General features: G+C 42.8%; 1 protein-coding gene across 1 annotated transcript; it reads right to left on the reverse strand.

Moving 5' to 3' along the window:
• Positions 1 to 11,064: 11,064 nt before the first annotated feature.
• On the reverse strand, positions 11,065 to 41,791 carry LOC126146284 (brachyurin-like). The gene is made up of 7 exons (XM_049915610.1): positions 41,674 to 41,791; positions 38,326 to 38,392; positions 33,481 to 33,649; positions 23,496 to 23,662; positions 20,965 to 21,063; positions 13,275 to 13,411; positions 11,065 to 11,357 (listed from the first exon to the last, which is right to left on the reverse strand). Exons 1-7 carry the CDS (start codon positions 41,734 to 41,736, stop codon positions 11,187 to 11,189), a joined length of 873 nt encoding a protein of 290 aa, XP_049771567.1. The 5' UTR covers positions 41,737 to 41,791; the 3' UTR covers positions 11,065 to 11,186.
• Between the last annotated feature and the right edge of the window lie 30,298 nt (positions 41,792 to 72,089).

The raw sequence follows: 72,089 nt of genomic DNA on the forward strand, positions 1-72,089 counted from the left end.
TGGTATGTACGAGTTCCACAGCGTTCTGTAAAATGTATATTTCCGTTTTAGTACGTATTTTATCATTATATTTTATGCGCGTTATTACGCCAACTCTTCAGCCATACGCCGCCATGTGGTAACGATAATTTCCAGCTCTTCCAGCTGCCTATATTATGAGTTGTCCGCACAATCGTCGTTGAAGACATCGACCTGGATCGTTACCACGACTACAGTCGGCGTCCCCATGTGTACTTCTTTGGTTTCTGAGCTCCCATATTGGTTTCTTCGTTACCATGGCTGTTCTCCTACTAACAATGTTGTCTAAATTTTGAGTAGTGGTAATAACGTACGTTCACTCCCAGAATCAACAGTAAAGAGACCGAGGGCGTGTGTTAGTGAAACTCACTTTACTTGAAATTTCTATCTCTACGAAGCTGATGGCGCTGGCAAGGGGTGTTTAATGTCATTCGTTGTTTTACGATTATTTATTTATTTTGGGACAATAATTCAATTTGTTTTTTGTGACTGTAGCTAATTTTGGACATGAATATTACAAATAAGTTTAAACAACACTTAAAGATTGTCAGTATCTCTAATTTTGTACTTTTAAATATCGAGACTAAGGTTTTTTAATGTATTTTCAGAAGGTAGATATATCATCTCCAATTTTGACAATGCAATATATAGCATACACTTGTGAAATAATAAGGGATTTAAATACGATTCTTGCCAATGCTGGTTAAGTCTAATTTTAAATACAAATTTTGAACTGGTGTTATGAACTATTTACATATTCATGATCACTTCATCATGTGTCAGGTCGCACATATTACATTCGCCTACGCTCTCTGGCAGTGGTAATGGCAACCATCAAAAACGTTTTATATGTATTACTTCGAGATCTGGCAATTGGATGCTTCTCCACCGTCCACATTCTTTGGGCTCATCGTCTATGACTGGGTAAATTAAAATAAATGGTCCAAATGGCTCTGAGCACTATGGGACTTAATATCTGAGGTCATCAGTTCCCTAGAACTTAGAACTACTTAAACCTAACCAAACTAAGGACATCACACACATCCATACCTGAGGCAGGATTCGAACCTGCGGACGTAGCGGTCCCGCAGTTCCAGATTGAAGCGCCTAGAACCGCTCGGCCACACCGGCCGGCATTAAAATAAAGAGCTGAGCAAGTACAATCATACCTAGCACTATATAGAAGTTTGTTAGAGTAAAGCTGGCGAAGGCCGCAACGTGATCCAAGATACGGATCGTGAGATATTTAGGTTTCAGTTCAGCTGGTCGATCTTTGACGAGTGGCCGACGCAAGCAGGCTCCGGCAGTGTCGCAAAGCGGGCCAGTGTTGGCTGACCATCGCAAGTCGCGTGGGCGCGGTCGCAGCCAGGGCTTCTGCATGGGACGAAGGCTGGCGGATGGATAGACATGTGTCCCAAACGAAAATACTGCGTAGTCTTCAGCAGTGGACTCCCCTTCTTCCTCAACGGTTGGACGAGTTCAGAGTAACATAAAAAGTCAGGGACAAAGTAGCACCTGATGATCTACACATCTACTCTGCAAACCACCGTGACGTGCACGGCAGAGGGTACATCCCACTGCACTAGCTATTTGGGTTTATTTCCGTTCCATTCACGTATGGATCGCGGGTAGAATGCTTGGTTGAATGCCTCTGTAATTACTCTAATCTTATTCTCACAGTCCGCATGTGAGCGGATCGTAGAGGGTTGCAGTACATTCCTAGAGTCATTGTCTAAACCCGGTTCTTGGAACTTTGCCATTAGTTTACGTGTATCATCAAGAATCTGCGAGTACAGTTTTTTCATTATCTCTGTAACGCTCTCGCATGGATCACACAAACCTATGACCATTCCTGCTGCCATTCTCTGTATACGTTCAACATTACATGTTAGTCCTATTTGGTACGTGTCTGATACAGTTGAGCAGTTTTCTAGGACGAGCTGCATAAGTGCTTTGTAGGCAATCTCTTTTGAAGACTGATTTCATTTCGGCAGTATTCTTCCTATAAAACAAGGTCTACCACCTTTTGTACCCACAACTGAAACAATCTGGTCATTCAATTTCAAACCCCTACAAAGTGTTGCACCAAGAAGTTTGCTAACCGAATCCAGCTGTGACTCATTAATACTGTAGTCATAGGATACTGTGTTTTTTCGTTTGGCGAAGTGCACAACTCTATTATATGAACATTTAAAGCAAGTTACCAAACTTTTCACCATTTGGAAATCTTCTCAAAATCTGACTGAATATTTATGCAGTTTCTTTCAGGCAATAGTTCATCATAGATAATTGCATCATCTTCCAAGACTGAGGTTATTGTTAATACATTCTGCAAGGTCATTAACATAGGCTACAACATGAACAGTAAGCGTCCCACACACTTCCGTTGGGCACACAAGAAGTTACCACACCATCTGACGATAAATCTCCATCCAAGATAACACGCTGCATCCTCCATATAAAAAATCCTCAATCCAGACACAAATTTCTCTTGATAACCCAATGGTCTTATTTTTGACAATAAGCGTAAAGGTGGTACTGAGTCTCTGACACGTTCCGGAAATCAAGAAAGACTGCATCTGACTTACTGCTTTGATCCAAAGCTTTCAGTATGTCATGTGAGAGAAATGCGAGTTGGGTTTCATACGGTCGCTGTTTTCGGAATCCATGCTTGTTGACATGGAGGAGGTCGTTCTGATCGACATACCTCATTATGTTTGAGCTCAGAATCTATTCTAAGATTCTACGAGTTCACATCAAGAATATCGGACGATGGTTTTGTGCATCACTTCTACTAACCATCTTGTAGGCGACTGCTACCTGTGCTTTTTCCCAACAGCTGGGCACAGGTTTTTGTTCGAGCGATCTGCGATAGATTATGGCTAGAAGAGGGTCTAACTCAGCCGCAAGTTCAATTCGGAATCTGATAGCGATGCAGTCGGACCCTGTAGCTTTGTTCAATTTTAACAAATTCAGTTGGTTATCAACACCACTGACATTAATACTTGTTTCACTCATATTTTTATTGGTACGAAGATTAAATTGAGGCAGTTCTTTGTAAAAGGAACATTTGAAAATGTTGTGGATCGTAATAGTTAGGATAGAGGTAAAATTCTTGCGGATATCATTCTGCAAGCATCTAACTTGGGGTATCGATGGGATGTATTCTAGTATCAACCCAGTTGGGCAGCAGAGAGGAGGACGCGCCATTGTTCCAGGAGAACGTGGCTCGAGCCTGGATCTCATATACGCATAGAGCCGGTTCCGCAGTTATGGCAAAATAAGCTTTGTTTTTGCACACATTACATAAATAACGTTGTCGAAAGTCAAGTCGCGTAGGGAGTGAATTTGTTTGCTGATTACAAGTGTTTTTGATTGGTGACATACGGACAGACCTAGAAAAGTCAGACTATGTGCAAAGCTTATGCCAGTCGAGACTGTGAGTTGCTACAATCTAAATTCGTTGTCCTTACTGTTCCGATGAGTGCCATCTTAGTGTGGTGAAATTCTTATCGCTGATGACCATTTGGTTGTGGCAGGAAGATATTTCATTCACTTTATGGTGGTTGTGAAAGTGCCAGCATTACCAAAACTATGCTGGCGCTGTGTATGAGATGGCAAGACTCGCGTTGTTCCAAACAGAGTAGAGTTGCTATGTGTTCTGGTTTCGGTAATTTCTCTTGTGTATCGGTAATGTCTGCCTACAGGCAAAAGCTACTTTTTCGACAGTACGGTGAATTCTGATAGAAGCAGCTGGAACTGAGTTCCACCGCTTTAGCGAATGTACCCATACGAAATTGGAGGACACTGGACCCCGACAAAATATCAAGACTTTGCCAAATTTGCCCGTCGTTTATTTACGAGGGTAACTACATCCCCAGAGTGATATTTTGGTTGTACATTCGTATTCAGAATTCACAGGCTGGTGTGCAACGTGCAGTTAGCCTGTGGCTAATGCAGGTACGTTTGACCCCTGTAGATTGTGCTTTTGGACTTATATTTGCAGAACGACATCGGTAAGTCTGCTAAGTAGTTCATCCAGGCAGCTGTGTTAGACTATAGCGTCCCGATACAGGCAGTCGTCGTGAAACATGTGGCTAGTTAGAGTTTGCATCGTCACTGTTTCCTCTCACCACATGTTGATGTTTCGTTTCACGAAAAAGGAAACAATCACGTAAAATACTAGAGAGAAGATCGAATAGGTTACAACATGTAGTTTGTCAGCTGATAGATAATTTTCAAACGCCAACTTTTCAGGTATGCCCTAGTTTTCCTTTTTTCGAACAGAACATATACATTTTGCAATATCATACGTCAGTAATCAGTGAAATAAACTCAAGGTGATAATAGAAAAGCAAAGTAGATGTAACTAAAATACGACAAGTGAAGTTTGTTTTTGGTCTATGAAAGCGATAACATTATTAACGTTGAGCCCATTCAAAGTCTGAAGCTGATTGGTCTCCTGTATTGTCTTTGTCGTCAACTTTGTGCAAGTAATTAATACTATTGAAATAATAATCGACTTGTTAAATATGTAACGTGTTACTGATTTAAAGTTACCCTCAACGTCAGTAGAATTATTTTCTGAAAAAATGTAAATGTGGCCGTTTTCATAAACGGTATTGATTCGTAATTTTAACGAAGTCATTGTTGAGTGCCGATTTGCTCCATTTTCACTTCCTTAGTACAGGGTGGGGCAAATAAAAGTGGCCCGAAGAACAGAATTCCAGGGTACAAAGGAAATACAGTACTAACCTGACTATAGCAGATGTTGAAAGTGATCACCATTCATCTCTTAGCGTTTTAAGGCCCGAGTCAGCAAATTTCTGAAGGCGGATCGAAGATGGACTGGTGGAATTGCTGCAGTATCATCCGAAATATTCTGCAGCAGTTCTGGAAGATTATGACGGTTCTTGCGATAACCCTAGACTTGAGGGCACCCCACACATAGTAAATTCACACTGACAGATCAGGTGACCTGGGTGGCCAGCTAGGGCCGCGATCAGACTGAACTCTGCTAACGACTCTGTCAGGCGTGAAGATTGTGTAAATGTGCTCCAAGGTTCCGCTGGCTGTATGAGCAGTTGCTCCATCCTGTTGGAAGTAACCGCAGGTTTTAAGGCATGAACAACAGACACATGGTAGGAATTCATGTGCAGGTTCAAGTGGGATATTCGTCCGCATGAACGACATGATATGCAGGCCTCTTGCGACAGATGTCGGGTTGATTTGGCAGGACTCTGAAGCACTTTCTGGTGAACTGCTGCCACATTTTCTGGTGTGCGAGCATATTTCGGAATGTTTTACTGCACAAAACACATTCTGTCTGTCACCATTTTCGGACTAAGCGTCACATGGTACTCTTTGATGACACTTTAACAGCATTAAACTTCTCGGCAACAACTGACCACGCCGTTCCCACGACTTTCTTGTCACTTAACTTTCCACAACGATCACCCGCTGTTCCACTGAGTACCATCGCCCCCTTTGCACAGCTCCACTCGCACTAACACAGCCCACACTATGCTATCAACTGATGTGGATCACGTGGCCTGCGTATACGTCTTGCTGCGTCACGGGTGTGGTTATATGCGTACTTTCACGGCCGCTCGTATCCTCTCGTCCTTACCACTTTTATTTGCGCCATTCCGTATTTCCGAAATAGAATCTGCCACATTTTATTAAAGAAGTCCGATTGCCTTTCAAATTAAACTCATTTCCACATATTATCATTATGCGCTCGCGTTTGTGCACAATTTCTGAACGAATCGACACCAAATAGATTATGACCCTTGCTAAGTATATTAATATTTACCATAAATTCAAATTAATAAATGCTTTATTAAAATAAATAAAAGCGTGTACAAGCCATTGCAAATCGCCTGCAAGCAAAAGAAAAGTGGAACATTTTTTTCTCTATTGCTGGTTAACCAATTCTAAGTGAATTTCAATTAGAAAAGCGCAGGAACTACATATTTTGTAGCAAACGAGGCAGATAATATAATGCCTACTTTCGTGTGAGACATTATCTCGTCCAAAATAAATGAAAACCACGTGGAATATACAGTATGCAAAAACAAATTTTCTTTTAACTATGTTGTACAACAATATTTTTTCACAATAGAGAAATACCGTTGAGGTCAATCTGTGTCAAAACAAGTGAGTTGTTTGAACTTAATGTTGAATGCTCTCCTTCATTTTTTACGCAGTGCTGCACGCTATCTGTCAATCTTATTGTTGTTTCTCATGTTACTAATTGATGTCAAAAACTACTAAAGCGTGAATACAGAAAATATTCGCATGGAACCGAACGTTACCTGCCTGTCAGCAGAGTAACGTGTTCAAATTTATGACAAACTATTCTCTCTCAATTAATAACATTGAAGGTTGTAGCATTAGTACGGGTAGTGGTTAAGAAACATAGCGTTAAAACAAGTTTTGGTTTTATTTTTTAATAAAATTTTGATTTGTTTACTCCACTCCCTCCTCCTTGGTTTAGATCATGGGCACGCTTTTACTACCTGCTACACATACTGTATATATGTATCATGTGTCGTGGCACGATCTTTTGACCTAAAGTAGCCGATTTCATTCCCATTGTAGAGGGATGATCATCCCTTCTTAACCGTACCAGAGGACCTGCAAGCATTTGTAATCGGACGGAAAGTATGTTGGACGACAAAACTATCCATCAGATGATTGTCATCGAAGGGTTGCACCTACTAAAATTTATAAATATCTTGAAGACATTGTAGTCTGCAAAGTACGGCGCTATTCATAAAGAAGGCACCGATTTCAAACATTTATATCTTCCAAGTTACAAAAGGTAGCACCATAATTCCAACGTTCCTGGACAGACAGTAGTTTAAATTTTGAACAGTCCGGGTAGACATTCCAATCAAGATCGCATTGGCGCTGTTGCTTTCTTCTTCTTGGAAAAAACTGACAGAACTGACCTCTCCTGAAATGCTTCAAAATTGGTTATTTCCCCATCTTGAAGATGATTCAAGTGACATCATCTTCATGCAAGATAGTGCCGCGCCTCATTTCTCTACACACGTCCGACGTTACTTGAATGACATCATGCCCCGACATTGGATTGGAAGAAGACGAAGAAGAAGAGCAGAAGATGAATTTCACCGTCGGTGGACTCCCAGGTCTCCAGACCTCTCACTCGTGACTTTTATCTGTGGGGTTACGTAAAAGACTGAATTTTTATCCCCCATATGCCTAACAGTCTTCAAAGTCTGTGACATCGCATTGTTGAAGCTGTGAATTCGGTAACGAGAGACCAGCAGCTTCGTATGTGGCAGGAAATGAGCCACCGTTTTTGACATTTGTCGTGTAACAGATCGTACTCACACTGAATGCATAAAAATTTGATCTTTTTTTTTATCCAGGAACGTTGATGTGTTTCTATCTGTTGCAGTCTGGAAGCAACGAATGTTTGAAATCTGTTCCTATTTTAACAACCCTTTTTTGTTTTTTGGTTTTACATCTCTCCAAATGGGTTTTTCGACTGCTGTGAAGCACCGAAACATAACTTCCGACCAGTTTACCGCTTGAATCTAGCGATATTTTTATGACTTTAAACAAGTTAGATGTGTTGTAGCAAAGCATTAATGTCATTTTTCAAGACTGTTTGGCAAAAGGTTAAAATTCATAAGGCATTGTTAGCTGGCGAGCAGCAGAAATGAGGTTCCGACACCTAACTGCAAATATATTCTTTCTTAGCAGGTGTTGGAACTTATCATTCGTGAACTGTCTTAAGTCTTAACTGCACCTGTCGAGTGTTGGTGGCTGTGGTGATCGCTTGTAGAGTTCAGTGTCGTGTTTTATGGCGATGAGAGATGGGAGATGGAAAATCTGGCCATCTCATAGCCATACTTCCCTCGAATAGCATCAAGGTGGTTACCAAGCTTAACGTCCTGACACCATCTACGATGTGGCAAGTGCTCACAATCAAACACTTTTCAGAGCTTTGAGATTTACTCTAACACATTGATACACAGTCAGGTGTACATAAATCTTATGCCACCACCTCAGCTCCCATTGCCGGACAAATAGCGATAACCAAAATTTCAGCATCCCAAAAGTTTCGGATCGGTAACGTCAAAGTCGAGCACTATTACATTAGATTGTGTTAGTCATCTCAGAGACATACGAGCATATGACTATGTTTGTTAAATAGTAAAAACAGAACTTCAGTGTTGTCTCTCTCTTGTTACAGGGTAGATCTTGCCTGCGATTAGCGATTTCGTCTCTGTTACGTGCATACTCATTGTACAAATGATAAAGATTTGATGAAATAATTTGTGGTAATTTGTCAATGGAGTGTGTAAAATGCAAAGATCAGACCACAGACTGTATTGTATGTTAACCGGGGCCATAGAAACGACAGAGAGGCTTCCGTCCCCGGCGCAGCCGCAGTAGTCCACAACCCCACGATGACTACCACAGTCCAGTTCACCCCTCCACCGCCCCACACCGAACCACTCTCTTTCAGGGTTATTGTGCGGTTCGGTCCCCGGTGGATCACCCCCCCCCCCTCCTCACCTCCCCCCCCCCCAGGGAACGTCTCCCACCAGACGCGTGTAGCCCCTATGTTTGCGTGGTAGAGTAATGGTGGTGTACGCGTACGTGGAGAACTCGTTTGCGCAGCAATCGTCAACGTAGTGTAGCGGAGGCAGAATAAGGGGAACCAGCCCGCATTCTCAGAGGCAGATAGAAAGCGGTCTAAAAACCATCTACAGACTGGCAGGCTCACCGGACCATGACGAAAGTCCGCAGGGTGGATTCGTGCCGTGGACCAGGTGCTCCTTCCCAATCCGTTAAGCCGTGCGTTAGACCACACGTTACTCACTCAACTAATCCATTTCCGTGAGGTTAGGCTGTTCTTTCAGTGTCAATAAACCACAATCCGATACAATCGGTGTCAAACGCCAAATTATTACTCGTGAAGACAGAAGCCACTCATCTCGTACCACGCCAGACACATTTGAGGGTCGTATCGCTGGACAACTAACGAGCGACATAGCGTTATGGTACAAACACAGAACAGAGACACTTGACCAGCATTCAGGGCAAGAGTGCTTCAAGTACGCTTCCGGACGTCCAATCCGTTAAGCCGTGCGTTAGACCACACGTTACTCACTCAACTAATCCATTTCCGTGAGGCTAGGCTGTTCTTTCAGTGTCAATAAACCACAATCCGATACAATCGGTGTCAAACGCCAAATTATTACTCGTGAAGACAGAAGCCACTCAACTCGTACCACGCCAGACATATTTGAGGGTCGTATCGCTGGACAACTAACGAGCGACATAGCGTTGTGGTACAAACACAGAACAGAGACACTTGACCAGCATTCAGGGCAAGAGTGCTTCAAGTACGCTTCCGGACGTCCAATCCGTTAAGCCGTGCGTTAGACCACACGTTACTCAACTAATCCATTTCCGTGAGGCTAGGCTGTTCTTTCAGTGTCAATAAACCACAATCCGATACAATCGGTGTCAAACGCCAAATTATTACTCGTGAAGACAGAAGCCACTCAAATCGTACCACGCCAGACATATTTGAGGGTCGTATCGCTGGACAACTAACGAGCGACATAGCGTTGTGGTACAAACACAGAACAGAGACACTTGACCAGCATTCAGGGCAAGAGTGCTTCAAGTACGCTTCCGGACGTCCAGATTTAGGTTGCTTGTCATATGCATAAACTGAGTAAGTCGAACACAGCATGACTGATTTCCTTCCACACCTTCTTCTGCCCGAAGTTTTCATCTATAATGATCTCGTCATTGATGGGGCGATAAACTGCAATATTCCTTTCTTCCTCTCACACTCTTTGCGACATCAACGTACGGTTCTTTCACTCATCGTGTGAATCAGTCCCTCACTGTGACCTCGAGGAAAAAACTGTAAATTACGAGGGCTGTTTTTTATAGCCTCTGCTCAGTCGTGAAATGGAAACCACAGTAAAAATCGAAAAGGTTTCATTTGCAACATTTAGCTATACCTTCCAACGGCTTCTCTTCGCCTTAGACGTTTTTGGTAGAGTGGTACCAGCTTTCCAATGTCGTCGTCATAGAAGGCAGCTACCGGCGATTTCCGCCAACTCCCTACGCTGCTCTGCAGCTCCTTTTTTAATGCCAAAGTGCTGTCCTCGAAGCCAGCAGTTCGTGTGAGCGAAGAGGTGAAAATCAGAGGAAGCCAAGTCCGGGCTGTATAGTGGGTGATCAAATACTTCCAGTCGAAAACGTTAAACGAAAATTTGTATGAAGTAGTTGATTTGAGCGTCGAAATAATTCAGTAGTAGTATTTGAAACTGTGACTGGATGGGGACTGAACCTGGATGCTCTGCTTCTCTAGAACAGTTGCCTTAATCACCTCGAAATGTTTCCCATCGGACTAAAATTCTCAACTGCTGCTCACCACTGATGATGTGGCAACTTTCATTTTCCCCTTTGCTCTCAGCCTCATTGTATTCCTGCTAGGGAAAGTTTGGTGGTGCGCACCTGCACTGAAATAGTCGTGTTCCCATTGAGGCATATCCATACATTTACATGTGTGGTGTCCGGTCTTTCGGACATATCCGAAAGAACGGACAGCACACATGTAGCTGTAATCGTAAACGCTGCAACAACGTCTTTGCTGGTTCAGCAGTATGCGCCGATTATGTTAAATGGGCTGCATGAAATCAGGCGAAACCCCTAAGCACGACTTCGCGGTTGGTGAGTGACACTATTTTCACGGTATCTTTACGTGCTCACTGTGCACTCAGAAGCGTGGCGTGAAATGACAGATGGGCAACAAGAGACACCGTGCAACACTTCTGCTCAAAACCTCGCCGGATTTTCACTATGGTTTTAGTTTCGCGATCGATCAGGGGTTGAGCAAAATTGACCTCGTACTGATTCCATACCTTTTGTGTGCCACACAAACGCTTAGTTTGCAAATGATGTAAATAGTCCTCTTTTGGCTGTCACCTGTATTACCAAGTAGAGATAAAAGAAGGCAATGATCGAGTCCTTTACTTGTTTAAAGTAATTTCTTTATTTTGGGCACTGAATTATTTGCAGCTACAGCTCTCTGCTCATGGTGAAATTGAAGATGTGCAACTGAGTGCCTCCCGCAGACACAGCAGGTGATGGCAGTGGCGCCCTTACGAGATGCTGACGCCGGCAGTGCTGGAGATCCAGTCGAGGAAGGAGGTGACCCTGGCGTAGCCGGACGGGGCGCCGCTCTCGCAGCCAGCGTTCGACACGAAGCTGACGACGCCGATCAGGGTGAAGCTGCCCGTCGAGCCGATCACCATGGGGCCGCCGCTGTCACCCTGCAACGTGACCACACCGTATAATCTCTGACTGGTGGTAGGCCAGAACACGTGTACCCCAAGGCAACAGAGCCTGGCGCCCCCAAGATGAAGCACTGCAGCTAAACAAGTGGATTCTAAAGAACTGTCTCCACAAGTCAGGGACATCAGTGACCAATCTGGCTCATGTGGAGGGTCCACAATTTTGGTTTGCTCTAAAGCTTCTATGTGATTGCAGATACTTTCCTTTCGGTAACTTCATCTTTTTACACATCTATTATTTAAGACAGTAGCCGTGTTGTCGGTCTACGGCCTCTGAATAATTCAATTAAGTGTATAAAACATATACCAGCCATAACAGAGAGTCAGGAACACCAAAAAAATATCAAACACAGGGGAAGAGCGACACTTTAAAAGGAACATTGCATGGCTTATACAAATATACAACAAATAAATGTCGACGGGATACGAAACATAACTGAAGATTCAAGAGCTGTAAGTACTGTACTGCATAAATAACACAGTACAGAAAAATTTCAGCACTAAACACATCCAAAAATTTTATAAAGCTGGTATCTATCTGTTCACTTCCAGTATGTACTATTCTCATAGCTCGTATATCGATATATCCATACAACCCGTGAGCAGTGGCATCGGCCAGTTGCGAGAGTAAATAAAACTTCGTCTCTGCCCTATACATTGGGTCCTGTTTTTAGCGCGTCCGGTAGTAGCAGTCGGTACGTAGATTCGTTGTAAATGACTGTACGGGTAGGTCGCGAGAATTTGACCGGGGGAAGTTTCACCTGTCGGTGGTAAGAAACTTGGTCACGTGAAAGGATTTAGATGAATCCTTAATCAGATAGCTCTGTTAAGAGCGATGTCATGCAGTATTTTGTGGAATTTTGTTATAGTAAAAGATTGTTATTAACAATTAGAAACCTTCTGTAAGACGGTTGTGGTGCTGTGGGTTCCTAGTAATATTGTCTAATCAGGTAATGGGATGGGGAAGGAACTGAGCAGGCAGTAATATGAGGAAGGATGTGGAACGAGTAAGGGGAAGGGTGAAAAGACGAGGTGCAGGATATAGGAGACGAGCAGGATTGCAGTTATGCAGGAAATTTGGTTATAGGTAATGGGACGCACAGTGTTGGCTTCATAGCGTGAAAGGAAAAGCCTGCTGAAATTACCTTAGAAAAGGACATGGAAATTGTTTAACATGGCAACAGAGGCATGAGAACAGGTCAGAATTCTCAAGAATGGGAGATACAACAACAGGGAATCGATTTTTCAGAAAACATAAGACTGGAAAAGAAATTCGAGATGTTTTAGAAGGTGCGAGAGTTCAGTCAGCTAATACTGGATACGGGTGAGAGAGGATAAATGTGTATGGAGTGCTATGTGGATGTACAGGAATTTGGTGAAAGTTTTAACATTTGGCAGGGTTGGAGATCCATTTAGCATTTTCACGGATGAGGACAGGATGAGTGCTGGCATTGTAGATAAGTGTGATAGTCTTGGGATTTCGTACCAAAGTCGGCTAGTTAGCAGTTTCAGTCATTTCCCTCTATTGTGCTATTTCATTTGGATCTTCGTTATTTGAGGGTTCCATATTAGCAGCTGACTGATTGCTGGTCAAAGGCATTTCAGAGCTAAAATTAGGTATATTGGAAGGTTGTGAAATGTAAGGTCCAGCTTTCTCAGACGGAAAATTCAGTTGCTCTTTCCTATATCTATCTTTTTTGTGTGTCATAAGGTCGCTGGGATGAGAGGAGAAAACCTCAGTCCTATATGTCTCTCTCCAGTGCTGCAGTAGAAAGGAACGTTCAGAGTATGTTCGGTGTGACGTTGTTTAGCACCTTTAGGGCTTATCTTCTTTAGCGCTTCATTGCCTTTGTTTGGAAAGTTGGAAGGCGAAAGGTGATGCACGGCGATACTTACGCTGCAGGTACTCTGCCGGTTGGGTCCTGTGGCGCACAGGGTGGAGGAGATGATGGAGCTTCCATAGTACTGGGCGCAGGCCGAGTTGGAGATGACGTTCAGCGTCGTGTACTGCAGTATGTCCGGGTTGTTGCCGTCTGAAAACATAACACACGGGGAGACCTGTAGTAACGTCTGGAACTGAGACGCAGTTTCTTTGAACCCAAGAATACGGCCATCCAGCGACTAGAATTTTATTTATAATATGACACAGTGCTATTACAAGGGATTTCAAATTGATCCCGTATTTCTAGGTTTCCAGGAGGTTTTTGACGCTGTACCTCAGTAGTCAAATTGCGTGCGTATGGAATATCGTCTCATTATGTGACTGGATTCGTGGTTTCCTGACAGACACGTCACTGTTCATCGAGTAAAACAGAAGTGATTCCTGGCGTTGCCTAAGGTAGTGTTATAGGCTCTTTGCTGTTCCTTATCTATTTAAATGATTTAGGAGACAAACTGAGCAGCCGTCTTAGGTTGTTTACAGATGATGCTGTCGTTTATCACCTAGTAAAGTCATCAGAAGATCAAAAAAATTGCAAAATGATTTATAAACGATATCTGTATGGTGCGAAAATTGGCAATTGACTCTAAATAATGAAAAATGTGAGGTCATCCTCATGAGCGCTAAAAGGAATCCGTAATATTTCTGTTACACGATAAAGCAGTCAAATCTAAAGGCCGTGAATTCAACTGAATACCCAGGAATTTCAATTACGAACAACTTAAATTGAAACTAACACATATAAAATGTTGTGGGGAAGGAGGACCATAGACTGCAATTTATTGGCAGAACACTTAGAAGATGCAACAGATCTACTAAAGAGACTGCCTACACTACGCTTGTCCGTCCTCTATTGGAGTACCGCTGCTCGGTGTGGGATCCTTACCAGATACGATTAACCAAGTACATCGAGAAAGTTCAAAGAAGAGCAGCATGTTTTGTATTATAGATAACTAGGGGAAAGAGGGCCAGTGCCATGATACAGGATTTGGGGTGGACATCGTTAAAACAAAGGAATTCCTCGCTGTGGCAAGAACTTACGCGAGTGACAGTTTATTTACTCGGTGGCAGTGAGATTTCTCTTAGGCTTTATTTATTTTTTCGCGTACTGTCATACTTACAATCCCCCCCTCCCCCCGAGTTATCCTGAATAGTCATATTTTAATTGGACAAGTCAGGGCTTACTGACAATTAGTAGAATCGTATTAATTACTGGGATTTCTGCTAAAGCCCCGTTTTGTGTGGCTTCTCCGCGAGTCGGTGACTACATTTCGAAAGACTAAGTAAGGTTTCCTTAGGACAATCGGAATCGGTTGATCGGCCACCTGCATCCGAAAAACATACAAGAGAACTGCCGCAGAATGACGGGGATGAAAATAACCTACTACGTAACGTCGAATGTTCCCTGATAATCTTCATGGGTGATGCAGTTGTGCACCGAGAGGTTGCAACGCTAGAAAACTTTTGCGAAATGCAGGAAGATCTGCAGAGGATCCACGTTTGGTGCAGGGATTGGCAGTTGGCCAGCAACACAAACAAATGGAAAGTATTGCGCATGTATAGGCAAAAAAAATCGTCATTGCATGGTTACACGATTGCAGAACACCCATAAAATATCTAGTAGTATGCATATGGAGTGATTTAAACTGGAACAGCCACATCAAAATAATCGCAAATAAGGCAGATCCAAGACTGAGATTCATTGGAAGAATCATCAGGAAATATAGTTCACCCGAGAAAGAAGTAGTTTTCAAAATCCTCTTTCGACCAGTACATGATTATTGATAGTCAACCTGGCAACCGTACCAGATAGAATTGATAGGGTAAATAGAGAAGTTCAACCAATTGCAGTGGCAGACGCTGCAAGAGAGCCGTTCTACGAGGGCAGTTCAATAAGTAATGCAACACATTTTTTTTCTCGGCCAATTTTGGTTGAAAAAACCTGAAATTTCTTGTGGAATATTTTCAAACATTCCCGCTTCGTCTCGTATAGTTTCATTGACTTCCGACAGGTGGCAGCGCTGTACGGAGCTGTTAAAATGGCGTCTGTAACGGATGTGCGTTGCAAACAACGGGCAGTGATCGAGTTTCTTTTGGCGGAAAACCAGGGCATCTCAGATATTCATAGGCGCTTGCAGAATGTCTACGGTGATCTGGCAGTGGACAAAAGCACGGTGAGTCGTTGGGCAAAGCGTGTGTCATCATCGCCGCAAGGTCAAGCAAGACTGTCTGATCTCCCGCGTGCGGGCCGGCCGTGCACAGCTGTGACTCCTGCAATGGCGGAGCGTGCGAACACACTCGTTAGAGATGATCGACGGATCACTATCAAACAACTCAGTGCTCAACTTGACATCTCTGTTGGTAGTGCTGTCACAATTGTTCACCAGTTGGGATATTCAAAGGTTTGTTCCCGCTGGGTCCCTCGTTGTCTAACCGAACACCATAAAGAGCAAAGGAGAACCATCTGTGCGGAATTGCTTGCTCGTCATGTGGCTGAGGGTGACAATTTCTTGTCAAAGATTGTTAAAGGCGATGAAACATGGGTTCATCACTTCGAACCTGAAACAAAACGGCAATCAATGGAGTGGCGCCACACCCACTCCCCTACCAAGAAAAAGTTTAAAGCCATACCCTCAGCCGGTAAAGTCATGGTTACAGTCTTCTGGGACGCTGAAGGGGTTATTCTGTTCGATGTCCTTCCCAATGGCCAAACGATCAACTCTGAAGTGTATTGTGCTACTCTTCAGAAATTGAAGAAACGACTTCAGCGTGTTTGTAGGCACAAAAATCAGAACGAACTTCTCCTTCTTCATGACAACGCAAGACCTCACAAGTCTTCGCACCCGAGAGGAGCTCACAAAACTTCAGTGGACTGTTCTTCCTCATGCACCCTACAGCCCCGATCTCGCACCGTCGGATTTCCATATGTTTGGCCCAATGAAGGACGCAATCCGTGGGACGCACTACGCGGATGATGAAGAAGTTATTGATGCAGTACGACGTTGGCTCCGACATCGACCAGTGGAATGGTACCGTGCAGGCATACAGGCCCTCATTTCAAGGTGGCGTAAGGCCGTAGCATTGAATGGAGATTACGTTGAAAAATAGTGTTGTGTAGCTAAAAGATTGGGGAATAACCTGGTGTATTTCAATGCTGAATAAAACAACCCCTGTTTCAGAAAAAAAATGTGTTGCATTACTTATTGAACTGCCCTCGTACACCACGGTGTGGTTTACTGGTAACGTTCCGACAATGTACGTTTCTAGAAGGGTAAACCAATATATTACTTCCTCCTACGCAAATCTCACGAAAATACCATGCTGGATAAATAAGAGAGGTTTGAGCTTGGGCGAAGGTTAGACAGCAATCTTCCTTCCCGTGAACCATACGCGATTGGTATAAAAGGTATCCTCTGCCAAACACCGTTAATGGCTAGAGGAATATATGTATAAATGTAAAACTACTGAGGCCAAAATGATTCATTACGTACTCACAACACTGTATGATTAAAAAGTTCAATATTAAACAAATATTCGAGAGTTGGTCTTTAATCGCCCGCATCTCGTGGTCGTGCGGTAGCGTTCTCGCTTCCCACGCCCGGGTTCCCGGGTTCGATTCCCGGCGGGGTCAGGGATTTTCTCTGCCTCGTGATGGCTGGGTGTTGTGTGCTGTCCTTAGGTTAGTTAGGTTTAAGTAGTTCTAAGTTCTAGGGGACTTATGACTACAGCAGTTGAGTCCCATAGTGCTCAGGGCCATTTGAGCCAGTTGTTCTTTAATCGAGAATTTAACGGGTAGACTACAGATGCTCGTAGAGTTTGTGAGTTGATAGGTAGCGTGAAGGATTTAGAACTAACATCTGCAGAAGCTCACCACAGGTAAGCACACCGGACGAAAAATTAGGCGCCCTAGGAGATGTCACGCTAATACCACGTAACACCATCTATAGCCCTGGCAAAGGGAGTTGGTGAGAAAGACAGTCAACGAGTTTCTTCAGCCCAAACAAACGGGCAGCAACAAATCCTGTAACGTTTGCAACCGATTTTGATCGATAAGGTGTGACACTCGCCTGTAGGCATTGTTGGTGAGAACCTGTTTAGGATGACTGTTACTATGCTGTGCAACGTTGTTGCCAGTGGTATACTATTTCTTGTGTAGCACACTGACCATATTCGGTCTGAAACACGCAAAGTAGGAAATAGATTACAGCAGAGCCAATCGCAGGCCAGCCTGGTTGTTCCGCCTTACGAAACACAACATAGCCATCAAACGTTGCTAGGCGACCTGGCCAGGAGAGGTGTGCAAGGCGTAGAAAAGCCCAAGCAAGCACAGCCAATGAGTATATACGCTACTGGACATTAAACTAGCTACACCACGAAGATGACGTGCTATAGACGCGAAATTTAACCGACAGGAAGAAGGTGCTGTGATATGCAAATAATCAGCTTTACAGATCATTCACACAAGGTTGGCGCCGGTGGCGACACATACAACGTGCTGACATGAGGAAAGTTTACAACCGATTTCTCATACACAAACAGCAGTTGAGCGGCGTTGCCTGGTGAAACGTTGTTGTGATGCCTCGTGTAAGGAGGAGAAATGCGTACCATCACGTTTCCGACTTTGATAAAGGTCGGATTGTAGCCTATCGCGATTGCGGTTTATCGTATCGCGACATTGCTGCTCGCGTTCTTCGAGATCCAATGACTGTTAGCAGAATATAGAATCGAGGGGTTCAGAAGGGTAATGCGGAACGCCGTGCTGGATCCCAACGGCCTCGTATCACTAGCAGTCGAGATAACAGGCATCTTATCCGAATGGTTATAGCGGATCGTGCAGCCACGTCTCGATCCCTGAGTCAATATATGGGGACGTTTGCATGACAACAACCATCGGCACGAACAGTTCGACGACGTGTGCAGCAGCATGGACTATAAGCTCGGAGACCATGGCTGCGGTTACCCTTGACGCTGCATCACAGACAGGAGGGCCTGCGATGGTGTACTCAACGACGAACCTGGGTGCACGAACGGCAAAACGTCATTTTTTTCGGATAAATGTAGATTCTGTTTACAGCATCATGATGGTCGTATCCGTGTTTGGTGACATCGTGGTGAATGCACATTGGAAGCGTGTATTCGTCATCGCCATACTGGCGTATCACCCGGCGTGATGGTATGGGGTGCCATTGGTTACACGTCTGTCACCTCTTGTTAGCATTGACGGCACTTTGAACAGTGCACGTTACATTTCAGATGTGTTTCGACCCGTGGCTCTACCCTTCATTCGATCCCTGCGAAACCCTACATTTCAGCAGGATAATGCGCGATCGCGTGTTGCAGGTCCTGTACGTGCCTTTCTGGATACAGAAAATGTTCGATTGCTGCCCAGATCTCTCACCAATTGAAAACGTTTGGTCAATGGTGGCCGAGCAACTGGCTCGTCACAATACGCCAGTCACTACTCTTGATGAACTGTGGTATCGTGTTGAAGCTGCATGGGCAGCTGTACCTGCACCCGCCATCCAAGCTCTGTTTGACTTAATGCCCAGGCGTATCAAGGCCGTTATTACAGCCAGAGGTGGTTGTTCTGGGTAGTGATTTCTCAGGATGTATGCACACAAATGGCCAGTAGTGTAAATGACACTTTTGTACTAAAAGCATCTTGTGTTAGTATTACAACATTTCCACCATGGGATAGTGACATTAGGGCCTCCATCCAGAAGTCTATAGGGTTCCACAGTTCGACCACGCGTCAGGGCAGCCTGCCTTGAAACTTGTGATGCAGAGCCACCATGAGGCCAGCCGAGCCATGCACTTTCCACAGAACTCGAGTGGGTCTGGGTCGCTCCGTCACCCATTGCCGCCGGCAGGGCAGCACTGGAGAGCCGCTCCTCGGCCTCCGCCATCTTAGCCGCCGAGTCCAGGGACGTCACTGGGAGAAGCGGTGGCGTTGCCCTACCTCTCGGCCTCGCTGACACCCGTCAGCATTGAGCATTGGTTGACGTCACGCACGCACCCACGGGGTGGACGGGGGGGGGGGGGGGGCAACTGGCTGCCTCGACCACACTGCCACTGCTTGTAATGAATCACAGCAGAGAGGCATAATAAAGGAATCTGAAAAGCACAGAACAATCTCTCTGACGCTAACCATCTTCATTTTTAGACACGTCGGACAGCCCGCACTGATATACCGACACAACGTCCAACTTCATTCATGAAGTGGTAATGGGCAATTCAAGACATGGTAGCTCCTTTCTACAACTCTGTCACATCCACTTCGACCCTGCTTGCTGCACTGATTCCATACATCCAACGGCACTTCAACACCACTTCATTGGCATGTCGTAAGTCAGCAGTGGAGGGTCATATGATTGCCTGGTACCAGTTCTACACCATGTAGTCTGCTCCAAAAGATGCGCGGGGTAGCCGTGCGGTATAGTGCGTCTTATCACGGTCCGCGCGGCTTCACACGTTGGAGGTTCGAGTCCTTCCTCGGGCATGGGTACGTGAGTTGTCCTTAGCGTAAGTTAGTGTAAGTTAGATTAAGTGGTGCATAGGCTTAGGGACCGATGACGTCAGAAGTTTGGTCCCATAAGACCTTACCACAAATTTCCAAATTGCTCCACAGCTAACAATGTGTTCTCGAAATGGGGCGACTAATACTTTGTCGGGTGAGTTTATGATCTGGATAAACAGAGATTCAACTGCACATATGTATGTCCTCTGAAAAGCAACACACACTATCAAGGATCTGTAATATCTGTAGCACTTACTTACATTGAGATAGGCATCGATACTGGCACAGTTCTCCTTCAGGAGACCCTAAATTTTGGGATCAGTTTGACTCCAGAAAGTCTTATTTAATTTAAATAGTTAAATTTCTGAATACACAACATCATGAACCACTAATTTGGAGACAAAAGACAGTATAGCGTCTTCTGAGATAAGATTGACTATTGCATGTTCTACAGCCACCCATCCACTGAAAACTGACTTCTTCCTCTGTATATTTTTGTTTAACCTTTTGATGTCTCCACTCTGTTTTCTGTGAGCGTATTGTAAACTCGAGTGCTTCTTCTAGTTAAGATCAAAACTGACAACATATCATATGATTTGTCTAAGAATAAAAAGTTTTGTAAATTGTAAAGGTACTAAACGTATGGAACAAGCAAAATGTTATACTGTGTATTTAACTGTTTTGTGTTCTTGATTCTCTTGTACAAAATACTAATATCTGCAATTACTTGAAAGTTTCCCAATATTAACAGAAATTGGCTGTCCCTTTCGATAGAAATTTTTGGATTGCCAAGCGACAAACATCATGTGGTAACGTCTAACCAAAATCTTCGACTAGTGTTGCTAGTGAAGTTGAAAATTCACCTCAAGTCCGTTTCTAAAACCAGAAATGAACAAAACACCACACCAAAACAATATCTACTACATGTAGACACCCCGCCATTTGGGCATAAACGCTGGAAGGCTACGCTCGTACATTGAAGACTAGGAGGAATGAGCATGCCCCGAAATTTTGTTACTCCAGTCTTATACCATACAAGGCACTCCGTAGGACAAGCAGTCGTAATAAGGTGTTTTTGTGGTAGTCTGTCCACCACAGCTAGGGAAATAATACAGAAAGGGTGTACTTACTGTCTGCAGTGAGGCCCCAACCGCTCACCGTCACAGACTGGCCCTCGAAGCTGTTGCCTGCCTGTGAGCGAGATGGCAGGTTCACAAGCGCAATGTTGCCTGCAAGAGGGTACGAGAAATATGTGAGAAATAGAACAGACATTCAAGAAAAACACTTTCAGTGGATTGTGTCGTCTCTGGAAGGGATGAGTCAGCACTCTACAAAAATTTTCTTCAAACCACAATTTTAGAAAGAAACGTACATAAATTAGTAGCAACATACAAATACATTTTTTGTGAAAGAGAAATAAATTTAAACCTGACTGTGAAGCTGATTACAATCATTTCGGAAACACCAACTATCAAATTATCGTCTCTGGAAACGTAACGTTACTTAATAGTCTAAATAATTGAGTGTAAGTTTTTGTGACAGCGGCAGATAAGCTAAGTGATGGTAAAATTCGGAAAATTTTCTTTGGGCTTCTCTAGCGGCGTGCTTCGGTACTGTGCCTCGTGGATTTCAGTGTGTTCCAGAACAACAGACTTGTGCCTGCTAACATTCAAATTAATTTTTATTTGTTGAGGTAATAATTAAAACTTTGTCACTACTTTTCATAATAACCAAACCTAGAAGTTAATTTTCCTCCGAAGATACATCGAAAATATACGTGAAAGGAAAAAATAATTTCACTGGCAATCATTCATCTCGATCCGTCAAACTGTTCGACAAAATGGGACTTTGCTGTACTGATTTCTACCAAATAGAGCAAAGTTCTTATTACTATAGTGTTGGAACTGTTGGAACAAGATGCAAAGGATGTCGATAACAACGAGAAAAGTGACGGTGTGGTCTAACCGAGTACAGTAACTCCACTGTCCCACAATCGATACGTTGACGTTCGATAAACATTCTGATGTCCATACCGACCCTAAAATAGATTTAAAAAATCTCTTAGACACTTCATTACCATTTAAGAGGATATTTTCAAACGCTGGCAAAATCATCATCGAAAAAAATATAGATTCTGTGACATATCGTGAAATATCGAGAGCAAAATATTAATTTTTACCACGTATTTGATTTTCTACACATCAAAATTTTCATCAAGAAGGGTTTGATTTTCAAATTGTTATACAACAACATAAATCAAATAAGTGTGTCTTGTCACTGTCTTTAAATCTGTTGTGGGTTGGCAGGAGAGCCAACACGGTGTTATTAGAGGAAGCCGAAAGGCACGCGTTTTAGCTCACGCAGGCTGGCGTGAGGTCTGGAACAGGACAAGGAAATTAGAATTTAGAAAAACGGACGTAGCTGGTGGAATACTTAACTTTAATCCATTAATGATGAGCGTCGCTCTTGACTGTACATGATTCAGTATCAATAGTAACTGGTAATGGCGCCTTGCTAGGTCGTAGCAAATGACGTAGCTGAAGGCTATGCTAACTATCATCTCGGCAAATGAGAGCGTATTTTGTCAGTAAACCATCGCTAGCAAAGTCGGTTGTACAACTGGGGCGAGTGCTAGGAAGCCTCTCTAGACCTGCCGTGTGGCGGCGCTCGGTCTGCAATCACTGATAGTGGCGACACGCGGGTCCGATATATACTAACGGACCGCGGCCGATTTAAAGGAAAGTGTGGTGTCTGGTGGTGACACCACAAAATCTTCTTGTGTGAAAAACTTTGGTGAGCAACATGTTATTATTTAAACCTGTTAAAGTTCTGTGGGTTTTTTACACAGCCGTTTTTTGGGAGGATTTTAATTTTTATAAGCAAAAATTGTAACATTTTTATTGTTTTTAAAATAAATAAAAAATTAAGGATTAATAAATTACAGTAAATGTAGTTGATTAAGATTCTGAGCGAAAACAGTCCTAAGTTGCAAATAGTGTTGAGAAATCATCAACATTAACATATACTGGTCTTTTACACGTACAAGGAAACTGTGATTATCTCGTTTGAGGCAGTGAATTCAGAAAGACATTTTGCCACACGATGTATTTTTTCCTTTTCAACGATGATGTTGTCAACCTTTGAAAATAACACCTTGCATGGTAATGAATTGTCAACGACATTATTTATTTTAGAGCTGTTGGTGATAAACTGGATCGAATAAGATTTGTTTCGTAACTGTGGATAAAAATAATCTAGCAAATAAATGTACCTGCACACTGTCCTTAAACCTGTCAAATTGCTTCGGAAGAACAATATTATGGCTTAATTTTGAATAGTATGGAAATATTGACTGGAAGAAAAAATAAGTAGTGGCATTTGCTGTAGCTGATAGAGCGAGATGCAGTCATATTATTTTTTATACTGAATGTGTGTGCCTCGTGTTCGTCGATCTTAGTTGCAGTTTGAAAATCACTTAAGTTTTTGCTGTAAGGTATAAGGACTGATTTTGTATGTAACGGTTCTTACGCTTTGAGTTATTTACTTTCTTGCTACGAATAAATTCCCTTTCCCCCTACTCCCCCTACTCACATTCACTCGGTCTGTTTCTCCTTTTCCTCCTGGACATTGCTTTTTGTACGCGCGTTTGTGTGAGACTTACCGCTGAGCTGGACGCTGGTGCCCAGGAAGACGACGGCGACGTCGTTGGCGAGCGTCTGGGAGTTGTAGCCGCTGTGCGCCGTCGCCGACCTGGTGACGAGGATCACCTTGCCGGACTCGCTGCCCTGGTAGCGCAGGCCTCCCAGGCCCACCTCCCACGTGCTGAACCTGTCGTGGCAGGACGATCACTCGTAACACAAGGATCAGCGATTGAAAGCAGGTGGGACAACCACTTTCTGGAGGCGATAAACTGTAATTTAGTCCTAGGGTTTTAATCATCACCTTTAAAAAATAAAGTTATGCAATTAATTACATCTGCTCCTTATCATTCGGCTGCACCATTTTCTTTGGGCGCACCTAGCGGCGTGCTGCGGTACTGTGCCGCATGATTCCATTGTGTTTCAGAATTACAGACTTGTACCCGTTAACAATCATATTAGTTTTTATATATACTACGATGGTATCTGTTCTTTCGGACCTGTCCGAAAGAACAGATACCATCTTAGTGTAGATATATTTAAGGCTCACCGGCCACTTGACCATCTTCTTCTTCTTCTGTGCGAATGCACCAACAGTGCCCGAACTCTTACGGGAATCGGCAACGCGCCGCGAGTAATGAGTATATTGGGTGGGGGCACTAAGAATGTAGTGCGGGACAATACGTTGAGAATGTGGGTTTCGCGGGAGGCGTGCCAGAGATGAATCCCTGCAGTCGAACTATCCTCTGTGTCCTCGGTGGCTTAGCTGGACAGCCGGCACGGTAGCTCAGCGTGTTCGGTCAGAGAGCCGGTTGGCCTCTGTAATAAAAAAAACTGAGTGGAAGGATCAACCACCGAACTTGAACAGGATGTCTTGCGACGTCCGCAACGACCAAACACGACGATCAATAACGAACAAAATGCAAAAAAAAGAAAGATGGATAGAGCGTCTGCCATGTACGCAGGAGATGCTGGGTTCGAGTCCCGGTCGGGGCACACATTTTCATCTGTCCCCGTTGACGTTTGTCAACGCCTGTAAGCAGCTAAGGGTGTTCATTTCATTGTAATATTAATTTTCGGTTTTCGAAGTGATAATTAAAACTTTTTCACTACCTCTCGTAATAACCAAACCAATTAGTTAATTTCAGTTCACATCTACATTTAAAATACGTCAAAGGAAGCATAGATTCAACTGACTATCATTCATTTCAATCTGTCAAAAATCTCCTACAAAATGGGACTTACTTGAGCTGATTTCTTCCAAAGTTCTCATTACTATAGTGCTAAAACTGTTGGAACAAGACTCACAGGATGTCATTAACAACGAGAAAAGTGATGGATTGATCTAACTGAGGAGAGTTACTCCGCCGTCCCACAACTTGATTTTTAGCGAGCGTGACAACCATTCTACTGCGCATGCGATCTATTGTTAGTAAGTTAACGTTGCCTTACCGCAGGTATTATGGCAATGAAATACAGCAGCGCATGACAATGATACTATTTGACGCCTATTTTGCACCATAGTGTCCTTGGACACCTATACGAAGGATACACTGATGAGCCAAAACGTAACGACCACGTCCAGCAACGAGATTCAGTGCCGCCTGCTAGGGTTGCGGGCACGTGTCACGCTTAGGAGAGCGTACAGGGTGGTCAGAAACAATCGGTAAAGTTTGTAAGAGATTTTCAGCGTAGGTTCTGCTGAGAAACAACTGTTAACAGAACAATCGATACGTTGCGCCAAGTTAATTAGCATTGAAGTTAGCTAATCAGATCGTTCCGCGCAGAGTTTCAAGAGGCCCGCCAGAGACGGTGTCGCCAAATGTATTCTTAGTTTATTTTGGTAAAAACGAACAAGAGAATGACACAAAAATTCTACATGGTTCGATAGTGAGGAGATAAGCCGAGCCAAAGGCTGAGCATCTCGTGCGCTATCGTCTACACAATGACAACAACCGACACTAACCGTGTCTGTCGGGCCACTTGAACTCATGCACGCAACGGCCTGAATGGCCAACTTCAGTGTTAATTAACTCGGAAACGCCGCAATGTATCGATTTTTTTCTGAACAATTATTTCTCCGCACAACCGATCCTGCAATATCCTTACAACCATTTCAGGTTGTTTGTAGCCACAGGGAACAAGCGAAGCAATAACGAAAGGGAAATTATTCCAGCGACGATAGGGACGAAAATGGGAAATCAACTGACATCAGCCCCTTTGCCTGTCCTCCGTCGCCCCCTTGTCTCCCCCCCCCCCCATCCATGAACCATGGAATTCGTCGTGTTGGGGTGGGGAAGAATTGAGTGCCTCAACGATATAAGTGTACCGTAGGCGTAAAAACAACGGAGGGGTATCCTTTGAGACGTCAGACAAACGTGTGGTTCCTTATGACCAGCAACCTTTTCAGTAATTGCAGGAGCAACGATCTGGGTCAGTTACTGATCTGGCATTGTAACGTCAACCAAGATGCCGTTCCCCTGCTGTGGGTGCGAAGAGCAAATTTATTTTTCCCGAGGCTATGCAGCTCTCCTGTACAGTTAAATCATAATGGCATCCTCTTGGGTAAAATATGCCGAAAGTAAAACAGTCCACCATTCAAATCTCTAGGTGGGACTACTCAAGACGAGTCGTCATCAGCAAAAGCAAAACTGGCAATTTACAGGTCGGACCGTGGAATGTTAGATCCCTTAATCGAGCAGATAGGTCAGAAATATTAAAAAGGGAAATGGATAGTTTGAGTTTAGGTACAATGGGAATTAACAAAGTTCGCTGGCAGGATGAACAGATTCTAGGCAGGCGAGTACAGGGTTATAAACACAAAATCAAGTAGGGGTAATGCAGGATTAAGTCTAATAATCAATAACAAAACAAGAATGCATGTAAGTTACTACGAATAGCATAGTGAAGGCATTATCGTAGCCAAGACAGAGATGAAGCCAACACTCACCATATCAGTATATGGTTATACGCCAAGTACCTGGGCAGATGATGAAGCGAATGGAAAATGTAGTCATGAAGTAAAAGAAATTACTCATATAGCTAAGGGAGACGAAAATTTAAGTATGATAAGGGACTGTAGTTAGATAGTAGTAGAAGAACGAGAAGGGAAAACAGTAGGTGAATTTGGACAAGGGAAAATGAATGAAAGAGGAAGCAGCCTGCTAGAATTTTGCGAGGAACATAATTTTATCATTGCTGACACTTGGCTTAAGAATCATATAATGTGGTCGTGGAGATGGAAGAGACATGTAGACACCGGAAGTTTGCAGATTGCCGCGCGGAGTGGCCGCGAGGCTGGAGGTGACATGTACCGGACTGCACGGCCCCTCCCGCCGGAGGTTCGAGTCCTGCCTCGGGCATGGGTGTGTGTGTGTGTGTGTGTGTTGTTCTTAGTTAGTTTAAGTAGTGCGTAAATCTACGGACCGATGACCTCAGCAGTTTGGTCCCTTGGGAATTCACACACATTTGAACATTTGCAGATTGATTGTATAATGGTAAGACAGAGATTTTGGAAATAATTTTGAACTGTTAGACATTTCCAGGAACAGATGCGAATTCTGACTACAATGAATTCGTTATGAACTAGAGAATGAATTTGAAAAAAAATGCAGAAAGATAGGAAATTAAGAGGACAGGACCTGGATAAGTTGAAAGAACCAGAGGTTATTTAGAGTTTCAGAGAGAGCATTAGGCAGCATTTGACGACAACAGGGGAAAGAAATATGGTAGAAGACGAATGGGTAGCTTTGAGATGTGAAATAACGAAGGCAACAGAGGATCAAATAGGCAAAAATACAAGACCTAGTTGAAACCTTGGGTATCACTGAAGCAAATGAAACAGGCTAAAGGCAATATAAAGGTGAAAAAAGATATTAACAGGAAATGCAAAGTCTCTATGCTGGAATGCCTAGAAGCATATATAACTACGGCAAAGGTACCACCTATAGGAAAATTAAAGAGACGTTTGGAGAAAAAAAAGCAGCTGTATGAAAATGAAGAGCTCAGACGGAAAACCAATACTAAGCACAGAAAGGAAAGCTGAAAGGTGAAAGGAATATACAGAAGTGCTATACAAGGAAAATGCACTTGAAGGCAATTTTACAGATAGGAGATATGATAGTACGAAAAGAATTCTACAGAGCACTGAAAGATCTAAGTCGAAACAAGGCACCAAACGACGCTCCCTTATAAATACTGGTATTATTGGGACGTCCAGCCATAACAAAACTGTCCCACCTGACACTCAGCCGGCCGGTGTGGCCGAGCGGTTCTTGGCGCTACAGTCTGGAACGGCGCGACCGCTACGGTCGCAGGTTCGAATCCTGCCTCGGGCATGGATGTATGTGGTGTCCTTAGGTTAGTTAGGTTTAAGTAGTTCTAAGGGACTGATGACCTAAGATGTTAAGTCCCATAGTGCTCAGAGCCATTTTGTGTCTTTAATGCAGTGGTTCCCATTTCCTTCTGCATCCCCTTGCCATCGATCATTGCTGATTCTTCTGCCTTTAGGAGCAGTTTTCCACCCCAAGGGCAAGAGAGTGCCCTGAATCTCTGTCCGCTCCTCCACCCTCTTTGACAAGGCCGTTGGATAATGAGGTTGACTTCTTATGCCAGAAGTCTTTGGCCAGCAGCGCTGGTTATTAATCAAAATTTAACCTGTGGCGGATTTCGAACCCGGTACCGAGGACGTTTAGGTTATTAATCAAGCACGCTACCCATATAGCACAGATGCAGTATAAGATCTGGTTGCTCGAATCTTATCTTCGTTGTTTTTACCCGCAATGTACGTCGGCGGCAGTAGAATCATTCCGCAGTGAGCTTAAGATACCGGTTCTCTAAATTTCCTCGACAGCGTTTCTCGAAAAGAACATCGCCTTTCCTTCAGGGATTCCCTTTTAAGTTCCCGAAGACTCACTGTAACGCTTACGTGCTGTTCGAATCTACCGGTTACAAATCTAGCAGCCCGTTTCTGTTTCGGTGTGTTTCTTCAATCCTACCTGTGTACGGACCCCAAACACTCGAGCAATAAAGAATAGGTCGCGCCAGCATCGTACGTGCTGTCTCCTTCACAGGTGAACCACTCTCTCCTAAAATTCTCCCAATAAACCGAAGTCGACCATTCTCTTTCCCTACCACCATTCTCACATGCTCCTTCCACTTCATATCGCTGTATCGCTTTGCAACGTTACGCCCAGATATTTAAAGACATTACTGTGTCAAGGAGGACACTAGTAATACTGTAACTGAACATTGCAGGTTTTTTTTTCTACTCATCAGCATTAACTTACATTTTTCCACATTTAGAGCTGGCTGCCTTCATGACACCAACTACGAATTTTGTATATGTCGTCTTGTATCTTCGTACAGTCACTCAACTTCGACACTTTTCTGTACATCACGGCATCATCAACAAACAACCACAGATTGCTGCCCAACCTGCCCGCCAAATCGTTTATGCATATAGAGAACAACATTGGTCCTGTCACACTTCCCTGATGCTCTCGTGACGAAGACAACATATTGGGTTCTACTACTTAACAAGTCTTCGAGCGACTCATATATCTGTGAACTTATTCCGTATGCTCGTATCTTCGTTAACAGGCTGCAGTGAGGCACCGTGTCAGATGCTTTCCGGAAATCTAGAAATACTGAAACTTTCTGTTGCCCTTCATCGATCGATCGCAGTACGTCATGTGAGAAAAAGGGAACCTGAGTTTCGCACGAGCGATGCTTTCTAAAACCATGCTGATTCGTTGTCATAAGGTTCTCGGTCTCAAGAAAATTTATTGTATTCGGACTGAGAATGTGTTGAAGGATTCTGCAGAAAACCGAAGTTAGGGATATTGACCTGTAATTTTGCGGGTCCGTTCTTTTACCCTTCTTACTTAGTGAAGTCACCCGCGCTTTTCTTCAGTCACTTGGGACCTTGTGCTGGAAGAGAGATTCACAATAAATGCAAGCTAGATAAGGGGCCGATGCCGTAGAGTACTCTTAGTAAAACCGAATTGGCGTTCCGTCCTGACTTGGTGATTTATTTGCTTTCAAATCGTTCACTTACAGTATTTCTCTACGCCAGGGATGCTTATTACTATGACGTCCATACGTCGTCAAAAGAAGGTATGTCCGGTAGTCAAAAGAAGGTATGTTTGTATGATTCTCCGTGTGAACGATTTCTTGAAAACGAAATTTAAAATTTGTTACACGAGATCGATGGTTGTGTCGACTTATGCCGCCATCTAGGCGAACCGCTGCTCGAAACATGTACTGCACCACAAATGCCGGTCGGTGGGGCTAGTGCTAAGCTACAGCGGACACTCAACTAGGCTTCCATGAAATCTTTGGCTGTAATCGAAGGCACGATGACAGCTATGGATATCGTGAACATTATTCCAGAGCACCTGCATCCTCTCATTCAGGGCCCGCAACGGCGATGGCATCGTCCTGCAGGATAAGTGTCAGTGTCACAAGGCCAGAATGGTGCTACAGTAGTTTGAAGAGCATGATAGTGAACTCGCATTAATACACTCCTGGAAATTGAAATAAGAACACCGTGAATTCATTGTCCCAGGAAGGGGAAACTTTATTGACACATTCCTGGGGTCAGATACATCACATGATCACACTGACAGAACCACAGGCACATAGACACAGGCAACAGAGCATGCACAATGTCGGCACTAGTACAGTGTATATCCACCTTTCGCAGGAATGCAGGCTGCTATTCTCCCATGGAGACGATCGTAGAGATGCTGGATGTAGTCCTGTGGAACGGCTTGCCATGCCATTTCCACCTGGCGCCTCAGTTGGACCAGCGTACGTGCTGGACGTGCAGACCGCGTGAGACGACGCTTCATCCAGTCCCAAACATGCTCAATGGGGGACAGATCCGGAGATCTTGCTGGCCAGGGTAGTTGACTTACACCTTCTAGAGCACGTTGGGTGGCACGGGATACATGCGGACGTGCATTGTCCTGTTGGAACAGCAAGTTCCCTTGCCGATCTAGGAATGGTAGAACGATGGGTTCGATGACGGTTTGGATGTACCGTGCACTATTCAGTGTCCCCTCGACGATCACCAGTGGTGTACGGCCAGTGTAGGAGATCGCTCCCCACACCATGATGCCGGGTGTTGGCCCTGTGTGCCTCGGTCGTATGCAGTCCCGATTGTGGCGCTCACCTGCACGGCGCCAAACACGCATACGACCATCATTGGCACCAAGGCAGAAGCGACTCTCATCGCTGAAGACGACACGTCTCCATTCGTCCCTCCATTCACGCCTGTCGCGACACCACTGGAGGCGGGCTGCACGATGTTGGGGCGTGAGCGGAAGACGGCCTAACGGTGTGCGGGACCGTATCCCAGCGTCATGGAGACGGTTGCGAATGGTCCTCGCCGATACCCAAGGAGCAACAGTGTCCCTAATTTGCTGGGAAGTGGCGGTGTGGTCCCCTACGGCACTGCGTAGGATCCTACGGTCTTGGCGTGCATCCGTGCGTCGCTGCGGTCCGGTCCCAGGTCGACGGGCACGTGCACCTTCCGCCGACCACTGGCGACAACATCGATGTACTGTGGAGACCTCACGCCCCAAGTGTTGAGCAATTCGGCGGTACGTCCACCCGGCCTCCCGCATGCCCACTATACGCCCTCGCTCAAAGTCCGTCAACTGCACATACGGTTCACGTCCACGCTGTCGCGGCATGCTACCAGTGTTAAAGACTGCGATGGAGCTCCGTATGCCACGGCAAACTGGCTGACACTGACGGCGGCGGTGCACAAATGCTGCGCAGCTAGCGCCATTCGACGGCCAACACCGCGGTTCCTGGTGTGTCCGCTGTGCCGTGCGTGTGATCATTGCTTGTACAGCCCTCTCGCAGTGTCCGGAGCAAGTATGGTGGGTCTGACACACCGGTGTCAATGTGTTCTTTTTTCCATTTCCAGGAGTGTATATTTGCATCTAGATTCATCCGATCAGTACCGCAGACACTATAGGGCGACAGCTCCGCTCCCACAAACCACCGGCACATAATTTGCGGGTATTGTGTGACCCTCGCGTAGACACACGGTGCCACATCCTCGGGAAAGCTACCGTGGACTTGACTACTCAGTACCGCGCAGAACTGGTGCTGTAGTGCAATACGAAAGTGGACCAACGTACTATTAAGTAAGTAGTCATAATGTTTCGTCTCATCGGTGGGAACAGAGTGACACAGGATCTCGCAGTCGTTGTCAATCTCATTAAAATCTTTCTGGGTGTATTGCGGCGTCATTTTGTAAAGTATCTGCAATAAAATATTGAAATATGCCACGTTTCATATTCGTAATAGTGGTATTACTCAGGAAGACGCTCAGTGTTGTGAAGAAGACGGCTTGGCATTTTAAGTATTTCACAAGACGACACTGCTTTACGCACGGGATGTTTATAAAGAGGCCTTGAAGAATATCAGGTGTGGTGGTATCACAACGTGTCATTTCGTGGCTTTGTCGACGTTTCTAGCGGGTGAGAGGAGTATATTGCAGACCATAATAAGGTCGACGAACCGTCCGACATCTAGGTCGAAATGCACGACGAGAGTTAACGGAGTTTGTAAAACATTTGCCTGTAGAGGTAACAGCGAGTTGCGGTTTGACGACAAACTTTAGCGGAGACTGACGGCTACAAATGTAAGAGTATGTATCCAAATCACACCATAGCAGAGACAAGCAGGATTGCTGTGAAATCAGCAACATTGAGACTGCCTACAAATGACTTCTTCCTTAATTTTAAGCCATAGATGGAGAACAACTAGCCTCTATAATCATATAAGTAACGTGGGGAGGTATAACCATGTAAGTAATGTAGGGAGGGACAGCTATGACGATACTACGATCCACGTATAGGGAGGCATTAAGCTGGATCGGAGATGTAAGATTTAAGTCTTTGGAGTTGTAACATGCTGGATTAATTGCAGGACAGCAACTTGTGCTAACCAGTCCTAGTTACATGTAAGGAAAGACCTGAAGGCCACGATCTTAACGTGAGAAATCTATCAAAATAAAAATGTAAATGCTCATTTTTTCAAAAGATTAAATTCCTTTTAAATTTTGACACAACGCTGCATTCGAATACGCGCGTGCTTTAATATACCTATTGGAGCGCCACATGATATAATTATACATATGGCACTCCAGTATATATTTGAATACAATGTTGTGTCAAAATTTCAAAAGTATATGTGAAGAATTTTCTGAGATTTGAGTTGAAACGAACATTTTAAAAAAGATATTGGTACATCATATTTATGCTCTTCAGTCCCTATTGTTCTGAGGGCACGTGGAGGTCGGAAGGTGGATCAATATGAAAGATGAAAGGATCTGGTGTTTGTGAAGTTGTAAAAATTGTTGGTGAATTAGCTGTATATTATTGTGAATGAAGCGCCTTGATCCCTCCCCCCAACCCCTCCCCAAAAAAGAAAGAAAAGCAAGAAAACTATACACTGAACCTGCCAAAAGCCGAGAAGCTATTCTGGTTTTGTAGCTCTTAGGAGCACCCTGAGGTGCTATCTGTGTGAGACACCCCTGTGCATTTCTGTGAGTCTCAGCTCCATTGCGTATCGCAATACACAGCTGTACGGCCTAGCGGATTCTGCGGATGAGCAATGCTCAAGGTCAGAGAGAGGGAAAAGAGGAGGTGGACAGAAGTGAGGGAGAAATTTCAGTCAGAAAGCGGAAAAGAGATGGTGAACAGAGGGAGGGGGCAGGAGGAGAACGAGAGAGAGAGAGTGGGGGGGGGGGGGGAGAAAATGGACAGAGGAGGGAAGTGATGAGCAAATAAAGGGGGAAGCAGGAGGAGGTATACAAAGAGAGAGGGAGGACAAGATGGACCGAGACCGGGGGGAGAGGGAGTACGTATTTGAAACGTGAACTACCTCTTTTCCCTCTTTTCCATTTAACCAGACTGAGTCACAGCAACGCACGGCCGGGAACAGCTATTAAATACATAAATAAATAAATACATGTATGCAACTCACCCGGAGACACAGTGCCCCGCGGTGAGGACGGCAGAGGTGGAGATGAGCGAGCCGCCGCACAGGTAGGAGTTGTCCATGATGATGGACGCCTGGTGCGGGAACTGGCCCAGAGAGGCGCTGCTGCCGCCTATGATGCGGCCCCCTGCGTCCTCAGCCTCTGGGTGTCCAGCTGCAACAAGCGGGAAACTGGTCACGGGGCGGAAGCTCAAGAGCTGCTTGCGGTGGAGGCCGAGGTTTTTGCTCTCATTCTCAATGAAACATCTATCACATTCTGGGTCAACTCTGAATTTTGGTGTTGTTAAGCGATCCTACAGTAACAAGATTCATTATGAATTGGAAGGTAAGTCAGAAAGTGAGTTACTGTAGACAATTCAGTGACAGGATTGTTCTCATCGGATTCGACAGCACCGAGAATAATAGTTCAAATATACATGCCGAGGTCGCAAATAGAAGACGAAGAGACAGAGAAAGGTAAGAGGATATTGAACGGAGGATATTGAACGGGTCACTCATTAAGTAAATGATGAAAATTTAATAGTCAGGGGAGACTGGATCGCGGTTGCAGGGGACGGAGTAGACGAAGCCTTTACGGGAGAATATGGACTTAGTATTAAGAATGAGAGAAGAGAAAGACTAACTGAGATCGGAAATAAATGCCGGCTCGTTCACGAATCACAAGAGGACATAGACTCAGAGCACAATTTTCTAATGATAAGAGTAGGCTGAAATTTAAAAGACACGTTAGGAAGAAAAGTGACGGAAAGGGTCATTCGGTCGCAGGATAATACCCGCCCACATGCTGTCAAGATTGTTTACTGGAGAAGTTTCGCTGGAAAGCCCTTATTCGTACTCAGTATAGTCCCAATCTCTTCACATGCGACTTCAATATTTTTGGAGCCACATTTGTGGCCGTCGATTTGCTTGGAATGAAGAGGTGCACTCCTGGATAGAATCATTGTTTTGCAGGCAACCGCAAACATTTTTCCACGAAGGCACTGGCCATCTTGTCTCACAGAGGGACAAATGTATTAACAATTCTGACAATAACTTTTGAAGTAATAAACAGTTTACGTACTTTTTCCATCCGTCTCTTCTTCATTTGACTGCCCCTTATATTTAATTATGTTCAGATGACTATTTTGTTTCAATAGGTCTGCCATAGGAAGTTCATTGAGCCGGGGTCATGGATCAAAATCCTGAATGATTTACCTATCGTTAGCCAAATCATAATCTTCCAAGGCCGACTGTGAGTTCACGTATCCCCGACAGACAGCACCAAGTACTTTGTGATAGATCAGCATCCCGTAACTGACTTATTTATCCGTAAAGTCATACGCATTGTTTCCAGTGTTCAGGAAATGTTCTTCTTGTAATCCTGTGTGCATAACTTATTTGATGACTCTTTACTGTTGAGTGATAAGCGCGCTTGTTTCTGCTAACATGAAAGTGGCTGATACTATTGTCCGTTCGCAGTAGTTGGAACATCAAAAATAAATGGCTCTGAGTACTATGGGACTTAACTTCTGAGGTCATCAGTCCCCTAGAACTTAGAACTACTTAAACCTAACTAACCTAAGGACATCACACACATCCATGCCCGAGGCAGGATTCGAACCTGCGACGTAGCGGCCGCGCGGTTCCAGACTGTAGTGCCTAGAACCGCTCGGCCACCCCGGCCGGCAGGAACATCAGTATACTCGCTAGCTCCAATGTAATATTTTCGAATAGTGCTTGTATTTGAAGGTTAGACATTCTGCAGTAAATAGTAATTGTGTAGTAAGTAATAATTCTGCGTACAGACTACCGCCATGGCACAAATGAGACTACTCGCATTAATAAGGAACTGTGGCGTATTAGTGCGTGATGCGTGACCGATTTTCGAGTTGTAACTGTATTGTATGTTATGATAAGTGGCATCAGATTAAATGAACATAGTGGCAGTGGAAGAACAGTTTCTACAGACAAGATGTTTGAGTTTTTCCTGAATGATTTCCATGTTATATTCTCCACGTATTTTTTTTAAAAAAAATGGTCTTACGATTCGTTCGGAGATTCCCTCAATATCTGTAAGAGAGACTGTAATTTTCTTGTCTACTGTAAATTATACTTTTCTCCATTTCTTTTATCTGACTAAGTTATATTACGTCCCTCTTTTTTTTTTTTTTACTTCGCTCGTTTCAACTCTTCTACATGCTTGTTGATATTTTTTGACCTATCTTCCAACTCCACTAAGCTGTCTTCGGAACCCAAGGTTCTGAAATTTACTGCCTCCAAAAAGCAGTAGCATTCGTTAGATTTTTAACGTATAGCTACTTTCCATTTAGCCAAATATCGTGTTGAAAGATGCTGACGCAGAAGTGCCCAGGTGCACGCCATAGTCTAAAACCATTGCCGGAGTTCGCTTACTACGCTACTGCCAAAATTATTACACCGGGACACAATTCCCACATCCCATAGATTCGCACTTGGCAGTAGACCAGACCCGTAGTATGATCGCCTGCCAGGGCTGGAACAGCTGGTCAAGACACGTGAACAGTGTAAAGCCTCGATCGAGATTCAAATGGCTCTGAGCACTATGGGACTCAACTGCTGTGGTCATAAGTCCCCTAGAACCTAGAACTACTTAAACCTAACTAACCTAAGGACAGCACACAACACCCAGCCATCACGAGGCAGAGAAAATCCCTGACCCCGCCGGGAATCGAACCCGGGAACCCGGGCGTGGGAAGCGAGAACGCTACCGCACGACCACGAGATGCGGGCCCTCGATCGAGACCTGAGTGGTCAGTCTCAGCCTGGAATCGGCGCAATTAATTCGATGTTAATCACTTGTCAGCTTGGACCTGTGACGATCTCATTTCAAACATTATTTACACAGAATCTGGAACACAGGCGTTAAAATATATTTGAACAGTCATAAGAGGTATATCATTTGTATCTTGCAGGAAGCGAACAGTTACATATTAATTATGTAAAAGTAGATAAAAAAAGAGCTATACCACTTACTAAAAACTAAACTGCTCCTATATCCTGCAAACAGACAGAAAGATTGTAGGTAGTAGATACACTGCCGGAAAAAGTTAGTACCCCTGGAAAGGCGACGTCGATTTTGATTCGATGACGGTATATGCCACAATGGGGACAGTACATGTACTGATTATAGTTTCAGCGTCGTCCGTCAACAGACAGCGTTTTGGTGTAGTTGCAAGAGCGGCATCTGTGTCTACCCTTGCATTAGTACATCCTACAGCTAACCGAGCGAGTCTGAAAGGGGTTAAACTGTGGCCTTCCGAGTGGCTTGGTGATCCTTTTGAAAACTGCCACACAAGTTGGATGTGATGCGTCAGTTGCACAGCGATGCTGGTATCATTTGTCAGCTGAACATTCACACACCTGTAGATGAAGTTCTGGACGTCTATGCAGCACAGCCGCTCGCCACGATAGTCGTATTGTAAGGACAGCATGTGCAGGTGATATATGATGATGATGATAATGATGATTATGATGATGATGATGATGTTTGGTTTGTGGGGCGCTCAACTGCGCGGTCAGCCGCGCCTGTACAAAGTCCCAATTATGACGCAGTCCATTTTTACGCAATATAGTCTACCTACTGTCACGAATGATGATAAGGATGATGAAATGATGAGGGCAACACAAACACCCAGCCCCCGGGCAGAGAAAATCCCCAACGAGGGATCCCGTGATCCAGAGGCAGCAACGTTAGCCACTGGACCACGAGCTGCGGACCAGGTGATGCGGCTGTCACAGCCCAGCCGCTTCAACACGAGCTGTTGCGGTTGTTAGCAGTGGGACTATGGCCGCGCACACATCTAGCCCGTCTTCCACTCTTCCACTCACGCCACAGCATCGTCGTACACGGTTCGACTGGTGCCGTCACAGGATCGCTTGGAAGAAGGAATGACGCGCTGTGGTCTTCAGCGATGAAGCAGATTCTGCCTGCACGCAAGTGATGGTCGTTTGCGCTGTCTTGTGGAGTGAATTCGTCCAAGACACACTGGCCCCACCCAGGTCTTATGGTACGGGGCGCGGTAACCTACGACTCTCGTTCACTTTTGGTGTTTCTGGAGTATACGCTAACCAGTACTCGGTATGTGCAGAATGTTGTTAGACTTATTCTTTTGCCGTTCGTGCAAAGATGATATATTGTTCCAACAGGATAATGCTCATCCACACACTGCCCATAAAACTCAACATGTTCTGCAAGACGTGCAGCATCTTCCCTGGTCAGCATAATCTCACCGACATGCCTCTAACTGTGCACGCATGGGGTATGGTGGGCTGAAAAGTGACTCGTGCGACTTCCCAACCAACACTCGTGCAGAACAACTGAACAGGCGTGGCATAACATATCCCAGGACAGTATTCCCCATCTGCACGGTCAACTGGATGCCACAGTCTGCACTTGCGTCGCCACCGATGGAGGCTACATCACGTACAGATATGGGTGTTTCGGCAGGTGTCGATACCTGATACCGCAGAAACGCTTGTGCTATTGATCTGTATATGTAATCATTCGATGTACTCCATATGCACTGTTGCAACAATATAAGCCGGCCGTTGTGGCCGAGCGGTTCTAGGCGCTACAGTCTGGAACCGCGCGACCGCTACGGTCGCAGGTTCGAATCCTGCCTCGGGCATGGATATGTGTGTTGTCCTTACGTTAGTTAGGTTTAAGTAGTTCTAAGTTCTAGGGGACTGATGACCTCAGAAGTTAAGTCTCATAGTGCTCAGAGCCATTTGAACCGTTTTTTGCAACAATATAGCTTGAGTTTTTTCGGTAGTGCATTGCATGCAATAAAATTTTGTAGATATGGTACTTACACACTAGCGGCATTGTCTTTTCCATGGGTACGATTTTGCGCAGTGGTGTTGCATTTTGCGGCAGCGCCTGTAGACAAACAAAAACAACATTCGAACATGATGCAAATAGAATGTGATTTTCACTCTGTAGCGGAGTGTGCGCTGATATGAAACTTCCTGGCAGACTAAAACTGTGTGATGGACCGAAACTCGACTCGAAGTCGGTGCCTTTCTTTTCCGTCGTTGATCGTTGTGTTTGGTCGTTACGGGTGACACATCCGTTTAAGTTCGTTGTTGATCCTTTCACTCAGTTTTTTATTGCAGAGTCATACGAGCTCTCTGACCGAATACGCTGAACTACCGTGCCGGCGACCATCTGAGCTACCCAAGCACGACTCACGCCCCGTCCTCACTGGCGGAAGTAAAGCTGTGAGGAGGCGGCGTCAGTCGCGCTTGGGTAGCTCAGATGGTAGAACACTTGCCCGCAAAAGGCAAAGGTCCCGAGTTCGAATCTCGGTCCTGCACACAGTTTTAATCTCCCAGGAAGTTTTATGATGTAAATAGAACGAGAATTTTACAGTGCAGCAGATTGTACGCTTTTGTTACATTCAGAAAAATTCTGACTATGTCAGAAGTAGACATACCCAGAAGATTCTGTCTACCGGCTTGATAGAAAACCCAGAGAAGTTGTGGTCTGACGTTAAATCGGTAAAAAAGCCATCTGTCCAGACACACAGTGACCATAGTGGCACTGAAACGGATTGTGAACAAAAAAGGCCGAGATACCAATCGTCTTTTTCAAAGCTGTAGTACCTTCTTTAAATAGTCGCACGAACAACAGAATGGCTGGTATCGATGATATAAGTGGCCGTGGAACAGAAAATCAAAGGAAATCACTCATCTAAGTAAAGGCTACTGGACCCGACGAGATACCAATACGATTCTACGTTAAGTATGTGCAAGAATTTGCCCCTCTTCTAGCAGCAGTGCCCGTAGGTCTCTGGAGGAGCGAAGCGTTCCTAGTGATTGTAGAAAGCGTAGGTCATTCTCTCAAGAAGGGTCGCCGAAAAGGGGTACAAAACTATAGACCTGTATCTCCGGCGTCACTTTGTTGTAGAATTTTAGAACCTGTTTTATGTTCGCGTAACATGACGTTTCTGGAGACTGAAAATCTCCTCTATAGGAATGAACATGGGTTCCGAAAACAACGATCGTGTGGAACCCACGTTCTTCTGTTCATCCACGAGACCCAGAAAGAAGAAGAACCAAGAGCCAAGGTGGAGGCCATGTTCCTTGACTTTCGTAAGGCGTTCCAGTGTATTCCACACTGCCGCGTTATGAAGAAAGTATGACCGTACGGAATACCAGACCAACTGTGTAAATGGACTGAAGAGTTTCTTGTAAATAGAACACAGCACCTCATTCTGAACGGAGAGAATTCTTCAGACGTAAAAGTAACTTTGGGCGTAGGTCCATTACTTTTCACGACATACATACTGTAAATAACATTGTAGACTACGTCGGAAGTTCCTTAAAGCCTTTCGCGGATGACGCTCTTGTATACAGAGAAGTAGTTAACGCTAGAAAACTGTAGCGAAATGCAGGAAGAGCTGCAGAGGGTAGACGGTTGGTGCAGTAGGTGGCAACGGACACTCAACATAAATGAATGTAATTTATTGTATACACATAAACACAGAGACCACTATTATATGATTACGTAGAACATACACTCTTTCGATCAATAGTTGAATATTGCTCATCATTATAGCATCCATACCAGATAAGACTGGCAGGGTAAATGCAGAAGATCTAGGTCAATTTAACAAGCACGAAAGCACCACGGATATGATCAACCAATTCCAGTGGTAAGACACTGAAAGAGAAGCACTGTTCATCATTCTGTAGTTTACTGTTAAAGTCACTAGAGCGTTCGCTCCTAGAAGACTCAACAAATATTTTGCATCTCGCGAAAAGACGATGAAGATAAAATTAGAAGATTCGAGCCCACATGGAGACTTACCGGTAATCGTCCTTCCTACGAACTAATCGTATCTGGAGCGGGAAAAGAGGGGTGGGATGGGGGGAGAGGGCGAAGGTGGAAGCGACAGTAGTGCACGAAGTACCTTCCGCTGATCAGTAATATAAAAAATGCAGTTTGCGGTAACAGAGTAAAATACTCGTTCTCGTTTAACTAGGAAGTTGGTGTTCGCAGTTACCACCATCAAGTCTCTAAAAATATCTGTTGGGCTCAAGTCTATCTATGAGAAGTTAGATGTCATACACAGATTTGCCCAAAAAAACCTTTAAAATGTAATTTCTTCACTAGGAGTTCGCTTATATGTCTCTCGATCGGTCAGTTTAATATTGTGCGTCGATCAAAATGAATTACCGGAGGAGATCTAAGACACGCGTCAAGTAATATGCCGCCGATTCTAAATGCCCACTCAATGTTACAGCTTTGTCAGGCGAATCCAGAGTATTAATTCAGCCGCCCAGTCATCAAAGACGAGTGCTGGGCGTATCACTGTGACCCAGAGACAGAGGATCAAAGCTAGCAGTGGAAACATAGGACTTACCATCGCTGAAAAAGCCGAGCATCCAGCCACCATCGACAAGATGCTACGCATATTTGGGACTGCCATGGTGTGATACTAACAACTGATGACCGTAAGCTCATTTGCGAATATATAGAACTATCAGTTGTGTAATGCAAGGACGACGATGATAATTTGTGCATAAACGGGTATTCAACACGAATTTCCCGTTTATCACGAGCGGTCGCCATATTACCATATACGAATACATTTCATGTACTTCATATCGGCTGTAGTCATGAAATTTCCTGTTCGTTCCGACATGCACGCATGTCCGGAGAGCCTTTCTATCGTACTTATGAACAATAACCGCACAGCAATATCGTATTCATCCGCCGACACTGGGCAAGCGACTTCAGTAAAATGACTCCTCTGTACGAAAGTATGCATAGTGGATGCACGAGTACACGTCGTAGATCCACGGTTGACGACATTTGGAAGGTTGGATCTGACCGTGAGTCGGACTCAGATAACCTAATGGTAAGGCGACCGCTTGCGATAAGTAGGAAATCCGTTCGAGTTCCGGTCCGATACAAATTTTCATATTCGTTATTCCATTTCGCAGCTGATGGTTCTACACACTCGCAAATGCGAATACATTTCACATATTTCATAACGGCTAATGTCGCCACACACAGGCACTGCAATATTGTATCGTTTAGTCATACCAGACAAGTTTTAATATAAAGCATAGTTGCTCATGGTTACATGTTCCAAATGCATAATAACCTCCTTCCTTACACATGTTTGATGACGCCACAGTGCAGTACCTTACCTGAACGCCGACCGCTACGGCAAACAGAAATACAGCCAACACTTTCATCTTGTCTCCTAACATCACCTGCCAAAAGGGTGCTTCGACGCTGCTTTTTATACCCTTGAATATTAGCCAACCGATGAGCTTTGAGCTATGAAGTGGAATTGTTTAATTTCTGATAAAGTTAACGTAGTGATCTTGAAGCAGTCGATTAACTTTTCAAGGGTTTTCGGCATGTGTATCAACGAAGAGATAAAAGTTCTTGAAATATCATACAGAAGACATTGATATCGGACACAACTTTTTCACAGTTGTGACCTACAACAGCAGTTCAGTTATCTTGCGCTATCGTCTTTGTGTCCTCATGGCTCCTAATCACACCGCTCTCAATAATTCAATAATTTTCAGAATGTTATCCACATGCTGGACCTGTAACAGGGCGCTTCGGCTTGCGCTGTTTTTTTTTCACAGGACTGGGTTATTTACTTTAGTACTGTCGATAAGATTGAAATGTACTAATTAAGCATACATGTGAAGATGGAATCATAGCAGATATCTTTAAATCAGCTGGCTCAAACACCATAAAAGAAATCACCAAAATTATACAGGAAATTTGCGGACAGAACAAATTTCAAGAGATAGGGAAAATATATTAATTCACTCATTACACAGGAAAGGAGGCAGAACAGATGCAAATAAGTACAAGGGAACCTCAATAATATCAGTTGCATACAAAATTCTATCCCGTGGTCTTCTCGACAGAGCACAGAAACAACTTGAACAAAAAACTGGAGAATATCAGGCAGGATGCAGACCATCCCGTTCACATCCAGAGAATATCTTGGACCTAAAGCTAATCCTAAGGCATCAGAGAATTTGTAGCAAAAATTTAAGCTGCACATTTCTTGATATCAAGAAAGCCTGTGACTCAGTTGAACACGTATCATTTTTCCAAATACTGAAAGAACAAGGTATGTATCTGTAACATTTGCAGTCATAAAGTAGACACTGTCAGACACAAATTCCAAGGTCAAATTTAAGGGGGAACTGTCATATCCGTTCGCAATCAAGACAGTCTGTTTGTCTTCGTGCTTGCCAAACCCTACTTTGGCCAGGAAGGTCAGCGGATCTCTCCCCAACTGAGAACGTGTGGAGCATTATGGGCAGGACCCTCCAACCGGTGTTGGGATTTTGACGACCTAACGCGCCAATTGGATAGAGTGTGGCACAGTTTACCTCAGGAGTACATCCAACAACTCCGTCAAAAAACGACAAACCGAATAGCTGCTTGCATAAGGAGCAAGGATAGACCAACGCATTATTGACTTGCCCAGTTAATGAAGCTCTTTCTCTTGAATAAACCATCCAATTTTTCTGAAATTTCCATCCCATTCGTATAATTCCTTCATGTTGCGTCGAATTCTTTTTGTCTTATAGTGTATAATACGATTTATTAATAAAACATTGTTGGTCAATTTACCGACATGTTATGCTGACTTTATAGATGACGTCAAGACCTACCATACAGTGCATCATATATATGGATATATATTATTTGTTGCTTTTGTTATAAACAATTTTTCACATACAAGTAAATAAGTTTGCTAATATTGGTGGTATATAAGAGTGGTGACATTTTTATTGGAATCGTCTCCTCGTTACCAAAAAAATGTTCAAATTTGTGTGAAATCTTATGGGACTTAACTGCTAAGGTCATCAGTCCCTAAGCTTACACACTATTTAACCTAAGTTATCCTAAGGACAAACACACACACACACACACACACCCATGCCCGAGGGAGGACTCGAACCTCCGCCGGGACCAGCCACACAGTCCATGACTGCAGCGCCTGAGACTGCTCGGCTAATCTCGCGCTCCTCGTTACCAATTCAAAGCTTTGTTCAGATACGTTGCATCTCTGGAATCAATTTTAAATATTTTTGGGCGAATATTTGAGACTTCAAATACTGGCATGTTAGCTCGTCGCTCACAATCGGGGGTCAGTACGGAGTACATAAGACTTGGGGTTTCCAGCTTGCTATCGGGTGCAGCTTGACATCAGGTGGCCCCCACCCACTCCCAGCCGCAACGTTTCTTGTCAATCTGATTTTACTTCCTTGCTGCAACTCGCCAGCAAATTGACGTTCAACTCATCCTTGTGCAGAAGCCGAGCATGGAGGCCTCTGTAGTGGGTGGTGGAATTGAGTTAGCACACTGCTGTAGTTATATAAGCTATAGGTTGACTACAAAGAGGTGCGGTAATCAGCAGGTGACCAACAGCTTGCAGGTTTACACGGCCAATGAAACAATGATGGCAGCGACTCGGCAAGGTTGCTGACTCCGGCGGCTGGTGACAGCCACATAGAACAAAGACAGCCTGGTTCCTCAGGATGGTGTGCGCGAGGCACATAGAATCAGACCATGAAGCCAGTGTGGATGACTCAAAGTCGCAGTGTCCGCCCACATGAGCAGAAGGCAGCAAGGAGCTATGGCGGCTGAACAGCTACACAGCCTGAGACTTGGCGGTGGTATGTCATCTCACTGTACACATTCATCTCAGAGTTAACACGTTGGTAGATAAAGTAATAACGAAGAGTAAGAAACAGGTGGAAACATATGTGGATGCGTGCAAAGTTTTATTAAAGTGAGATTGATGAAAACAACATCGTGATCCAACCTATGGATCAGGAAATATTTTATTTTGATTGAGGATCATAATCGGAATGCACAGACGCCGGCAATGCTCACCAGAAGTCGTGTAGAACAGGAAGTCATACGCACAAACAAAAAACGCAAGTGAGCATGTCTAAAATACAGATTACGGTGTCTGGAATTCTGGAAAGCGACGCGGGAAAATTAGCAGTGACGAAAAGAAAAATACATCGTGGATTGCAGGGACAGACATCCCACAGCTATTATGTTGTGAAACTGTCCAAGACAATGCAGAAGGGGCAGGAAAAGTAGTTCAGTTAAAGTTTCTCAGGGTTGGGAGTTAAGAGAAATTGTGCCATGTGTCGTTCTCACAGCATCTCCAATGGAGCTAACGCGTTAAGTCACATTATGAAAAGCATTAATATTCCTGGTGCGGATTGTCTGATGCCATTGCAGCCCAAGAAGTGGGTATGGCAGGCCATCGTTTGAGGGAATGCAGGTGGTTTTGCAAGAGGCTGGATGTGCATCGAACGTCAGTGTCACCTCTATGGCACAATAAGTCTTGTTTTTGCTCATGTTGAGTTCACTATGTCCAATCAAGTGCAGTCGCATAAGCGCTGGATTGGTATTAATAAAATGTATTTTGATTTATGGTAGTCTACACAGACTTAGACGATGATATATAATGAGCAAAGCTCATGTCATGTGATACACTACTCATGTAGGTAAGTGGTATGATATGTCCACTCTAGTTGTTTACTTCTTTAGTGTTGCGATTACATTGCTACTGATAACTTCTCGGTCATTATGGCACGTTTACAGACTCGCATTTTTGTTTCCTAGAGAATATCAGGTTGTTAGCTGCAAACAGAGCCTAAAGTATCCCTGGTGTTGTCACACACCATAACAGTTTTGTGGCAGCTTAGGCTTGTAAATTCACACATGAGTAACTATGCCATTAGGGGCAGTAGTGCTGTGTTGGACAAAAGTATCAACAGTTATCCTCTTGTGAGCTCTGTGAATTTTCATAAATGCATTACTAACTTTGCACAATTGATGTGATAAATTACACCCACCAAACTGGAGAACACTGGGGCACAAAACTACTTTGGAAATGAAATGAGTTTTTTGCGTCATTGGCCGGGGGGCCCTTTGCGGGGCAGGTCCGGCCGCCTTGGTGCAGGTCTTATTACATTCGATGTCACATTGGGCGACCTGTGCGCCGGATGAGTATGAAATGATGAGGAAGAGAGCACAACACCCAGTCTCTGAGCGGAGAAAATCTCCGACTCAGCCAGGAATCGAACCCGGGCCCGTAGGACGGCAATCCGTCACGCTGACCACTCAGCTATCGGGGCGGACAGAAAGCTATATTAATATTTTACCACTGTGGTTAGCTTTTCTTTTATGGGTGTATCAACTTCTTCCAGAGTGTTGTTGTATTTCAATCATATTGGTTCAAATGGCTCTGAGGACTATGGGACTTAACGTCTTAGGTCATCAGTCCCCTAGAACTTAGAACTACTTAAACCTAACTAACCTAAGGACATCACACACATCCATGCCCGAGGCAGGATTCGAACCTGCGACCGTAGCAGTCCCGCGGTTCCGGACTGCAGCGCCTAGAACTGCACGGCCACCGAGGCCGGCTTGAATCATATTCATAATTCAGAGTTCATGTGGTGGAGTGCTGCACACTACACTACAGTTCAGGGCAGATAAGATTAATGTGTCGATGATGTGCGGATGGGCGTTGAGTATGCAGTACCAAGAGCCTGGGCTACATGGTAACTTGAGTCACACACCCCGGACACGCTTCTCCTTCCTGGTACAGGCAGTCTGTAATATAGTAGGTTGTTTGTTAGGATTTAGGCAGATACTTTTTTTTCTACGTAAATTGATGTGTTTTCTTTTATCACCAAAATAGCTAAGTTTGAAATTGGTGCACTGTAATGGCGGGAAACGGCGTGGAAAACTGTGGTGTAAATAATTGCATAATAAGTTTGTTGAAAACCCTCGAAGAGTAAGTTATGGATTTTTAAATGCAGCGTGAGCAGTATCAGCGGGGATTCATCCAATTTGTGGCAGAAAGAGAGAATCATGGTGCGCACAGAGCGAGCACTTTAGCAGAAGCTATTAACATCATTGGGCCAGCCGTAAACACACAGCAACAGGTGGATCTGTGATAGCCAGCAGCAAGCGGAGTGGGGCTGTGGGTGTGCGGAGCTGAAGAGCAGGGTGGCCATTCAGCTCAGCAGCAATGGCAGCTGGGGCAGTGATGGATGACAAAACACCAAATTCTACGAAACCTAAGCCGTGATATTCTTTATCAAATACTGGGAGCACTTGTAACCCTACCAATAGCTATAAAGACCCAGTAGATTGCACTTCACTAGGTGAAGTAGAGGGTACAGTTGATACGGATAGGATTAAGTGTAAACTGAACAGTACTGAAGTTTTCAGTCCTCTTAAGCACTCGACAGGAGTATTGTGTAATACAGGAACAGGATACTGTGTTAATAGAACAAGCTGAAGTTGATTCAATGGTGGCCGGCCGCGGTGGCCGTGCGGTTCTGGCGCTGCAGTCCGGAGCCGCGGGACTGCTACGGTCGCAGGTTCGAATCCTGCCTCGGGCATGGGTGTGTGTGATGTCCTTAGGTTAGTTAGGTTTAAGTAGTTCTAAGTTCTAGGGGACTTATGACCTAAGATGTTGAGTCCCATAGTGCTCAGAACCATTTTTTTTTCTTTTTTTTTTGATTCAATGGTAATCAGTCTTAGCGATTCAGTAACTGTGGTTGCTGATGACACTCAGACAAGTTCAGGTTCCATACATCTGCACCTACATCGATATTGCGCAGTCCACGTTGCAGCGCGTGGCAGAGGCTACCTGGTACCACTATCAGTCATTTCATTTCCTCTTCCACTTACAAACAGAACGAGGGAAAAACGAATGTCTATATGCCTTCGTATGAGCCCTAATTTTTTGTATCTTGTCTTCGTGGTCCTTGCACGCAATATATGTCGCAGACAACAGAATCGTTCTGTAGTCAGCTTCAAATATCAGTTCTCTAAATATTATCAGTAGGATTCCCCAAGAAGAATGTTACCTTCCCTCCAAGGGATCCCATTTGAGGTCCCGAAGCATCATCGTAACGCTTACGTGTTGTTCGAACCTGCTGGTAACAAATCTACCAGCCTGCCTCTGAATTGCTTCTACTTCGATGTCTTTCTTAATCTGACCTCTTTTCGAGATGAACCTCACTTTCCTAGAATTCTCCCAGTAAACCGAAGTCGTCGCTCTGTCTTTCCTACTCCAATCCTCATATGCTCGCGGCATTTCATATCGCTTTGCAACGTTACACCCAGATATTTAAATGACGTGACCATGTCGAGCACAACATTACTAATTCTGTATCCGAACGTTACAGGTTTGTTTTTCTTAACTATCTACTTTAACTTACGTATTTCTACTTTTAGAACTACCTACCATTCATCACACTAACTAGAAATATTGTCTATCGTCTTGTATCTTCCAGCAGTAGCTCAACGACGACACTTTACCGTACACTACAGCATCATCGGCAAACAGTAGCAGATTGCTTCTCACTCTGTCCGCCAAATCATTTATGTATATGGAAACTAATAGCGCTCCTAACACACTTCATTGGGGCATTTCACACGATACCCTTGTCTCTGACGAACATTCGCCGTCAAGGACAACATGCTGGGTTTTATAACTTAAGAAATCTTCGAGACACTCATATATCTGTGAACCTAGTCCATATGCTCGTACCTTCTTTAATAGCCTGCTATGGGGCACCGTGTCAAACGCTTTCCAGAAATCTAAAAGTACGGCATCTTCCTGTTGTCCCTCATCCATAGTTCCCAGTATATCATATAAGAAAAAGGCAAGCTGAGTTTTGCACTAGCGATGTTTTCTAAAACCATGCCGTTTCGTGAACATAAGCTACTCGGTCTCTGAAAACTGTATTATATTCGAACTGATGTTCGAGGATTCTGCACCAAAGCGGTGTAAGGGATAATGGTCTGCAATTTTCCGGGTCCGTTCTTTTGCGCTCCTTCTACACAGGAGTCACGTGCGCTTTTTTCCAGTCACTTGGGACTTTGCACTAGGGGAGAGATTCGCGAAAAAGGGAAGCTAATTAAGAGGCCAGTGCCATAGGGTACTCTTTGAAAGGCCGAACTAGGAATTCCATCTGGCCCTGGTGACTTATTTAGTTTCAACTCCCTTAGTTGTTTCTCTGCGCAAGATATACTTACTACTATGCCGTCCATACGGGAGTCTTTTCGATGGTCAAACGGTCGTATGTTTATACGATTCTCCTGTCTGAACGATTTCTTGAACGTGAGATTTAAAACTTCGGCTTTCGTTTTGCTATCTTCAACTACCACACTGCTACACCAGACTGATCAACAAGTGACTGGATGGAAGCCTAAGACCCGCTTTGTGATTTTATGTAGGACCAGAGTTTTCTCGGGTTCTCTGCCAAATCTTTTGCTATGACAGTGATAGTAGCTGTATGATTCGCGCATAGATCTTTTCATAGACGCACAAATCTCTACTAACCTTTGGTTGTCGCCATTTGCACGTTCTCTTTTGAACTGAGAGTGTAGCACTCTCTGTTTCCTGAGAAGTTTCAAAATCTCGTCATTAAACCATGGTGAGTCTTTTGTGTCCTTAATCCGCTTACTAGGCTCATAATTCTCCAGACAAAAATTTACAATTTGCTTAAACTTTGCCCATAATTCCTCTATGTCCATCTTACTGAAACGAAGTGATGTCAGTTCCCTGTCTTAGTGAGATGCCAACAACTCCTTATCTGCTCTTTCTTACAGAAATACTCTCTTAGCCTTCTTAAATGATTTATTAACCTTCATAACCATAGTTGCTATAATTCACCATGATCGGTAATCCCGTTTCTATACTGATGATGTCGATAAGGTCTGACCTTTTGTACCTATGACGTCTAAGGTGTATTTCCACCGTGTGTGGCCAGCCAAACTAGCTGCTCAAGACAGTTTTCAGATAACGTGTTCAAAAGTACTTTGCATGATTGTCTGCCCGTACTCAATCCAATGAATCCATAGACACCCCACTCTATACTCGGTCGGTTAATGTCGCCTCCAACTAGCGATTCATGATATGGGTATTTACGCACTACGGACAACAGCTATTCTTCGAACGACTCTGGAACTGTCACAGCAGCCGTAAAAACATCCAACAATTAATTTGGTTTCTCCTGGACCTATTATAAGCGACTTCACTGTCACACTTAACTTTGACCTCAATAGAGAGAATATTTTTGCCAATTGATTGAACACTCCCCGTCCTATGGCCTCTAATCTGTCTTTATGAGATACGTTCCATAGCTCCCTAAATCTCTCAGAGCTCGACCATTTAGTTTGCAACCAGCTGTCGGTCCTGAGAATAATTTGCGCATGAGAACTACCCTGCAAGCCAGATGAACAAAATGTCGTCACTAATTTCAGTGTTACTTAATCTCAAGTCGGGACTGTAAAAAGATAATGAAAGGCTAAGAACATAAACGAACAAAGTAAATTACAGTGTACAAACCGAAATAAGTAAGGCTAACTCACATGTGTCAACAATTTGAAGCTAAATACGGATATAAAACGTGTCAGTAACGAACAGTTTGCAAGTGAGCGAACTAGAAATAGTAAAATAGAAAGAGCAAGAGACCTCGAAGGAAGCAACATTAACTTTAAATTCATGTTCGAGGGAGTGTCTGAATATGAACTGACAGAATGCATAGAGAGTTTAAATGTTTGCCTACCAGAAGAGTAAAACAGACATTTCGCTAGCTCTATCCAAGTTCATTGAGATGATAATAATTAATGATTTGTTATATGAAGAGGAGCCAATGGCCACTCCAGCTGATGGTAATCATCCAGAATGAGATTTTCACTCTGCAGCGGAGTGTGCGCTGATATGAAACTTCCTAGCAGATTAAAACCGTGTGCTGGACCGAGACTCGAACTCGGGACCTTTGCCTTTCGCGGGCAAGTGCTCTACCAACTCAGCTACCCAAGCACGACTCACGCCCCGTCCTCACAGCTTTACTTCCGCCAGCACCTCGTCTCCTACCTTCCAAACTTTACAGAATCTCTCCTGCAAACCATGCAGGACTAGCACTCCTGAAAGAAAGGATACTGCGGAGACATGGCTTAGCCACAGCCTAGGGGATGTTTCCAGAATGAGATTTTCACTCTGCAGCGGAGTGTGTGCTGATATGAAACTTCCTGGCAAATTAAACCTGCAGGAGAGCTTCTTTAAAGTTTGGAAGGTAGGAGACGAGGTGCTGGCGCAAGTAAAGCTGTGAGGACGGGGTGTGAGTCGTGCTTGGGTAGCTCAGTTGGTAGAGCACTTGCCAGCGAAAGACAAAGTTCCCGAGTTCGAGTCTCAGTCCGGCACACAGTTTTAATGTGCCAGGAAGTTTCTTGATGGTAATCATGTAGTAACAGTATTAGCAGGTGGCTTGGGGAGTGATGTATTAGTCGACCACAGATCAGAATTGTTGGCAATTTCGCGAGAGTACTTTACAGCCTTGCCAAGCAAAAGCGACGTAACAGTACTGCTGGTTTCTAATGTTAAAATCTTTGGTGCTACAAGAAACTTGTCCAAAGCAGTCCAGCATGAAGTCGCACTATCTATACAATTTAAGGATGTTATCACGGAGCATACATTCTTCCTCATTCCGAAGCTAAGTATTATCATGATTATAGGTGTAGATTTTATAAATTTGTAATGCTGCGAGGTTAACTCAGAACTGTGTTACACAAATATACAAGGATTGGAACTTTAGTAGTGGCAACTATTTACTTACAGCACGTACAAAACAGATACGTGTTTCAAAGTTTTACTGACCTTCAAAGTAGAGTCACCAGCATTGTGTATAACCCGTTGCTAGCGATGTGGAAGTCGTCGAATACTCTTAGCACTGCTAGTTGGGCTGACAGTTCGAGCGGCCTATTGCCCGACGAATGTGTAGCAGTTCTGAAGAGAACGCCGTGAAGTGTTTCCTTCAGTTTAGAAATCGCGTTGAACTCACGAGGGCTTCAGTCAGGGGAGTGCAGTAGGTTGTACAACACTTAGCAGCCCCATCAGTCAAACAAATCAGTAACAGCTTGCACTCTACGTGCTTGAGCATTGTCCTGCAAAACGATGGTCAGGTCCTGCAGAAAGTGTCATCACTTTTGTCTGTATGCTGTTCATTTTCGGAACACAACCTACGACCTGTTCATAATGGACGGCCTATGGCAGAGTGATTACACGACATAACATCTCTGCAATGGATTGGCCTGCACAGAGTCCTGAGCTGAATTATATAGAACACCTCTGGGATGTTTTGGAACGCCGACTTCGTACCAGGCCTCACCGACTGACATCGATACCTCTTCTCAGTGCAGGGCTCCGCGAAGAATGGGCTGCCATTCCCCAAGAAACCTTCCAGCGCCTGATTGAACGTATGCCTACGAGAGTGGAAGCTGTCGTCAAGGCTAAGGGTGGGCAAACACCATATTGAATTCCAGCATTACCGATGGAAGGCGCCAAGAACTTGTAAGTCAGTTTCAGCCGGGTGTCCGGATGTTTTTGATCACATAGTATACCTGCGCTAATAAAGGCTCTGATGGAGATACTCTTTCATACGAAGAACGGAAGTTCTCAAAACCAACACAATTTGTAATGCGCCTGTCGAAGCCTATACAAGGAACAAATAGGATGCGATGGGAGACAACTTGTTTTCTGCCGTAGAGCTTGTGGATATCATGAAGCCCAAGGGATTGACTCATGTTGCGACAATTAGGCAAATTAAGAAAGAGATACTAAATTAATTTCTCCCCCACAAATCCAGAGAAGCAGATTCCCATCTGTTTGAATTTACAAAACACAAGATTGTAATCTCGTATGTGCTGGAGAAGAACAAGGCAGTGACTATTTTTATCATCAGCACATCGTGAGATATCTGTTAACACCATCACTCAGAAACCGGAGATGATAGAATTTTATAACTGCACCAAGAGAGTAATAGATTCGCTGGATGAGAAATGCGCCAGCTATTGTAATGGTCGATGTACTAGACGATCACCAATGGTATTTTTTTACCGGATTCTGGACGTTAGTGCTGTCACTTCATGTATAGCTCCTTCATAAATAACACACAGCCAAAAATGTTTGATTACATGAAGAATTTGGCCAAAATTATGTCAAACCTCACCTAGAAAGGAGATTGAATGACACGAAATTAAATCATGAACTCCAGGCGTGTATTTGACGAGTGCTGGGATATCAGAGGAAATGGTTGCTTACACACTAGAAGAAAAGCTCGAAAAGAGAAAAACTTGCTCCTCGTGTGAACCTCATAAGAAGAGGAAGACGTATTTGTTTCTTAAGCAAAAGCCCAGTGTGTCTTTAATGCACAAAAAAGCTTTGCAAACAGTATGCAGAACAGTTGTGAAGTGCAAACGAGTTTTCTTGTTGCAAAAATATTTATTCTTTTGGTTATAAAGTTTGTTGTTTTCCACACGTATTGAGAAATGAACATTCAGGTTTGGTACCAGATAAAGTTACGGTGGAGGAGGCGTTACCCTAATGAAAAAGTATGTTTTGGGAAGCTTCACAAGGAGGCGACTGTATTCACCTGAACTGTATAGAACAACTCTTCGTTTACTGGTTATATTGTCTTCCTGTCATCTCTGACTTTTTCTTTGTTTCTAGTGTGTATATAGACATTGGTGAAATTTCCATGTAGTAATTGGTAGGCAAGAGAACATGCTAAGCAAATAAAAGGTGGACATAGAATGGTGGGAAGGTGGCATGAGAAAAGAGAAATACTACTGTTAGATCAGTGTAAATAAACGTTTGAAATATAGATAAATTAATGTAGTTGAGATAAAGTGGAAACGTGGCATAATTCTGACTAAACCAGCATATTGGAACCAACGCTCCTAGATATTTGCGTCTAAGTAATGTTGGAGCGGTTGAAGTCAAAAGGTTGAAAATTGCTTAAGTAGAAAGGAAACATGGAATGTGTCTGAGGTAACAGTAAATATGGAATATATGTACCAGAAAGTGTTCTGTGTCACAGACACTTGAATGATCTGTGTATATTATGCAGTAGGCTAAAGTTACGTGCACCTCCCTACTCCATGGTGAAGCCAGCAGTAGCAGCACCGTCACCTAGTTGTAGTTATAGTAATAGCAGAAATCATGTGGCTAGTGGCAGTTGCCTCCCCCATCCTTTTAGTGAAGGACATTAGATTAGTAATGCCAGACCACAACTGCGGACGCCTTTGAGGAGTGACTATCGTTCACTAGGATGGAAATCCAGCAGGAGGGTGCCGAGGTCCTCAAGAGTTTCTGAAAGCATGCCTTCCTGTTCTGGAGACGGAGCTCCTCACGGTTGTTGGTGTCAACGGTATTCAGCCATTAAATGTAGTGCTTTGCTGTGCATCAAATTGTTGGACCCCCCACCCTCCCCCCCCCCCCCCCCCGAGTAGCTTCATGTGTTCACCTTGAGTGCTATACTGGAACAGTTTTCAGAGATGGAAATTAGAGGGTGAAAAACACTCAGTGTACTTCTTGATATCCATATGCATGTCCATGTTCCAGTAAATGGAAGATCCAGCTGTATCAAGCTTCCTAAAGATATAGCTGATAAGAAAGTATGTATTAATGTCTAAAATAAAACCGGTCAGGCTTGTTTTGTGTGGTCGATCCTGTCCTGCAAAAGAAATTACACGAAAAATTCGCAGCGCACTTCTCGATATGATAGATACCTTGACATCCATAAGTGTTATAAACTCTGGTGGTATCGAGTTCATCTTCAAGATCCAGGACATACCTAAATTTGAGGCGCAGAACACTGGAATATCGATTCACGTTTATGGCCTGGAGAAACACAAGTCAGTTGAGCAGAAAAGTGGGATAAACATGTAGTTGTGGGACCCCTTCATTTCTAATAAAATTGCCACTGAGTATATATGAATATGCTGCTATTCTCCGTTGGAGACACACATCATTATGTTTGGATTAGGGACATTTCCTTGCCTCTTAAATATTAAACACACATAAACAGCATATTTTCTTAAGGTACCTCAATGCCTTTTTCTCAGACACGTTATTAGCAAAACATTTGGTAGAGTGTGCTTCCAAAGGCCGTGTTATAATGCCTGCTAAGGAAAACAGATTCATAAAGTTTAAAAGTGCTCACCATCACGTATGATGCCATTTGTGGTGTATGCCGACTTTGAATACCTCCTCATTCCTGTGGCCCATAGTTGCGTCGTCCTATAATTCGAGTCATAACCAATACAAATCTTCTGTCAGGGATAATCCTCCGGTTTGGCTTCTCATTTAACTTGAGAAGTGTTTGTGGGAAGTTGATAAGCTTTACAGTGACTACATTCCCATGACAAAATCTAAGAAGAATGAAGATCTGCAAATGAAGGCGGTTGACTGCCATGTTTGTGGTCTGCCATTAGATAGAAAAGCGGAAACTCCTCGTAGGGATCACTGACATCTTACGAGGAAGTTCCAGGATGCCACCAATAACTCAGACAACTTGAAGTATCAATAACCGCGACGCAGATCTGTTTTCTTTCATAAACTAAACAGGTATGAGCTCTCTTTCTTGTTGAGAACTTTTCTAATTTCGCCATGGAAAAGGATCAGGTCTGTGTCCTTACTGAGAGTGTTGAGAAATATATTTCATTCTCCAAACGAACGACGGCAAGAATTACGCTCCATTTCCTTGACTCGCTACGTTTCATGCAGACATCACTCAAGAAACGTGTTAAAATTCTAACTCAGAAGGATATGTTTATCACTCGAGTTGCATTTTACAACAAGGAAAAGTTTCAACGTGTGACTATGAAGGAGCTTTCCATATAAATATGTGGATAGTATGCCATAATTCAACGAAAACAGGCTTCCCAAACACAACTGCATTCTCCAGCAGAGTATGAGCATGCTGCGAATGTCTGCCGGGAATTCAGCATCTCCACTTTAGAAGAGTATGCACAGATTTACATGGACACAGACGTGTGCTTGCTCGCAGATGTTTTCGAGAAATTCCAGACTGTATGCTTGACCACATATTCTTTGGATCCCGCCTTTTATTACACAGCTCCTGTGTTGACTTGGGACATCATGCTCAAGAAAATGAAGCTCAGCATTGAAATATTGACCGATGGTGACATACTTCTTTTCTTTGAGCGAGAGATCTGTGGGGGACTTTGCCAACGTATCCATAGGCATGCCAAGGCAAATAATCCACATATAGGTGAGAGGTTCAACACATCCCTTGATTCGAGTTACATCATGTACTTGCATGTCAGTAACCTCTACGGGCACAGCATGCAACAATCGTTGCCAATTGGTGAGTTTTGATGGGTGCTTGAAGAAGAATACAAGGGACTAGGTGGAAATATCGAGGGTATGGCGGCTGATTCTGGTGTGGGGGATGTGGTAGAGGCAGAACTCTCATATCCTATTTGTTTGCATGATGTGGTTGCTGATTTGCCGTTGTGTCCAGAGCAACTAATTATGCAAGGAGGCTCCACCTGTGACTTACCTGGTCATATATTAGCTTGTAGTTCCTTGGTGGCAGCGTTCACAGCGAAAAATTGGCTGTAAATATGGGTGAGTACAACACTATCTATTAATAATTTGGTCGACATGCACACATTTGGTTTCACAAGTTTTATTTCCATTAACATCAGATCCCCTCACTTAATTAGTTATGGACAGTCCATGTCTTAATTAAGTAGTTAAGTCTCATTTACCAAGTATGCGCATACTGCACCTTCTAATTATAAGATAATATTTACTAGGCAGTTCAACATAACCAGCCAACAAACAGTCTCACTCATATGAACAATACATGTGGCACTTTTATATTGAAGTTAATCAGTAATCATTGATAATTAGCCTACTTCACTGTCTTTCTTCTTATTCACATCCACACATCATTGCACCATTACATTATTGCTGTTTAGACTGACACTAGTTCAACGTCTGAAATCTTGGAAGAGACCGAATTCCATATTCAAGTTGATCCACGTATGTTGTTAACACCTGTTATTCACAGTCCGGTTTCATATTACGTTCAACACATGATTGCAGTTTTGACTGATATGGGTTCCATGCTCGAAATCTCAGAACAGACTGACCTAAAAATGACTTCAGTCCCAGTGCTTATATAGCTTCGGAAAAATGTCTTCTTAAGTTCCACAATGTTGAATACGTAATTTTGACAATTTATAATCAGAATTTTACATCTCAAATTAATTGAATACTCCAGAAAAATTGATTTTGCCCTGATCTTCATGTTACAATAAGAGTTTAGACTGAAATAAGCCTGCTTGATAACGAAAAATGCAAACACAGCTAAATAAACAATACCATACACAAAAGCGTTAATTGTCCAAAAACTAATTAAGTGCTGATGTACCTGCCTTGTTTTGGGAATTAGCTACATGAATACTTTAAGAATTTATATGGGTTATTTTCCCAACTTTATGACTAATATAGTAATTAGATCTGTTTAAATGTCAACAGTGTGACTGGAACAGGAAATAATAACTGTTAGTTAATTGAATTGAGCTTTAGCAAAGCTAGTTACATGAAATTGTTCAGATTCATCAGAAAACCATTCTAAATAATGTAATTTACCAAAGTTGGGCCTGGTCTTACACTCGGTATTACAGTTTTATGTTGTGGCACATCTCTCACTAACACCAGTGATAATTAAAAATGCAAAAAAATATCATTTGAGGTAAATAACAAAACGGGAATAGGCACCAGCTTGCTTTGCTGCACACCCAAAAACTGATGACAACGCTGGGGAATAAGCGGAGATACATAATTCTCTATTGTAATCTCCAGCAGAGTCACAGACTGGGGCTGAGACTGGCTTGAATTATCTGGGCTATCTGCTTCAAGCAAGCCCCGTGAATGAAGGAGTATATTGATCTGAATAGAACGCTGTCGGCTTCCATGATGCGTTATTTTGAGAGGGATTTTTTAAATCAATAAATAATTCAATTTTCGACAAAACAATGGAGAATTTGTGGAAATATAGTGAAAGTATGATTAGAACCGAATGGGATGGGTGCTATGGGTAATAAAATGCATCACCAGACCAACTTCTAAGTGGGTCACAATATTCAATGAGAACTTTGTTGCTGTGGAAGTGGCGAGGATTGCAGTAGAGTCCACGAAGCCTATCTACATGGGGATGTGCATAATAGACCTATTGAAACTCCACATGTATCGATTCCATTAAGAGTTTGCGGAAATTCATTTCGCTGATCCTAAATTATTTTATTAGGTCACAGATGGCTTCAGCTAGTGAGTGAAGAACTGTGATCCATTTGAAGTAATGATATGCCGCTGCGAAAAATTCGACACGTCTTCATACACAGCCTATAATCCTCACGGTAGCGTTCATCAGAACAAGAAGGTTATCAGTATAATGAAAGGCGAGGTGAAAGGCCACCGATAGTGGAGCTTGTAGGTCTGCGAGCAAAAATGTATGCATATCGCACATTGGAAGGTGTCAGCCAGAGGTGAGCTAACGGTGTGCATCACGCAGCATCGAGAGTGCCCATACAGCGATGTTGGCGGTGCTCCGCCGCAGCCGCAGCATATGGTGCAGCAAACTAAAATTCGATCAAGAGGACATAAGGTGTTCACTGAGCTGCAGTCTAAAGTCGGCCTGTCGCCAAAGGGTCATTTGTGACGATGGGATTGAAACTCTCCTGTACTCACACACTATTCACTTGTTGAGAGAGAGGCGGGGGGGTGGGGGGGGGGGGGGAAGGAGCGGAGGCTCTGATCGAGTGAGAGAGAGCGAATTAGTCTGGGTGTAAATGTTCCAGAATAGTCTGATTTTGTACCATGGTGTAATTAATTTTGTGTGTGCGTATGTGTGTGTGTGTGTGTGTGTGTGTGTGTGCGTGCGTGCGTGCGTGTGTGTGTGCCCGCCTGCGCGCGTGTGTGTTGTGTAAATGTTTATTTATTTATTTATGCATTCCATGTGTGTGAGAAATGTGTACTGTGTACACATGTAAATACATACCCTGCAAAAAAAAAAAAAATATTTGTGCACTATGTTCGTCGAAGAAAAAAATTGTACATCAGAAATATATATATGCTCACCTTGCACGTCATGTAAATAGAATAACTTTTAATTTTCACCTGCCAGTAGCCGTCCAAGTCTGATTAATATATATATACAGTTCGCAGTCCTTCAAAATAATTATTGAATAACATTCATGTAACTGCTACTTTTGGGACTGTGGAATTTAGTTGTTGTGTAAGAGTGAGAGTATCTCCGCATTAGTTTTTAGCACATATTTATATATCTGAAAATTGTAAATGTATCAACCAGTCATTTTTTTTTGTTATTACGTTAAAAAAGTATCTCTGCATTGAATGTTACAAAGAAATCGTACCTCAAGAACCAAATTGTTTCTCAAGAATCAAATTCGTGACCATGCGTCTTTGTTGTTATTTAAAAAACCTTTCCCAATTCTACGTATATAGGGTGAGCAAGACACAAATGACATTAGTTTTGAACATGAAGGTGAAGTTTAACATGGAATATAACAAAGTATTTAGAACAGTTGCATGAGATTACACCTATCGTGCAGCGCGACTTGGCTTACGGGAGCAGGAGGCACGTGACTGCCCGCATCCAAAGACATACAGCAGAAGTGTCTAAAATTATATCACCAGTAGTCGAAAAACCCCGCAGACATAGTATCTCAATAAAGCTGTATATTATCAGGGTGGGAGTGGGTCGAAAAGAAATTATACACAGATTGTGAGTTAAAAATTCATTTTTTATGCAACTTAAAAGCAATTTTACATTTTCGTAAGCAGACGCAACTGTATTTTCATATATCTTCTTCTTGAGTCGATGGGGAGCAGGACGCCTGTAGAATTCTTGGTCTTGAATATCAGTAAACTTGAAGATTCGATGTATCCATGTGATCTTCTCCACACCTTAGACATAGATGATAGTACCTGTGTGGTCGAATAATCGAAGCGATGTCACCATACCTTTATAGGGTATGCCAGGATCATCCCAATGAATTTCATTGTAGAAAAATGTCGACCACTTCGCACTCCTCTGTGTTTTAGCGCACTTCAGATCGTTGAAAGACCTCAGTGATGCGATGTTTGCTGAGAACGTCTTTATTGTACAGGCATCTCCTGTGTACGCTATGAATGCAACATCTCTAAACATTAACTGTCTACACTTATCACTATAGAAACCCTGAGCGTCTCCAATCACGTTCATACCTTGAGATGCCACTGTGAAATGTTCTGGGTATAGCTCAGCACCTGTCCATTTATACAGCTCGTTGCGCAACAACGGTGAGTGGGCAACAGTTAATCAAACAGTCGTTTAGAAGTAGAGCATATGCTCCAGTGTGTTCCGGAAATTTTTCGAAGATTCAGTTCAGTTCATATACATATAGGTCCAGATCTAATTATCTCGTTCTGTTTTCAGCAGTCTTGATTTTCTGTCAGCTGAATAAACGTTCTGCTTCTTCATAGTATGAAGCACAGAACATGGTACACCTCTTATAATACTACTAATATTAAAACGTTATAGTACGATTTTTTGGAGGTGGGGAAGTTAATTTGATGTCTGCTTTAAATATTCCTGATTTAAATTAATTTAACTCCCCAAAAGACATTTACTGTTTGTTAAAAAGGTTATCAAATAATATTATAAAACTTAATCACGTCTACGGTTGGCAAAGCTTCTGAAATGGTAAAACGGTGCGCAGAAAATTTTTACTTTCTTATTAATTGGTTTACATTCCGCCACCAACATCAGATTCCCATCAGACCGACGTGAACGTTGACCGAAGCATTGTTCAGAGGCCAATGACTGATCTCAAAATTACCCAGTTTCCGTAATTACATTTCCCTGATACTGATAGAAAAGATCCGTAAAACTAATCTCATGGACACAGAAATAAAAGTCTGATAAAGTTAACGCCGACTGAATACTAGTAGCGTTCAGCTGTGGCCACCAAACGATTCCTCGGCAACTCTCCTTCGCTGCAGCCTGAAAAAGTTCTAAAATGCAACATAATGAATTGATATGTGGCATTAATGGAAGAGGTAAGTAGATTTCTTGATTCAAACACGGCTGCTACCATTAAATTAACGAAATTATTTAACCAAAAGTTACAGATACGAGAGCGACACTCTCATTTTATGCGACGGCAATCAATAACAAACAAGACAGAGAGGGAACAGGAGCGCAGCTCCTTCTTTTATACACCTCAAAACAAATTACTGTGGCCGCCTTAAACTTGCTTTACAGAGTGTCTTGTATGAAGTTTTGATATATATGGTTAAAATCAGTCGCTGCATTTGCTGTCTATTTTAGATTTGAGTGTATCGATGTTGGAACAGTACAATCCCTTCCTCAGTACGTTTTAAAAGGTCGGTTGAATTGTGAATAACGTATGCACCAGGTTCTATTTACACAATTTCTTTTCCATCATTAATTTCCAGATGTTTAGTGATAACCTCTGTGATATTCGGAATGCTGTTGTATGTCTCCAGTCCAGTCAGCATAATACTCCCCTCCCTGTTTCTTAAATCACTCGGTGGAAAGTAATTCGAGAGTAATAATGACGCTCGTTCTTTTACAGTTAGAGTATAAGACATCTCATCTGAACCTCAACTGAAGGGTGGATGTTTAATGCACCTCCTTACATATTCGTGTGGAACCCGCATTGTAGAACACACGCCTTCTGTCAGTGAAGTATCGTCGTAGCTCTTCTGGAGGCTGCAGATTTCCAAATGAGTCGAAATGGTAGATATTATTTTTATATTTTTTAACATACGTCACCTAGTGGCTTCCTGGTCCCCCGGCAACATGTACATTCACAATTCAACTTTTTATGCATTGAAGGAGCTCAAGAGGAGAAAGAGTCTTTGGTAATGTGCCCGATATAAACACACCACTGAGCCTTGGAATGCTGAATTTTTTGCTGACTAACTTGAGCAGATCTGTATTTGTAAGCAGTCGAACCAGTAGGAGGCTAACAGGCCTATGGTTTCAGGTATAGTCTTTTTCCGATGGCTGCTGCTTCTGTCATGCGATTATGTCCTCTTTCTTCCTCTAGCTGCTCCTGTGAGTTCTATGCCTTCTGATTCTTCTGGCCAGAGCCGCAGATCACCAGCTGATGAACCAATCGCTGAGAGACGTGCAGAGGCGGGAATGATGAAGGGAACAATTGCGCCTGTCGCCTTGGATAACGGCAAAAACGAGGGTGCTTTAACCAGTCCTTTATGCTGCAGGGCCCTTTTATCTGCACATATCGCTGTCAGGAAACAGTATTTTAAACACTCCTGTCGTGGTTTCTTCTCTTTCTTCTTCGTCTTTGTCTTCTTCTTCAGGGCACGACGTACAGCATCATAAGTTGCTTGAAATTCACAGCCAAACCCAACTCAATTTTACTATGCATAGTTTCATCAACTACAAACACTGCAATGCGTTAATCTATACAGATGTCCTTTCTCAGACTTTTTACCTTGGCTTTATCAGCTGCAATTCGATCTGCAATGTGACGACCTCGGAGACCTATATGTTTTGCATAAGCAATGTCGTGTTTCCAAACACGCCTCGTCAAACAGGATAATCGACTTATCACCACAACCCAAACGTTGGAAGTTTGACGAGAATACCACCAACTTCTGTAATTTGTCTAATTATCGTGCGTGTTACGCTACTGTGCTGGCTGTGCTCAGAGCATCCCCTCGTACCGTAAATAGCGTCAATCCAGCTGTTCTGTGTTTCAGGAAAACAAAAAAATTTAACTAGAGCTTTATTCCCTGGACGTCTTATGACACGCTATACGAGAAACTATTCCTCAGTGTAGAAGTATGCAGAAATTTAAGTGCCACTACTGTCCTATAACATGTAAGTTCTGGGATTTGTTCTCAGCATTTTGCAAACTGTGACTATCTCACGCGACCAGTTTGGGAGGTATGACTTCTCAAATGCTGTCTTGTATTTTGAGATACATACCAAATCAGCCACATTAAATTTCTATTTACGTGGATCCAGCGTGCTGAAATGATAGTATCCGTTTCCATGAGTCTATTATCGTTAACATCGATTGGTCTAATTTTTATTGTGCTATGTGTGGTTCGATTATACTATGCAATTATTTCTGGAAGGATATCTGTCCATTTGTATGAGACTTGAACATTAAAATGCATCCACTCTTGGCCTTTCATTTTTCTGTTCAGATGCTCCATGACACTCGCCTTCAGATGGAATACATATTGTAAAACTCTCCAGTGTGATCAGTTTGGAGGTTGTCTGGGTCTCGATTCGTCATTGTCTGCAATAAACGATCAAACGCCTCTGTGACTCTCTCTCTCCTTTTGTTTTAACAGTTAATGCCCAGGCAAATTTGCAGTATGCATCAACAACCGTTAAAATATACTTGAATCTATTATTTGCATGTGAATATTCCTGCATATCTACAAGATCAACCTGCCGTAAGTCATTCAAACCTTTGCTCAAACATTCCTACGAGGGTATGTTTTGCATGCTAGTCTGCATAGTTCTCTAACTACTGTCTCCACACTTATTCGATTATATTTCTCTCTCTAAGCTCAGAAGTTACTGAAACAACCTCAATCGAATGAACAGTATTATCAGCAGTAACCGATACCATTAGCAGTTAAAGTAGATCTGTTAGTTCACTGGGATCATCATAGTATATATACTGCGGGAATATACTTTTGGTTCTTTAATGCTGGCTGTCAATACCATCACCAATTATATATCGAGCATCTAACATAGGTTTTATAATGGATCTGTATTTCGCAATGCGCCTGTGTCCCACTTACTTTTCTATTTACACTAGTCAATTGCAGTATTTCACCATACATCTCCAGATATTTGGGTGAATAATTTACAGTTTTGTGGGATTTAGGAAAATGAGGTTCATGAGACCAGTTGTTGTTTGAAGTTCCTTGTGATTTATCTATATTTTTTAACCTATAGCCTGCATCCACAATATGATGATTTTTCACCACTGAGACCAGATTTTCTGTTTAACCTGGGATTGCTGTGATGGTTGATGAAATCAGCAACGCCATCATTGTTGTGAAATTTTGGTAAGAGTTCGTTGGAGAGATTCAGTAACTGGTTTGAAAGCTTCTCTTAATGTTTGCTCTCAATCCAAATGTCCTAACCTTAGCAGGTATAACTTCTCTCAAACATCTTGTTACATACTAAGCAGACTTCTTCGCAGGATACGCTTAATATGCGTCCCATACAATTCTATCAACCTTTACAGTTAAGTCACGTACATTCATTTCAGTCCCATCAATCTTTACAACTAAGATATCTACCTTCCTTCTCAGAATGATCCGGGTGTACGTCTCTGATTCCTCAACCCTTGCATCTAAGCCGTTGATCAATCTCAGAAGAGTCTGGGCATATGTATCTATCTCCTTAACTTTATGTTCAAGAGCTTGAAATTTTCCATCAGTCATCAATGTACAGACGCATTCCCGGTCTATGAACGCCTGTTTTGATGGGCTCTGTGCCTGACGTATGTGCGAACTTCTTCATGATTTGATGTAAACTAATGTACTCATGACATTATTCATAGCTACATACACTGAAGCTCCAAAGAAACTGGTATAGACATGCGTATTCAAATACAGAGATATGTAAAGAGGCTGAATACCGCGTTGCGGACGGCAACGCCTATATAAGACAACAGGTGTCTGGCGCAGTTGTTAGATCGGTTACTGCTTCTACAATGCGGGTTATCAAGATTTAAGTGAGTTTGAACTTGGTGTTATAGTCGGCGCTCTGGCGATGAGGCATATTACCATAATCTATTAAAGGCAGAAGGCCGCAATGTTTAAGCTTCAAATATAAATTTAAAAATTAATTTTCCAAAACGTTTAAGGAAAAAGAAAAATAACCATAAGCCTTAAATTTTAAGTAGCTGCAAACAGATAATTAAACACCAGTGGCACTCAGAAGCGTCCAGGGAGGTCGGCCTGCCCTCGTTCAATTAGGCGAGACAAGTGGTGAGCCGAAGTACACTTGATCCGTCGGAACCCAACCAGGGGACAGCCAAGGACCGACCGACGTAACCCATCATACAGAAAAGGTTACGACGTGATAATCCACAATGGAGTATGTATTATCTGTCAGAATTACACACCATGTTGGACAGCGACAACAGGCGAGGAAAGGACGCTGCCTGAAATTTCAACAAAAACCTGTACATTGTTGTTTAAAAAAAATTTGTACACATGTCCGCTCAAATATCTATCAGAAATCCTGTAAGCGTTTAAATTAAATCGATTTAGAATTTTTGGAGAATGTTGTAAATAGCGTTTCCTCTTTATGTGTTATGTGCATACTCAGTTATTTAAAAATTCTTAGTCTACGTCCGTCTAAATGTCCAATAGAGTATAGTGTAAAAATTTGATGTAAACCGGCCAGGAACTTTCCGAGATTTTTGGTAACATTTCCCCTTTATAAATTACGTATATAGTTTTATATGTAGCTGATGCATGTCTGAATGTTCAGAAGAGGATTATGTACTATTTGAAGTAAATCAGTCAAGAATATTTGATATTGTTGGTAACATATATATATAATTCGAAAATATATAATCTATGTCCGTCCAATTGTCTATTAGATCATCGTGTAAAATGCGAAGTAAATTGGCCACGAACTTTTTGAGATTGTTGGTAACAATGTTTCGCCTTTATACATATATGTTTACGTATTATACATATTAAAACACATAGCTTTTGTTCACCCAGGTTATCAGAGTATCGTGGAAAAATTTGAAGAAAATTGGTTTGGTACTTTTCGAGATTTTTAGAAACAATTTAAAACAATGACATGTCTTTAAATGATGTTGTAGATTATAAGCATATTTATAAACCACATATTTTAAAAATATGTAGCCTAAGTACGTCCGAACGTTTATTAGATATCGTGTACAAATTTGAAGTAAACTGGTCAAGAACATTACGAGATTTTGCCAGCAACGTTCCCTCTATATGTACTCGTAGTATATATCTATGTTTGTTTACCATACGTATTTAAAAATATATTGCATATGTACATCCGAATGTTTATTAGAGTATCATGTAAAAATGTGAAGAAAAACAGTGAAGAACATTTCGAGATTTTGATAACACTTTTTCCCACTTACATAGCGTATATATACTAATATACCATTTATATTTTAAGAAACATAGTCCGTGTCAGTCCGCAAGTTTACTGAAGCATCTACTAAAAAATTGAAGTAAATAGATCAAAGCTTTTCGAGAGTTTTCGTAACAACGTTAAACTACGACTTGTCTTTATATAGTAGAATGGATATACTCGAGAGCGGAGGTGCGGACAGAGGTTCAGGCACTGTCTTTCCCTTGGGATGGGAAACTGTCCCTAAAAAGCAGCAGTGATCAACGGCATAAGGATCCAGAAGGCAATGGAAACCAATGCCTCACAGACACATAATGTATATCCACAGAACATGTGGTCTATAACTGAGAAAGTGTCATGATGATCTCTCAATTGGCAAAAGATTGCGGACTATTCCCCCATTTGGATCTCCGTGAGTGGACTGCCAAGGAGGAGGGGACCAAGAGAACAACACTGAATAACCAATGAAAGGATGGTGTTCCTCGAGTCGGGGCGTATAATGTCAAAAGTTTGAACGCGGCAGGGAAGCCAGAAAATCTGAAAAGAAAAGTGCTAAGGCCTAATCTACATATAGTGGGGGTCAATTAAGTGAAATGGAAAGAATACAAGGATTTATGGTCAGATGAGTATAGTTTAATACCAACAGCAGCGCATATTGATATAACGGGAGTAGGATTCTTTATGAATAGGAAGACAGAGTGGGAGTTACAGTGTACTGTACAGCGATAGGGTTGTTCTCATCAGAATCGACAGCAAACCAACACCGACAACGATAGTTCATGTATTATATACGCCGACGTCGCAGGCCGAAGATGAAGAAACAGAGAAAGTATATGAGGGTACTGAACGGGTAATTAAGTATGTAAAGGCAGATGAAGGTTTGGAAAGCGGTTTTAGGGGAGGGAGCAAAAGAAAGGATTACGGGAGAATATGGGCCTGGTAGTAGGAATGAGAAAGGGGAAAGACTAATTGAATTCTGCATTAAATTTCAGCTAGTAATAGGGAACATTCTGTTTCAAGAAGCACAAGAGGAAAAGGTAGACTTGGAAAACACCGGGAGATACGGGAAGATTTCAGTTAGATTACAGCAAGGTCACGCAGAGATTGCGAAATTAGATATTGGTTTATAAGGCATACACAAGGTCAGGCAGAGATTCCGAAGTCAGATATTGGATTGTAAGGTGTATGCAAGAGCAGATTAGACTCAGAGCACAATTTAATAATGATGGAGAGTAGGCTGAAGTTTAAGAGACTAGTCAGGAAGAGACGATGTGCAAAAAAAGTAGGATACGAAAGTACTTAGGAATGAAGAAATGTGCTTCAAGTTCTTTGAGACTACCGCAACTGCGGTAATTATTGGTTCTGTAGGCAGTTCAGTGGAAGAGGAATGGACTAGAAAGGTCAGTATTATAACTGGGAAGAAAAACATAGATACAAGAAAGCTACCTGAGAAGAAACCTTAGGTAACAGGGAAAATACTTAAAGTGATCAACGAAAGAGAGAAGTACAAAAATGTTCAGGGAAATTCAATAACACAGAAGTCATGTCACTCAGGGGTTATATAAATGGGAAGTTTAGGGAAGCTAAGGCGAAATGGCTGAATAAAAAATGTGATGAAATCGAAAAATCAGATAAAAATTCGCTTGGCGTCTTCCTGAGAGACAATCTACACTTCTTCCAAATTAGTAATGTAAGTTTAGACCAGATGTGGTTCAGAAGTTCAAAAAAAGGCAGCTCATTTTGTATTATCGACAAACAGGGAAGAGAGTGTCACCGACAAGATGCAGGAAATGGGGTTGAAATCAATTTTAACAAAGGAGTTTTTCGTTGGGGCGAGATCTTCTCCTTCGATTGAGAAAATATTTTGTTGACGCCTTTCTAAACAGGAAGAAACGATCATCATAATAAAATGAGGGAAATCAGAACTCGCAGGGATATATATATAGGTGTCCTTTTTCCGCATGCTGTTTGAGAGTGGAATAATAGAGAATTAGTGCGAAGGTGGGTGGATGAACATCTGCCAGGCACATAAATGTGACTTGCAATATAACCATGTAGATGTAGATGAAGAGACTGACTCAGCATACAGAAAAGACAAAACAGCATTCGGTGAAACAAAAAGCAACGGCGATAAAGAGAAGAGAGCAGATAGGTGGAAAGAGTAATTGAAGGCCTCTATGAGGGGAAGAATTTGTCTGATGAAGTGACAGAAGAAGAAACAGGAGTCGATAGGGAAGAAATACGGAATCCAGTATTAAAATCAGAATTTAGAAAAGCTTTGGCAGATTTAAAATCTAATAAGGCAAAACAATCCACCAGAATTTCTAAAATCATTGAAGGAAGTGGCAACAAAACAATTGTTCACATTGGTGTGTGGAAGGTAGGCAATAAACCATCAGATTTTCGAATAAACATCATTGACACAACCCTGAAGATTGCAAGAGCCGACAAGTACAAGAATTATCGGGAAATTAGCTTAACAGCTTATGTATCCAAGTTACTGACAAGATTCATACACAGAAGAATGGAAAAGAAAATTGAGGATCTGTTAAATGACGATTAATTTGGCTTTAGGAAATGTAAAGACACCAGAGACGCAGTTCTTGCTTCGCGGTTGATAATGGAAGCAAGACTGAAGAAAAAAAAATACGTGCATAGGATTTGAAGACGTGGAAAAAGCGTCCGACAGTGCACAATGGAGCAAGATGTTTGAAATTCTGAGAAAGATACGGGTAAACTATAGGAAAATACGGGTAATGTACAACATGTAGAATAACGAAGAGGTAAAAATAAGATTGGAAGACCTTTAACTAAATGCTCGGATTAAGAAGGGTGTAAGACAGGGTTGTAGCCCTCCGCTGCCCCTACTGAATCTATACGTCGAAGAAGCAATGACGGAAATAAAACAAAAATGCAACACTGGAATTAAAATTCATGGTGAAAAGACATTAATGAGCAGATCTGATAATTGCATTGCTATCCTCATTGAATGTGAAGAAGAATTACAGGATGTGTTGCATGGAATGAACAGTCTAATGAGTACAGAGTATAATTGAGAGTAAATCGAAGGAAGACGAAAGTATTGAGAAGTAGCAGAAATAAGAACAGCGAGAGACTAAACATCAGGATTGGTGATCATGAAGTAGATGAAGTTAAGGAATTCCATTAGCTCGGCAGCAATGTTGCGAGTGCTATTCTGAGATGAAAATTTTAACACAGGAGAGGAATTTGTGCCGACTGCATCAAACCAGTCAGAAGGCTGATGACACATATATATATTTATATAAATGCTCCTACGGTTGCATGTTAGAGACCATGTTTAGCGGATTTTTTTTCTTATTCGCTCTATATTTCTACTTCCCAAAATATGTAAAGCAAAGAGTTTGCAGCAGGAAATATTTGTTTCACAGTATCGAAGATGAAGAAGTGCTCATAGCTCTTGAGGTTGCATTTTAGAGCCCCTGTTTACTAGATATGTTTGCTTCGAATGATTATTCCTTCTTGAACTGTCCTAAATATATACACAGGGTGATTTTTCCACCGTGAACAAATTCTAGGGATTGATTGATGAGACGATACGGAACAAGAAAAGTCTAATGAACTTATATCCGGAAATGCGTGGTTTCGATGCTAGAGACCATTTATTCAATGGCATTTCCGGACAAAAGATAATTACACCTATTTTGTTCCGTATCCTCTCATCGATCAATCCCTAGAGTTTGTACACGATGGAAAATATCACTCTGTGTATATATGTACGATAGGCCTAAGAGGAATGGTCATTCGAAGTTAATAAACATGGGCTCTACAGCGCAACCTTAAGGGCTGTGAGCACTTCTCCATCTTCGATACTGTGAAACAAATCTTTCCCGCTGCAAGCTCTTCGCTTTCCATATTTTGACAGGTACTAGTACGGACCGAATAAGAAAAAAGTGTCTATTAAACATGGTCTGTAAAATGCGTACTGTAGGAGCTATTAGCAATATTGTTCATCTTCGTTACTGTGAATGACATCTCGTCTACTGAACAAGTGGAACAAGTGCTCATGACTTCTAAGGCATGCATTTTAGAGCCGATATTTACGCAAGCCCAGATTTACTAGACTTTTTCTTATTTTAGTCCATACTACTTCCTCACAAAATGTGGAAAGCAAAGAACTTGCAGGAGAAGAAATTTGTTTAACAATATTGAAGATGAAGATGTGCTCACCGCTCCTAAGATATGGACTTTAGACTCCACTTTTATTAGGCTTTTTTGCTTCGAATAAATTGTTCTTCCCATATCTGTGAATATTTACCATTCCTCCTGAGACGCCCAGTATTCACCACCTTTCGACCAGCCTATTATTTCCATCTCTGCATACTTATAACACTCATAGTACGACACAATCAGTTATGTAGTTTCCCATTTTGTCTGTCCATACTGAACTGGTCTTTTTCTTATGGAAACGTATACATGGACTCCTTCCATGACTTGCTTAACGACTCACCCAAACTTCATAATTTAATTCTCCACTCAAATCATCCTCTAGCACAATATGCAATGCCCGATACCTACCTCGCTTCGCCTACCTTATGTAGTTTTACTACATAGACAGCAGAAGTATTTTAGTAAGTTTGCTGTCTCTTGTCGATTTATGATGTTAAGTATGTCGTTATATTCCTTTGGGCCACGCTTTGTCACTGTCTAAATTCAGCTTTTGCGCTAAGAATCGATGCAAAAGCTACAAAAACATGCTGTCATATCTTCTCAGAAATATTCTGTAAAGAAACTAATGAAAGGCTATCTAAGTACACCAGCATCCCTGGTTTATCGCCTAGTTGAGGAAAAGTCAATACAGTACAAATTAGGGATGTAGAAGACCACATAAAATCTCAGTTACTGGACTACAAGGTCATTAGCCATAACTTACCAGCATTTTACTTAATTTACAACAGAATTAAGTTTCCCACACGCCGATCACTAGCTCATAGATACGCGTGTTTAAATGAAGGTCAGCGGAAATGACTACACAGATAAGATGCTTTATCAGCAATACAAATCTACTGATAAATTTTGAAGGCATTTTCTTGTGTCGTGGCCTTCAATAAAGGAAGATATTTGCGTTTACTGCCAAACACTGTTTCCATGATGTCCATTGCAGTGTGTTTTGTGTACGGTTTTGTGGATACCTACATCCGTGCCCGCGATCAAATTGTCACCATTCCCAAATCTGAAACCTCAATACCACTTTAACCGAAGGCCTTTTACCTTGTGATTATTAAGCGTTATTTGTTCAAAAGATCTAATCCCCTCAAAGTATTTCAAGTCAGTAACGTCGGCTAACATGGAAAATGACGAGTCCATTGACTAGAAAGACGCAGTTCTGAATATTTTCTTACGTCTGCCCTCAATTTGGCCAACATAATTCATTGTTATTTCTGAATAATATTACGCTTTGCTTAGTATGACGAAGGAGCAGTGGTTAGTGCTTAAACCCTGTCCATGTCGACAGCTATAACTCATGTGGACAAAGATGACAAAATTTGGGGGAAACCATGGACAATCAAGTCAGGAAGGCCAGAATAGGATTTGGACACCAGTCCTACATGCTTACGTTGGTGACAATCACACATAAGCGTGTCGGCCTTCAGTAAGTTTGACCAGCAGCAAAAGCTTTTCCTTTCGGTCATTGATCGCCCCCAAAGTCTGTTAAAAACAATTTTTCAGTGTATTTCAATTCATCAATGTTATTAGTTTTCATAACTAACGTTATTTTGTTCTTCAATCACTCCAAGATTCAGAACTTTCCTGGATAACACTTATGAGGGGCATTGTCTGTTGCTTGACATAGTCCGACCGAAACATATTTGAATTGGTACAGTGATAACACTTCGTGATTTTAACACAGGTCGGTTCCCTTTTTGGAAATTGTTCCACGTTGCATGGGGACTGTCCTCATCTTTCTTTCATATTAGTTACTGTTCACTGTTTTTTTAATCAGCGATCAGTTTCTGACTCCTAATTCTATTTTTTCGTTTTTTAGGCGTGACGTTCATTACTGACGATTGTTTTTATCAATTGAGGAGGGCTGGGAACTGTACCAAGCCACTCCAACTGTTACTCTACGGCATCTGCAACTACTTCCTACACAATATGACATAGCATTTGTAAAAAACCTTCTTTGGCATGAAATTATAAATGTTTTTTATTAAATACGAATATGGTCCGTTCTTTGTGGGTGGTATGTGATCCACGCCTAGTTTCCTAACTTGATGCAAAATACATTCTTCCATGTTCTAATTTATTCGTTGAGTACTATAAGGTATCTCAGATTAATTCAGTTCCCCAGTAGAAAAGCATGAATTTAAAAAATATTCTATACACATATACACCAGAGGATGCTGCTTAAAAGTTGCGAAACCGGTTGCGTAGGTCTCTAATCGACTCAAACAAATGCAGCTACTGTGGACTGTTGGACTTTACATTCAGTTTTACATTTTAATAGTTTTAACACCTGTTTT

This window comes from Schistocerca cancellata, chromosome 2, assembly GCF_023864275.1.
Source record: "Schistocerca cancellata isolate TAMUIC-IGC-003103 chromosome 2, iqSchCanc2.1, whole genome shotgun sequence".
NCBI classification, from domain to species: Eukaryota; Metazoa; Arthropoda; class Insecta; order Orthoptera; family Acrididae; genus Schistocerca; species Schistocerca cancellata.

Excerpts from the sequence above, each read along its gene's own strand:
- LOC126146284 (XM_049915610.1), bottom strand. The coding sequence starts at position 41,736 with ATGTTAGGAGACAAGATGAAAGTGTTGGCTGTATTTCTGTTTGCCGTA. Across the intron at positions 38,393-41,673 it reads CCGTAGCGGTCGGCGTTCAG|GCGCTGCCGCAAAATGCAAC; the intron begins GTAAGGTACTGC and ends GTTTGTCTACAG. Across the intron at positions 13,412-20,964 it reads TTGGGGCCTCACTGCAGACA|ACGGCAACAACCCGGACATA; the intron begins GTAAGTACACCC and ends TTATGTTTTCAG.